Raw genomic sequence first — 71,632 nt, 5'->3', positions numbered from 1 at the left:
GTACAGTCCCTCTATACAGTCTCCCTGTACGGTCCCTCTGTACGGTCCCTCTATACAGTCTCCCTGTACGGTCCCTCTGTATGGTCCCTCTGTACGGTCCCTCTATACAGTCTCCCTGTACAGTCCCTCTATACAGTCTCCCTGTACGGTCCCTCTGTACGGTCCCTCTATACAGTCTCCCTGTACGGTCCCTCTGTAGGGTCCCTCTATACAGTCTCCCTGTACGGTCCCTCTATATAGTCCCTCTATACAGTCTCCCTGTACGGTCCCTCTGTACGGTCCCTCTGTACGGTCCCTCTATACAGTCTCCCTGTACGGTCCCTCTGTACGGTCCCTCTATACAGTCCCTCTATACAGTCTCCCTGTACGGTCCCTCTGTACGGTCCCTCTATACAGTCCCTCTATACAGTCTCCCTGTATGGTCCCTCTGTACGGTCCCTCTATACAGTCCCTCTATACAGTCTCCCTGTACGGTCCCTCTATACAGTCCCTCTATACAGTCTCCCTGTACGGTCCCTCTATACAGTCTCCCTGTACGGTCCCTCTGTACGGTCCCTTTGTACGGTCCCTCTATACAGTCCCTCTATACAGTCTCCCTGTACGGTCCCTCTGTACGGTCCCTCTGTACGGTCCCTCTATACAGTCCCTCTATACAGTCTCCCTGTACGGTCCCTCTGTACGGTCCCTCTATACAGTCTCCCTGTACGGTCCCTCTATACAGTCTCCCTGTATGGTCCCTCTGTACGGTCCCTCTGTATGGTCCCTCTGTACGGTCCCTCTGTATGGTCCCTCTGTACGGTCCCTCTGTACGGTCCCTCTATACAGTCTCCCTGTACGGTCCCTCTATACAGTCTCCCTGTACGGTCCCTCTGTACGGTCCCTCTGTACGGTCCCTCTATACAGTCTCCCTGTACGGTCCCTCTGTACGGTCCCTCTGTACGGTCCCTCTATACAGTCTCCCTGTATGGTCCCTCTCTACGGTCCCTCTGTATGGTCCCTCTGTACGGTCCCTCTGTACGGTCCCTCTGTATGGTCCCTCTGTACGGTCCCTCTGTACGGTCCCTCTATACAGTCTCCCTGTACGGTCCCTCTGTACGGTCCCTCTATACAGTCTCCCTGTACGGTCCCTCTGTACGGTCCCTCTATACAGTCTCCCTGTATGGTCCCTCTGTACGGTCCCTCTGTACGGTCCCTCTATACAGTCTCCCTGTACGGTCCCTCTGTACGGTCCCTCTGTACGGTCCCTCTATACAGTCTCCCTGTATGGTCCCTCTGTACGGTCCCTCTGTATGGTCCCTCTGAACGGTCCCTCTGTATGGTCCCTCTGTATGGTCCCTCTGTACGGTCCCTCTGTACGGTCCCTCTATACAGTCTCCCTGTACGGTCCCTCTGTACAGTCTCCCTGTACGGTCCCTCTGTACGGTCACTCTGTACGGTCCCTCTATACAGTCTCCCTGTACGGTCCCTCTATACAGTCTCCCTGTACGGTCCCTCTATACAGTCTCCCTGTACGGTCCCTCTGTACGGTCCCTCTATACAGTCTCCCTGTACGGTCCCTCTGTACGGTCCCTCTGTACGGTCCCTCTATACAGTCTCCCTGTACGGTCCCTCTGTACGGTCCCTCTGTACGGTCCCTCTATACAGTCCCTCTATACAGTCTCCCTGTACGGTCCCTCTGTACGGTCCCTCTATACAGTCCCTCTATACAGTCTCCCTGTACGGTCCCTCTGTACGGTCCCTCTATACAGTCCCTCTATACAGTCTCCCTGTACGGTCCCTCTGTACGGTCCCTCTATACAGTCCCTCTATACAGTCTCCCTGTACGGTCCCTCTGTACGGTCCCTCTGTACGGTCTCCCTGTACGGTCCCTCTGTACGGTCCCTCTGTACGGTCCCTCTGTACGGTCCCTCTATACAGTCTCCCTGTACGGTCCCTCTGTACGGTCCCTCTATACAGTCCCTCTATACAGTCTCCCTGTACGGTCCCTCTATACAGTCTCCCTGTATGGTCCCTCTGTACGGTCCCTCTGTATGGTCCCTCTGTACGGTCCCTCTGTATGGTCCCTCTGTACGGTCCCTCTGTACGGTCCCTCTGTACGGTCCCTCTATACAGTCTCCCTGTACGGTCCCTCTGTACGGTCCCTCTGTACGGTCCCTCTATACAGTCTCCCTGTACGGTCCCTCTGTACGGTCCCTTTGTACGGTCCCTCTATACAGTCTCCCTGTACGGTCCCTCTGTACGGTCCCTCTATACAGTCTCCCTGTACGGTCCCTCTATACAGTCTCCCTGTACGGTCCCTCTATACAGTCTCCCTGTACGGTCCCTCTATACAGTCTCCCTGTATGGTCCCTCTGTACGGTCCCTCTGTACGGTCCCTCTGTACGGTCCCTCTATACGGTCTCCCTGTACGGTCCCTCTGTACGGTCCCTCTATACAGTCTCCCTGTACGGTCCCTCTGTACGGTCCCTCTATACAGTCTCCCTGTATGGTCCCTCTGTACGGTCCCTCTGTATGGTCCCTCTGTACGGTCCCTCTGTATGGTCCCTCTGTACGGTCCCTCTGTATGGTCCCTCTGTACGGTCCCTCTGTACGGTCCCTCTATACAGTCTCCCTGTACGGTCCCTCTGTACAGTCTCCCTGTACGGTCCCTCTGTACGGTCCCTCTGTACGGTCCCTCTATACAGTCTCCCTGTACGGTCCCTCTATACAGTCTCCCTGTACGGTCCCTCTGTACGGTCCCTCTATACAGTCTCCCTGTACGGTCCCTCTGTACGGTCCCTCTATACAGTCTCCCTGTACGGTCCCTCTGTACAGTCCCTCTATACAGTCTACCTGTACGGTCCCTCTGTACGGTCCCTCTATACAGTCTCCCTGTACGGTCCCTCTGTACGGTCCCTCTGTAGGGTCCCTCTGTACGGTCCCTCTGTACAGTCCCTCTATACAGTCCCTCTATACAGTCTCCCTGTACGGTCCCTCTGTACGGTCCCTCTATACAGTCTCCCTGTACGGTCCCTCTATACAGTCTCCCTGTACGGTCCCTCTGTACGGTCCCTCTGTACGGTCCCTCTATACAGTCTCCCTGTACGGTCCCTCTGTACAGTCCCTCTATACAGTCTCCCTGTACGGTCCCTCTATACAGTCCCTCTATACAGTCTCCCTGTACGGTCCCTCTGTACGGTCCCTCTATACAGTCCCTCTATACAGTCTCCCTGTACGGTCCCTCTGTACGGTCCCTCCGTACGGTCCCTCTGTACGGTCCCTCTGTACGGTCCCTCTATACAGTCTCCCTGTACGGTCCCTCTGTACGGTCCCTCTATACAGTCTCCCTGTACGGTCCCTCTGTACGGTCCCTCTATACAGTCTCCCTGTACGGTCCCTCTGTACGGTCCCTCTGTACAGTCTCCCTGTACGGTCTCCCTGTACGGTCCCTCTGTACAGTCTCTCTGTACGGTCCCTCTGTACGGTCCCTCTATACAGTCTCCCTGTACGGTCCCTCTGTACGGTCACTCTATACAGTCTCCCTGTACGGTCCCTCTGTACGGTCCCTCTGTACGGTCCCTCTATACAGTCTCCCTGTACAGTCCCTCTGTACGGTCCCTCTGTACGGTCCCTCTATACAGTCTCCCTGTACGGTCCCTCTATACGGTCTCCCTGTACGGTCCCTCTATACAGTCTCCCTGTACGGTCCCTCTATACAGTCTCCCTGTACGGTCCCTCTGTACGGTCCCTCTATACAGTCCCTCTATACAGTCTCCCTGTACGGTCCCTCTGTACGGTCCCTCTATACAGTCTCCCTGTACGGTCCCTCTATACGGTCCCTCTATACAGTCCCCTGTACGGTCCCTCTGTACGGTCCCTCTATACAGTCTCCCTGTACGGTCCCTCTGTACGGTCCCTCTGTACGGTCCCTCTATACAGTCTCCCTGTACAGTCCCTCTGTACGGTCCCTCTGTACGGTCCCTCTATACAGTCCCTCTGTACGGTCCCTCTGTACGGTCCCTCTATACAGTCTCCCTGTACGGTCCCTCTGTACGGTCCCTCTATACAGTCTCCCTGTACGGTCCCTCTGTACGGTCCCTCTGTACGGTCCCTCTATACAGTCCCTCTATACAGTCTCCCTGTACGGTCCCTCTATACAGTCTCCCTGTACGGTCCCTCTGTACGGTCCCTCTATACAGTCTCCCTGTACGGTCCCTCTATACGGTCTCCCTGTACGGTCCCTCTATACAGTCTCCCTGCACGGTCCCTCTGTACGGTCCCTCTATACAGTCTCCCTGTACGGTCCCTCTATACGGTCTCCCTGTACGGTCCCTCTGTACAGTCCCTCTATACAGTCTCCCTGTACGGTCCCTCTGTACGGTCCCTCTATACAGTCTCCCTGTACGGTCCCTCTGTACGGTCCCTCTGTACGGTCCCTCTATACAGTCTCCCTGTACAGTCCCTCTGTACGGTCCCTCTATACAGTCTCCCTGTACGGTCCCTCTGTACGGTCCCTCTATACAGTCTCCCTGTACGGTCCCTCTGTACGGTCCCTCTATACAGTCCCTCTATACAGTCTCCCTGTACGGTCCCTCTGTACGGTCCCTCTATACAGTCTCCCTGTACGGTCCCTCTGTACGGTCCCTCTATACAGTCTCCCTGTACGGTCCCTCTGTACGGTCCCTCTATACAGTCTCCCTGTACGGTCCCTCTATACAGTCCCTCTATACAGTCTCCCTGTACGGTCCCTCTGTACGGTCCCTCTATACAGTCCCTCTATACAGTCTCCCTGTACGGTCCCTCTGTACGGTCCCTCTATACAGTCCCTCTATACAGTCTCCCTGTACGGTCCCTCTGTACGGTCCCTCAATACAGTCCCTCTATACAGTCTCCCTGTACGGTCCCTCTGTACGGTCCCTCTATACAGTCCCTCTATACAGTCTCCCTGTACGGTCCCTCTGTACGGTCCCTCTATACAGTCTCCCTGTACGGTCCCTCTGTACGGTCCCTCTGTACGGTCCCTCTATACAGTCCCTCTATACAGTCTCCCTGTACGGTCCCTCTGTACGGTCCCTCTATACAGTCCCTCTATACAGTCTCCCTGTACGGTCCCTCTGTACGGTCCCTCTGTACGGTCCCTCTATACAGTCTCCCTGTACGGTCCCTCTGAACGGTCCCTCTGTATGGTCCCTCTGTACGGTCCCTCTGTACGGTCCCTCTGTACGGTCCCTCTATACAGTCTCCCTGTACGGTCCCTCTGTACGGTCCCTCTGTACGGTCCCTCTATACAGTCTCCCTGTACGGTCCCTCTATACAGTCTCCCTGTATGGTCCCTCTCTACGGTCCCTCTGTATGGTCCCTCTGTACGGTCCCTCTGTACGGTCCCTCTGTATGGTCCCTCTGTACGGTCCCTCTATACAGTCTCCCTGTACGGTCCCTCTGTACGGTCCCTCTGTACGGTCCCTCTATACAGTCTCCCTGTACGGTCCCCCTGTACGGTCCCTCTATACAGTCTCCCTGTACGGTCCCTCTGTACGGTCCCTCTATACAGTCTCCCTGTACGGTCCCTCTGTACGGTCCCTCTATACAGTCTCCCTGTACGGTCCCTCTGTACGGTCCCTCTATACAGTCTCCCTGTACGGTCTCCCTGTACGGTCCCTCTGTACGGTCCCTCTGTACAGTCTCCCTGTACGGTCCCTCTGTACGGTCCCTCTGTATGGTCCTTCTGTACGGTCCCTCTGTACAGTCTCCCTGTACGGTCCCTCTGTACGGTCCCTCTGTACGGTCCCTCTGTACGTTCCCTCTATACAGTCTCCCTGTATGGTCCCTCTGTACGGTCCCTCTGTACGGTCCCTCTATACAGTCTCCCTGTACGGTCCCTCTGTACGGTCCCTCTGTACGGTCCCTCTATACAGTCTCCCTGTATGGTCCCTCTGTACGGTCCCTCTGTATGGTCCCTCTGTATGGTCCCTCTGAACGGTCCCTCTGAACGGTCCCTCTGTATGGTCCCTCTGTATGGTCCCTCTGTACGGTCCCTCTATACAGTCTCCCTGTACGGTCCCTCTGTACAGTCTCCCTGTACGGTCCCTCTGTACGGTCCCTCTATACAGTCTCCCTGTACGGTCCCTCTATACAGTCTCCCTGTACGGTCCCTCTGTACGGTCCCTCTGTACGGTCCCTCTATACAGTCTCCCTGTACGGTCCCTCTGTACGGTCCCTCTATACAGTCTCCCTGTACGGTCCCTCTGTACGGTCCCTCTGTACGGTCCCTCTATACAGTCCCTCTATACAGTCTCCCTGTACGGTCCCTCTGTACGGTCCCTCTATACAGTCCCTCTATACAGTCTCCCTGTACGGTCCCTCTGTACGGTCCCTCTATACAGTCCCTCTATACAGTCTCCCTGTACGGTCCCTCTGTACGGTCCCTCTGTACGGTCCCTCTATACAGTCTCCCTGTACGGTCCCTCTGTACGGTCCCTCTATACAGTCTCCCTGTACGGTCCCTCTGTACGGTCCCTCTGTACGGTCCCTCTGTACGGTCCCTCTATACAGTCCCTCTATACAGTCTCCCTGTACGGTCCCTCTGTACGGTCCCTCTGTACGGTCCCTCTATACAGTCTCCCTGTATGGTCCCTCTGTACGGTCCCTCTGTATGGTCCCTCTGTACGGTCCCTCTGTATGGTCCCTCTGTACGGTCCCTCTGTATGGTCCCTCTGTATGGTCCCTCTGTACGGTCCCTCTATACAGTCTCACTGTACGGTCCCTCTGTACGGTCCCTCTGTACGGTCCCTCTGTACAGTCTCCCTGTACGGTCCCTCTGTACGGTCCCTCTATACAGTCTCCCTGTATGGTCCCTCTGTACGGTCCCTCTGTATGGTCCCTCTGTACGGTCCCTCTGTACGGTCCCTCTGTACGGTCCCTCTATACAGTCTCCCTGTACGGTCCCTCTGTACGGTCCCTCTGTACGGTCCCTCTATACAGTCTCCCTGTACGGTCCCTCTGTACGGTCCCTCTATACAGTCTCCCTGTATGGTACCTCTGTACGGTCCCTCTATACGGTCTCCCTGTACGGTCCCTCTGTACGGTCCCTCTATACAGTCTCCCTGTACGGTCCCTCTGTACGGTCCCTCTATACAGTCTCCCTGTATGGTCCCTCTGTACGGTCCCTCTGTACGGTCCCTCTATACAGTCTCCCTGTATGGTCCCTCTGTACGGTCCCTCTGTATGGTCCCTCTGAACGGTCCCTCTGAACGGTCCCTCTGTATGGTCTCTCTGTATGGTCCCTCTGTACGGTCCCTCTATACAGTCTCCCTGTACGGTCCCTCTGTACAGTCTCCCTGTACGGTCCCTCTGTACGGTCCCTCTGTACGGTCCCTCTATACAGTCTCCCTGTACGGTCCCTCTATACAGTCTCCCTGTACGGTCCCTCTGTACGGTCCCTCTATACAGTCTCCCTGTACGGTCCCTCTGTACGGTCCCTCTATACAGTCTCCCTGTACGGTCCCTCTGTACGGTCCCTCTGTACGGTCCCTCTGTACGGTCCCTCTATACAGTCCCTCTATACAGTCTCCCTGTACGGTCCCTCTGTACGGTCCCTCTATACAGTCCCTCTATACAGTCTCCCTGTACGGTCCCTCTGTACGGTCCCTCTATACAGTCCCTCTATACAGTCTCTCTATACAGTCTCCCTGTACGGTCCCTCTGTACGGTCCCTCTATACAGTCCCTCTATACAGTCTCCCTGTACGGTCCCTCTGTACGGTCCCTCTATACAGTCCCTCTATACAGTCTCCCTGTACGGTCCCTCTGTACGGTCCCTCTATACAGTCTCCCTGTACGGTCCCTCTGTACGGTCCCTCTGTACAGTCTCCCTGTACGGTCCCTCTGTACGGTCCCTCTATACAGTCTCCCTGTACGGTCCCTCTGTACGGTCCCTCTGTATGGTCCCTCTGTACGGTCCCTCTGTACAGTCTCCCTGTACGGTCCCTCTGTACGGTCCCTCTGTATGGTCCCTCTGTAGAGTCTCCCTGTACGGTCCCTCTGTATGGTCCCTCTGTACGGTCCCTCTGTACGGTCCCTCTATACAGTCTCCCTGTACGGTCCCTCTGTACGGTCCCTCTGTATGGTCCCTCTGTACGGTCCCTCTGTACAGTCTCCCTGTACGGTCCCTCTGTATGGTCCCTCTGTACGGTCCCTCTGTACGGTCCCTCTGTACGGTCCCTCTGTACAGTCTCCCTGTACGGTCCCTCTGTACGGTCCCTCTGTATGGTCCCTCTGTACGGTCCCTCTGTACAGTCTCCCTGTACGGTCCCTCTGTATGGTCCCTCTGTACGGTCCCTCTGTACGGTCCCTCTGTATGGTCCCTCTGTACGGTCCCTCTGTACAGTCTCCCTGTACGGTCCCTCTGTATGGTCCCTCTGTACGGTCCCTCTGTACGGTCCCTCTGTACAGTCTCCCTGTACGGTCCCTCTGTACGGTCCCTCTGTACGGTCCCTCTATACAGTCCCTCTATACAGTCTCCCTGTACGGTCCCTCTGTACGGTCCCTCTGTACGGTCCCTCTATACAGTCTCCCTGTACGGTCCCTCTATACGGTCCCTCTATACAGTCTCCCTGTACGGTCCCTCTGTACGGTCCCTCTATACAGTCTCCCTGTACGGTCCCTCTGTACGGTCCCTCTGTACGGTCCCTCTATACAGTCTCCCTGTACAGTCCCTCTGTACGGTCCCTCTGTACGGTCCCTCTATACAGTCCCTCTGTACGGTCCCTCTGTACGGTCCCTCTATACAGTCTCCCTGTACGGTCCCTCTGTACGGTCCCTCTATACAGTCTCCCTGTACGGTCCCTCTGTACGGTCCCTCTATACAGTCTCCCTGTACGGTCCCTCTATACAGTCTCCCTGTACGGTCCCTCTGTACGGTCCCTCTGTACGGTCCCTCTATACAGTCTCCCTGTACGGTCCCTCTATACGGTCTCCCTGTACGGTCCCTCTATACAGTCTCCCTGTACGGTCCCTCTGTACGGTCCCTCTATACAGTCTCCCTGTACGGTCCCTCTATACGGTCTCCCTGTACGGTCCCTCTGTACGGTCTCCCTGTACGGTCCCTCTGTACGGTCTCCCTGTACGGTCCCTCTGTACAGTCCCTCTATACAGTCTCCCTGTACGGTCCCTCTGTACGGTCCCTCTATACAGTCTCCCTGTACAGTCCCTCTGTACGGTCCCTCTATACAGTCTCCCTGTACGGTCCCTCTGTACAGTCCCTCTATACAGTCTCCCTGTACGGTCCCTCTGTACGGTCCCTCTATACAGTCTCCCTGTACGGTCCCTCTGTACGGTCCCTCTGTACGGTCCCTCTATACAGTCTCCCTGTACAGTCCCTCTGTACGGTCCCTCTATACAGTCTCCCTGTACGGTCCCTCTGTACGGTCCCTCTATACAGTCTCCCTGTACGGTCCCTCTGTACGGTCCCTCTATACAGTCCCTCTATACAGTCTCCCTGTACGGTCCCTCTGTACGGTCCCTCTATACAGTCTCCCTGTACGGTCCCTCTGTACGGTCCCTCTATACAGTCTCCCTGTACGGTCCCTCTGTACGGTCCCTCTATACAGTCTCCCTGTACGGTCCCTCTATACAGTCCCTCTATACAGTCTCCCTGTACGGTCCCTCTGTACGGTCCCTCTATACAGTCCCTCTATACAGTCTCCCTGTACGGTCCCTCTGTACGGTCCCTCTATACAGTCCCTCTATACAGTCTCCCTGTACGGTCCCTCTGTACGGTCCCTCAATACAGTCCCTCTATACAGTCTCCCTGTACGGTCCCTCTGTACGGTCCCTCTATACAGTCCCTCTATACAGTCTCCCTGTACGGTCCCTCTGTACGGTCCCTCTATACAGTCTCCCTGTACGGTCCCTCTGTACGGTCCCTCTGTACGGTCCCTCTATACAGTCCCTCTATACAGTCTCCCTGTACGGTCCCTCTGTACGGTCCCTCTATACAGTCCCTCTATACAGTCTCCCTGTACGGTCCCTCTGTACGGTCCCTCTATACAGTCTCCCTGTACGGTCCCTCTGTACGGTCCCTCTATACAGTCTCCCTGTATGGTCCCTCTGTACGGTCCCTCTGTATGGTCCCTCTGTACGGTCCCTCTGTACGGTCCCTCTGTACGGTCCCTCTATAAGTCTCCCTGTACGGTCCCTCTGTACGGTCCCTCTGTACGGTCCCTCTATACAGTCTCCCTGTACGGTCCCTCTATACAGTCTCCCTGTACGGTCCCTCTGTACGGTCCCTCTGTACGGTCCCTCTATACAGTCTCCCTGTACGGTCCCTCTATACAGTCTCCCTGTACGGTCCCTCTGTACGGTCCCTCTGTACGGTCCCTCTATACAGTCTCCCTGTACGGTCCCTCTATACGGTCTCCCTGTACGGTCCCTCTATACAGTCTCCCTGTACGGTCCCTCTGTACGGTCCCTCTATACAGTCTCCCTGTACGGTCCCTCTATACGGTCTCCCTGTACGGTCCCTCTGTACAGTCCCTCTATACAGTCTCCCTGTACGGTCCCTCTGTACGGTCCCTCTATACAGTCTCCCTGTACGGTCCCTCTGTACGGTCCCTCTGTACGGTCCCTCTATACAGTCTCCCTGTACAGTCCCTCTGTACGGTCCCTCTATACAGTCTCCCTGTACGGTCCCTCTGTACGGTCCCTCTATACAGTCTCCCTGTACGGTCCCTCTGTACGGTCCCTCTATACAGTCCCTCTATACAGTCTCCCTGTACGGTCCCTCTGTACGGTCCCTCTATACAGTCTCCCTGTACGGTCCCTCTGTACGGTCCCTCTATACAGTCTCCCTGTACGGTCCCTCTGTACGGTCCCTCTATACAGTCTCCCTGTACGGTCCCTCTATACAGTCCCTCTATACAGTCTCCCTGTACGGTCCCTCTGTACGGTCCCTCTATACAGTCCCTCTATACAGTCTCCCTGTACGGTCCCTCTGTACGGTCCCTCTATACAGTCCCTCTATACAGTCTCCCTGTACGGTCCCTCTGTACGGTCCCTCAATACAGTCCCTCTATACAGTCTCCCTGTACGGTCCCTCTGTACGGTCCCTCTATACAGTCCCTCTATACAGTCTCCCTGTACGGTCCCTCTGTACGGTCCCTCTATACAGTCTCCCTGTACGGTCCCTCTGTACGGTCCCTCTGTACGGTCCCTCTATACAGTCCCTCTATACAGTCTCCCTGTACGGTCCCTCTGTACGGTCCCTCTATACAGTCCCTCTATACAGTCTCCCTGTACGGTCCCTCTGTACGGTCCCTCTATACAGTCTCCCTGTACGGTCCCTCTGTACGGTCCCTCTATACAGTCTCCCTGTATGGTCCCTCTGTACGGTCCCTCTGTATGGTCCCTCTGTACGGTCCCTCTGTACGGTCCCTCTATACAGTCTCCCTGTACGGTCCCTCTGTACGGTCCCTCTATACAGTCTCCCTGTACGGTCCCTCTATACAGTCTCCCTGTATGGTCCCTCTCTACGGTCCCTCTGTATGGTCCCTCTGTACGGTCCCTCTGTACGGTCCCTCTGTATGGTCCCTCTGTACGGTCCCTCTATACAGTCTCCCTGTACGGTCCCTCTGTACGGTCCCTCTATACAGTCTCCCTGTACGGTCCCTCTGTACGTTCCCTCTATACAGTCTCCCTGTATGGTCCCTCTGTACGGTCCTTCTGTACGGTCCCTCTATACAGTCTCCCTGTACGGTCCCTCTGTACGGTCCCTCTGTACGGTCCCTCTATACAGTCTCCCTGTATGGTCCCTCTGTACGGTCCCTCTGTATGGTCCCTCTGTATGGTCCCTCTGAACGGTCCCTCTGAACGGTCCCTCTGTATGGTCCCTCTGTACGGTCCCTCTGAACGGTCCCTCTGTATGGTCCCTCTGTACGGTCCCTCTGTATGGTCCCTCTGTATGGTCCCTCTGAACGGTCCCTCTGAACGGTCCCTCTGTATGGTCCCTCTGTACGGTCCCTCTATACAGTCTCCCTGTACGGTCCCTCTATACAGTCTCCCTGTACGGTCCCTCTGTACAGTCTCCCTGTACGGTCCCTCTGTACGGTCCCTCTGTACGGTCCCTCTATACAGTCTCCCTGTACGGTCCCTCTATACAGTCTCCCTGTACGGTCCCTCTGTACGGTCCCTCTGTACGGTCCCTCTATACAGTCTCCCTGTACGGTCCCTCTGTACGGTCCCTCTGTACGGTCCCTCTATACAGTCTCCCTGTACGGTCCCTCTGTACGGTCCCTCTATACAGTCTCCCTGTACGGTCCCTCTGTACGGTCCCTCTGTACGGTCCCTCTATACAGTCCCTCTATACAGTCTCCCTGTACGGTCCCTCTGTACGGTCCCTCTATACAGTCCCTCTATACAGTCTCCCTGTACGGTCCCTCTGTACGGTCCCTCTATACAGTCCCTCTATACAGTCTCCCTGTACGGTCCCTCTGTACGGTCCCTCTATACAGTCCCTCTATACAGTCTCCCTGTACGGTCCCTCTGTACGGTCCCTCTATACAGTCTCCCTGTACGGTCCCTCTGTACGGTCCCTCTGTACGGTCCCTCTATACAGTCCCTCTATACAGTCTCCCTGTACGGTCCCTCTGTACGGTCCCTCTGTACGGTCCCTCTATACAGTCCCTCTATGGTCCCTCTGTACGGTCCCTCTATACAGTCTCCCTGTACGGTCCCTCTGTACGGTCCCTCTATACAGTCTCCCTGTATGGTCCCTCTGTACGGTCCCTCTGTATGGTCCCTCTGTACGGTCCCTCTGTATGGTCCCTCTGTACGGTCCCTCTGTATGGTCCCTCTGTATGGTCCCTCTGTACGGTCCCTCTATACAGTCTCACTGTACGGTCCCTCTGTACGGTCCCTCTGTACGGTCCCTCTGTACAGTCTCCCTGTACGGTCCCTCTGTACGGTCCCTCTATACAGTCTCCCTGTATGGTCCCTCTGTACGGTCCCTCTGTATGGTCCCTCTGTACGGTCCCTCTGTACGGTCCCTCTATACAGTCTCCCTGTACGGTCCCTCTGTACGGTCCCTCTATACAGTCTCCCTGTACGGTCCCTCTGTACGGTCCCTCTATACAGTCTCCCTGTATGGTACCTCTGTACGGTCCCTCTATACGGTCTCCCTGTACGGTCCCTCTGTACGGTCCCTCTGTACGGTCCCTCTATACAGTCTCCCTGTACGGTCCCTCTGTACAGTCTCCCTGTACGGTCCCTCTGTACGGTCCCTCTATACAGTCTCCCTGTACGGTCCCTCTATACAGTCTCCCTGTACGGTCCCTCTGTACGGTCCCTCTGTACGGTCCCTCTGTACGGTCCCTCTATACAGTCTCCCTGTACGGTCCCTCTGTACGGTCCCTCTATACAGTCTCCCTGTACGGTCCCTCTGTATGGTCCCTCTGTACGGTCCCTCTATACAGTCCCTCTATACAGTCTCCCTGTACGGTCCCTCTGTACGGTCCCTCTGTACGGTCCCTCTGTACAGTCCCTCTATACAGTCTCCCTGTACGGTCCCTCTGTACGGTCCCTCTATACAGTCCCTCTATACAGTCTCCCTGTACGGTCCCTCTGTACGGTCCCTCTATACAGTCCCTCTATACAGTCTCCCTGTACGGTCCCTCTGTACGGTCCCTCTGTACGGTCCCTCTATACAGTCTCCCTGTACGGTCCCTCTGTACGGTCCCTCTGTACGGTCCCTCTATACAGTCTCCCTGTACGGTCCCTCTGTACGGTCCCTCTGTACGGTCCCTCTATACAGTCCCTCTATACAGTCTCCCTGTACGGTCCCTCTGTACGGTCCCTCTGTACGGTCCCTCTATACAGTCTCCCTGTACGGTCCCTCTGTACGGTCCCTCTGTACGGTCCCTCTGTACGGTCCCTCTATACAGTCTCCCTGTACGGTCCCTCTGTATGGTCCCTCTATACAGTCTCCCTGTACGGTCCCTCTGTACGGTCCCTCTATACAGTCCCTCTATGGTCCCTCTGTACGGTCCCTCTATACAGTCTCCCTGTACGGTCCCTCTGTACGGTCCCTCTATACAGTCTCCCTGTATGGTCCCTCTGTACGGTCCCTCTGTGTGGTCCCTCTGTACGGTCCCTCTGTATGGTCCCTCTGTACGGTCCCTCTGTATGGTCCCTCTGTATGGTCCCTCTGTACGGTCCCTCTGTACAGTCTCACTGTACGGTCCCTCTGTACGGTCCCTCTGTACGGTCCCTCTATACAGTCTCCCTGTATGGTCCCTCTGTACGGTCCCTCTGTATGGTCCCTCTGTACGGTCCCTCTGTACGGTCCCTCTGTATGGTCCCTCTGTACGGTCCCTCTATACAGTCTCCCTGTACGGTCCCTCTGTACAGTCTCCCTGTACGGTCCCTCTGTACGGTCCCTCTGTACGGTCCCTCTATACAGTCTCCCTGTACGGTCCCTCTATACAGTCTCCCTGTACGGTCCCTCTGTACGGACCCTCTATACAGTCTCCCTGTACGGTCCCTCTGTACGGTCCCTCTGTACAGTCTCCCTGTACGGTCCCTCTGTACGGTCCCTCTATACAGTCTCCCTGTACGGTCCCTCTGTACGGTCCCTCTGTATGGTCCCTCTGTACGGTCCCTCTGTACAGTCTCCCTGTACGGTCCCTCTGTACGGTCCCTCTGTATGGTCCCTCTGTACGGTCCCTCTGTACAGTCTCCCTGTACGGTCCCTCTGTATGGTCCCTCTGTACGGTCCCTCTGTACGGTCCCTCTGTACGGTCCCTCTATACAGTCTCCCTGTACGGTCCCTCTGTACGGTCCCTCTGTACAGTCTCCCTGTACGGTCCCTCTGTATGGTCCCTCTGTACGGTCCCTCTGTACGGTCCCTCTGTACGGTCCCTCTGTACAGTCTCCCTGTACGGTCCCTCTGTACGGTCCCTCTGTATGGTCCTTCTGTACGGTCCCTCTGTACAGTCTCCCTGTACGGTCCCTCTGTACGGTCCCTCTGTACGGTCCCTCTGTACGGTCCCTCTATACAGTCTCCCCCCCCCGTACAATACCGGAGACAGAATGAATATTTACTTCCGGTAATCACAGCCGCTGTCTCCTCTTTTTTCAGCCTTTTTCTTCATCCTGTCAAACCTTCATGTCGACGTCCTCACACCGGGACTCGGTCCCTGAAAATAAAGACGCTCACATATATGTACAGGTGTCCTGAAGAATAAATCCCCCCTGCGCCATTGAGTACGCATGTGCACCCCCCATTAATATATAATTAGCCATTATACAACCCACCATGACAATGTAAAGTGATAATCCCCTACTGCAGCCCCCATAACTATAATCCCCCCCTGCGGTAACTATAATCTCCAACTGCACCCCCTATATAACTATACTCTCCCACTGCACCCCGGTAACTATAATCCCCCACTGCACCCCGGTAACTATAATCCCCCACTGCACCCCCCCGGTAACTATAATCCCCCACTGCACCCCGGTAACTATAATCCCCCACTGCACCCCCCCGGTAACTATAATCCCCCACTGCACCCTGGTAACTATAATCCCCCACTGCACCCCCCCGGTAACTATAATCCCCCACTGCACCCCGGTAACTATAATCCCCCACTGCACCCCCCCGGTAACTATAATCCCCCACTGCACCCCGGTAACTATAATCCCCCACTGCACCCCCCCGGTAACTATAATCCCCCACTGCACCCCGGTAACTATAATGCCCCACTGCACCCCCCCGGTAACTATAATCCCCCACTGCACCCCGGTAACTATAATCCCCCACTGCACCCCCCCGGTAACTATAATCCCCCACTGCACCCCGGTAACTATAATCCCCCACTGCACCCCCCCGGTAACTATAATCCCCCACTGCACCCCGGTAACTATAATCCCCCACTGCACCCCCCCGGTAACTATAATCCCCCACTGTTCCCTGCATAATAAGTATATAAATTAATTAGCCCCTGATTCCTCATCATCCGCACTGTGCAGCCCCCGCTCCATTATAATAACACGTCCCCCTCTCCCTCTATTCACTATAATCTCCCCTCCCCCACCCTTTACTCACTATAATCTTCTGGTCCCACCCTCTATTCATTATAATCTCCCCTCCCCCACCCTCTATTCATTATAATCTCCCCTCCCCCACCCTCTATTCATTATCTTCTCCCCTTCCTCACCCGCTATTCATTATCTTCTCCCCTCTATTCATTATAATCTCATAGCTCCATGAGATCCCCTTCTTCTTGCAGCTGATGATGTCATCGCACGTCATAGAGCAGAGGACAGGGGCTGCGCTGCCATTCTGTATTACCGGCTAATGGGAAGGGTGATTGGGCACAGTGCCAGTCAAAACATTATAAAGGTGCAGAAATATCTGGACTCTATCCAATGATGACCCTGCCCCCTCCAGTGATGACCCTGCCCCACCCAGTGATGACCCTTGACCCTGCCCCTCTCCAGTGATGACCCTGCCCCTCTCCAGTGATGACCCTTGACCCTGCCCCTCTCCAGTGATGAGCCTGCCCCTCTCCAGTGATGAGCCTGCCCCCCTCCAGTGATGACCCTGACCCTCTCCAGTGATGACCCTGACCCACCCAGTAATGACCCCGCCCAACCCAGTGATGACCCTTGACCCTGCCCCCCACCAGCGATGAGCCTGCCCCCCACCAGCGATGAGCCTGCCCCTCTCCAGCGATGAGCCTGCCCCTCTCCAGCGATGACCCTGCCCCTCTCCAGCGATGACCCTGCCCCTCTCCAGCGATGAGCCTGCCCCTCTCCAGCGATGAGCCTGCCCCTCTCCAGCGATGAGCCTGCCCCTCTCCAGCGATGACCCTGCCCCTCTCCAGCGATGACCCTGCCCCTCTCCAGCGATGAGCCTGCCCCTCTCCAGCGATGAGCCTGCCCCTCTCAAGCGATGACCCTGCCCCATCCCAGTGATGACCCTGCCCCTCTCAAGCGATGAGCCTGCCCCTCTCCAGCGATGACCCTGCCCCATCCCAGCGATGAGCCTGCCCCTCTCCAGCGATGAGCCTGCCCCTCTCAAGCGATGACCCTGCCCCTCTCCAGCGATGAGCCTGCCCCTCTCCAGCGATGAGCCTGCCCCTCTCCAGCGATGACCCTGCCCCTCTCCAGCGATGAGCCTGCCCCTCTCCAGCGATGAGCCTGCCCCTCTCCAGCGATGACCCTGCCCCTCTCCAGCGATGACCCTGCCCCTCTCCAGCGATGAGCCTGCCCCTCTCCAGCGATGAGCCTGTCCCTCTCCAGCGATGACCCTGCCCCTCTCCAGCGATGAGCCTGCCCCTCTCCAGCGATGAGCCTGCCCCTCTCCAGCGATGAGCCTGCCCCTCTCCAGCGATGAGCCTGCCCCTCTCCAGCGATGAGCCTGCCCCTCTCCAGAGATGAGCCTGCTCCTCTCCAGCGATGAGCCTGCCCCTCTCCAGCGATGAGCCTGCCCCTCTCCAGCGATGAGCCTGCCCCTCTCCAGCGATGAGCCTGCCCCTCTCCAGCGATGAGCCTGCCCCTCTCCAGCGATGAGCCTGCTCCTCTCCAGCGATGACCCTGCCCCTCTCCAGCGATGACCCTGCCCCTCTCCAGCGATGACCCTGCCCCTCTCCAGTGATGAGCCTGCCCCTCTCCAGTGATCTTTCCTTCCTGCAATGACTCCGCCCCTATGGCACTTTCTTGCTCGATCCTCGCAGTTCTCTCATGGGGCAGGAGTCACATGATGAGACGTTTGTCCGGAAAGTGAACGAAGACATTAAATATCACAAGAGGGAAAGTTCTGGATAAAATTAAGATTTATATTATATGAAATCACAAGAAATAAGAAAAAAAGCACTTAAAGGGCCGGTAACCCAGCAGTCCGCGGCTTCCATCAGTGCTGGAGCGTAATAAGAGCAGCGGCTGATCTCAGTCACATCTGTGTGATATAACGCACAGATCACGGTGGCAGGGTAGTTCCTACACGTCACCATACAGTAGACATGATATGGCTGATACCAGGGAGCAATAGCCTGAATTTGTGCTTGACTGTAGGGATCTTGACTGTAGGGATCGTGTCAGGCCGTGCGCTGCTGCAGTACCCGACACAACCCATGGAGTGACGCCGTGCGCAGGAGAGCCGCCATCTGTCTAGTCCTGTGCAATCCCTTTAAGGTTGGGTCGAACGAGACCCTCAGCTCACATTCCCGGCCAGCGAGTATGTGACCCCAGGAGAGGGGGCAACATTGTGCGGTGTGGGGAATGGGCCGGTGACCCCCAGAAGAGGGGCACAGGCCAGTGAGTATGCGACTCCAAGAGAGGGGGCAACATTGTGCGGTGTGGGGAATGGGCTGGTGACCCCCAGAAGAGGGGCACGGGCTGGTGACCCCTAGAAGAGGGGCACGGGCTGGTGACCCCTAGAAGAGGGGCACAGCCCGGGGGCAGCTTGGACTGTTTCCTAACATAAGAATTCTCAATACTATAGAGGATGTGAAGGGTGTGAATACTTGTGCAATGCTCCCGTCTCCATGCCCACGTGGGCCGCACTCGCTGCTGGTGACTGGCGCTGCGGTGAGACTGCCGGCTGCGGGTGAATATACGAGCGGCGGCCGGATCGAGGGGGCAGACACGGTGACAGAACGCACAGTGTGCACAGAGACCAGAAACCGGCTGGTGACGGGAAATAGAACAATATTCTCTCGTTACGATTGTCAGAGGCGGATGTGAGCAGCAATGTGATTGTCAGCGGCCGTCCGTGGGACACGGTGACGCTCGCACCCGCGGAATGTTTACGATTGTCCGTCAGTAACCAAGCTCCCACCCTTTCCCCGGCAGCTGGATATCGGCTTCTTTGCAGATCCTGACCGATCCAAGAACAACGTCTCCCATTATCCAGGACAATGTGGGGATGATGCTTATTCCCCCCATGATGGAGAGGAGGTCACAAGGATAAAGTGATAGCGGGGAACAAATCATTGGCATTTTGTGTCCACGGCCAGAAACTCCGCAAATCTCATCCCAGTGAGACCCTGCGGTCAATCCTCAAAAAGCGACAAAACCCAAAACTTGTGATAACTCAGAGCTCTGATAGGACAAGAATGGGCGGCCATCAATCAGGATCGGCCCAGTAGCCGATATCCAGGGGCAGGGGCGCGGAGGATAAGGGGCAGGAGCGCGGGAGGATTAGGGGCAGGAGAGCGGAGGATAAGGGGCAGGGGCGCGGAGGATAAGGGGCAGGAGCGCGGGAGGATTAGGGGCAGGAGAGCGGAAGATAAGGGGCAGGGGCGCGGAGGATAAGGGGCAGGGGCGCGGAGGATAAGGGGCAGGAGCGCGGGGGGATAAGGGGCAGGAACGCAGAGGATAAGGGGCAGGAGCGCGGGGGGATAAGGGGCAGGGGCGCGGAGGATAAGGGGCAGGGGCGCGGAGGATAAGGGGCAGGAGCGCGGGAGAATAAGGGGCAGGAGCGCGGGGGGATAAGGGGCAGCAGCGCGGAGGATAAGGGGCAGCGGCGCGGAGGATAAGGGGCAGGGGCGCGGGAGAATAAGGGGCAGGAGCGCGGGAGAATAAGGGGCAGGAGCGCGGGAGAATAAGGGGCAGGAGCGCGGGGGGATAAGGGGCAGGAGCGCGGGGGGATAAGGGGCAGGAGCGCGGGAGGATTAGGGGCAGGAGAGCGGAAGATAAGGGGCAGGGGCGCGGAGGATAAGGGGCAGGGGCGTGGAGGATAAGGGGCAGGAGCGCGGGGGGATAAGGGGCAGGAACGCAGAGGATAAGGGGCAGGAGCGCGGGGGGATAAGGGGCAGGGGCGCGGAGGATAAGGGGCAGGGGCGCGGAGGATAAGGGGCAGGAGCGCGGGAGAATAAGGGGCAGGAGCGCGGGGGGATAAGGGGCAGCAGCGCGGAGGATAAGGGGCAGCGGCGCGGAGGATAAGGGGCAGGGGCGCGGGAGAATAAGGGGCAGGAGCGCGGGAGAATAAGGGGCAGGAGCGCGGGAGAATAAGGGGCAGGAGCGCGGGGGGATAAGGGGCAGGAGCGCGGGGGGATAAGGGGCAGGAGCGCGGGAGGATTAGGGGCAGGAGAGCGGAAGATAAGGGGCAGGGGCGCGGAGGATAAGGGGCAGGGGCGCGGAGGATAAGGGGCAGGAGCGCGGGGGGATAAGGGGCAGGAACACGGAGGATAAGGGGCAGGAGCGCGGGGGATAAGGGGCAGGGGCGCGGAGGATAAGGGGCAGGGGCGCGGAGGATAAGGGGTAGGAGCGCGGGAGAATAAGGGGCAGCAGCGCGGAGGATAAGGGGCAGCAGCGCGGAGGATAAGGGGCAGGGGTGCGGGAGAATAAGGGGCAGGAGCGCGGAGGATAAGGGGCAGGGGTGCGGGAGAATAAGGGGCAGGAGCGCGGGAGAATAAGGGGCAGGAGCGCGGGAGAATAAGGGGCAGGAGCGCGGGGGGATAAGGGGCAGGAACGCGGGAGGATAAGGGGCAGGAGCGCGGGGGGATAAGGGGCAGGAGCGCGGGGGGATAAGGGGCAGGAGCGCGGGAGAATAAGGGGCAGGAGCGCGGGGGGATAAGGGGCAGGAACGGGGGAGGATAAGGGGCAGTGCTGCCGGGAATATTGAGGCGTTACATTCATGGATTTGTCACTAACATATGTAACAACCTGCGGAATGTTTACGATTGTCCGTCAGTAACCATAGAAACAGCGACTAAAAGAGCGAAAACACTGAAGAGGGAAAATGTGAGTGAAGACTTTTGTCTAGGACTGTAGTAGTGCTGGTTGCTATGGTTACAGCACCTGCGTCCCCCGCGCCAGGCTTTAGTGTACGGACATTAGTGACATGACATAGGGGGACATTGTAGGGTCACACAGGCCTGCAGGGTCACGTTTCTCTGCCTGCAGAACCTCGGGGGTCGGGCTATACCCCTCAGGGGTGGGGTTATGGTGATGACAACAGAGGTTCCCCCTCCCTAATACAATATTAAATTATATAGAAAATTTTAGATAAAAATATATCTCTTAAAATGCAGAAAACTGTCGGGAAGACCCAGCGGGCACCGAGTCTGGGGCCCTGAAACCACCATATAAAAATAGGTTCTCTGGTCAAGGACCCGGGGCCCTTCATTATAACCCCACCAGTCTCTCCGGTAGTCACATGACCCCGCAGCACGGTCTCTTCTCGGCCGGGGTGGTGTCCTCTGCGGGGGCGATGAGCTTCAGTAATGGGGGCTCCCCGCTGGCATTAGTGTAATAGACTGAGTCAGGGGCCGTTATCTCTGAGGGGTCCGGCTCCTGTGCTGGGGGCCCCGGGCTGGGCAGGGGTGGTGGTGGGGCATGTTTGTGCACCTTGGCTGCCACCCGCTGTCGCTTCAGTTCTGCCAGGGTGTGGTGGGAGCGCTCGTGACTCAGGTCCGGGCAGAGCTCCGCCTGGGTGGCCAGCTGGTAAGACACGCTGCGGTCCAGGCGCTTGGAGAAGGTGTGTTTAGGGGCGGACCGCACGCTGCCATTCCGCTGTGACGCAGATGCCGGAGCTGCCCCGGCTGCGCCATTCTTCTGGTTGTCTTCTCTCTCATCGACCTCGACTTTCTGAGGCTCGGCCTCCGGCTGCTAAAAGGGAGAGGAAACTGTAAGAGGCGGCGGAGGGACCATAAAGATGGCTGCAGGGTCAGCAGTCGTCCTATCATCAGAGGGCGGAGTCAGCAGAGTAAGAGGGCGGGGTTTGCAGTCTCCTCATTATCATTACAGGGCGGGGTCAGCAGTCTGCTCACTATCACAGGGCGGGGTCAGCAGTCTCCTCATTATCATTACAGGGCGGGGTCAGCAGTCTGCTCACTATCACAGGACGGGGTCAGCAGTCTCCTCATTATCATTACAGGGCGGGGTCAGCAGTCTCCTCATTATCATTACAGGGCGGGGTCAGCAGTCTGCTCACTATCACAGGGCGGGGTCAGCAGTCTGCTCACTATCACAGGGCGGGGTCAGCAGTCTGCTCACTATCACAGGGCGGGGTCAGCAGTCTGCTCACTATCACAGGGCGGGGTCAGCAGTCTGCTCACTATCACAGGGCGGGGTCAGCAGTCTGCTCACTATCACAGGGCGGGGTCAGCAGTCTGCTCACTATCACAGGGCGGGGTCAGCAGTCTGCTCACTATCACAGGGCGGGGTCAGCAGTCTGCATCACGCTTCACCTCCTGTTGCTGGGCCTTTGCTGGCCTCTCCTCCTCCTCTTCCTGGGCCTCCCCCTCGCTCTCCCGGGATCCTCGCTGCTGCCACACCATTGCCTCCTTCTGGTGCTCGCGGCGGTACAGGTTGGTGCGCTCAGTGACGCTCACGCGGCGGACCACCTTCCTGCGGACACAAGGTGGTATTGTCAGGGTTGGCTCAACTCTGGCGGCCATACTGACGCCAGAGCAGGGACCTCACCCCCGGCTGCCAGCACTGGACGTTCTCCTCTGGAGGGCGCTCTTGTGCTTGTCCTGGGACTTCCTGATGGCGTCGTGCTTGTGCTTGAGCTCCAGGATCTTGGCGCGCACGTCCTCGTCACTGCACACGTCTGCAGAGAGACAGAGGGGCGCAGTCACGGAGAGAGCGTGACCGGAGCACAGGGGCCCAATAAACGGAGACTACATTAACCCTTCACCATGCTGCGGAGTCACTTCTTTTCTACTTGAACACTTTAATTTTATTTCATCCCCTTGGAAACATTTGCTGTTTTTTTTTTCTCTTCAGTTTTTTTTTTTTTTTATTTCTCCATGAACGCGGCCGAACGAAGGACGAATTATTACCGGCGGCTCTGACACCAATAAGCGGGAAAATGGGCGCAATAAACACAAAAAAGGCAAGTTACAACCAGATCACTTCTGTGTGGAGCCGCGGGGCCGGCTGTCTGCGGCGTACGTCGGGCCGGGGGCGTCTCTGGCTTTCCATTCATCGTCAGTCATAGTAACACACATATACAGTGGCATGGAAAAGTTTGTGCACCCCTGGTCAAAATTATTGTTAACAGTTAAGCAAGTTGAAGTTATCTAAATGTTAAAAAAAAGTTATAGATGACACATTTCCTTTGTATTTTAGGCAAAAAAAATATATAAAAATGACATTATATATGTATATGTCATTTTTATATGGGCAGATGCAAAAGTTTGTGCACCCTTGGAGATGCTCATATAACTTTGACCAAGGCTTCAGACCTTAATTAGCCTGTTGGGGTTATGGCTTCTTCACCATCATCGTTAGGAAGGGCCGGTGATGCAGATGTCCAGCTTCATAAACCCCCCTCTAACCTTGTGCCACCAGACAGCAGCCATGGGGTCTTCTAAGCATCTGCCGAGCTCGGAGAACGGTGGAGGCCACAAAGCAGGAGACGATACAAGAAGATAGCAAAGAGTTTCCAAGTCGCCCTTTCCTCAGTTAGAAATGTGATTAAGAAATGGCAGTTACCAGGAACAGTGGAGGTCAAGATAAGGTCTGGAAGACCAAGCAAAATATCAGTGAGAGCTGCTGGTAGGATTGCTAGAGAGGCAAATCAGAACCCCCGCTCAACTGCAAAAGACCTTCAGAAAGATTTATCAGACTCTGGAGTTGGGGTCCATTGTTCTACTGCCCAGAGACACCTGCACAAATATGGCCTTCATGGAAGAGTCATCAGAAGAAAATGTCTCCTGCGTCCTCACCATAAAAGTCAGAAGTGCAAAAGATCATCTAAACAAGCCGGATGCATTTTATATCAAGTCCTGTGGACCGATGAGGTAACATAGACCTCTGTGGCCACAATGATGACAGGTATGTGTGGAGAAAAAAGGGCACAGGATTACAGGAAAAGAACATCCTGCCAACCATTAAGCATGGGGGAGGATCAATCATGCTTTGGGGTTGTATTGCAGCCAATGGCACGGGGAACATTTCACGAGTAGAGGGAAGAATGGATTCAATGAAATTTCTACAAATTCTTGATGCAAACATAACACCATCTGTAAAAAAGCTGAAGCTGAAGAGGACGATTCTACAAATAGATAATGATCCTAAACACACGTCACAATCCACAATAGACGACCTCAGAAGGAGCAAGCTGAAGGTTTTACAATGGCCCTCACAGTCCCCTGATCTGAACATCATTGAAAATCTGTGGCCTCAAAATAGAGGATGCAAGATGCCCCAGGAATCTCACAGATCTGGAGGAATTCTCCAAGCAAGAACGGAGGAAAATCCCTCAAACGAGAACTAAAAGACTCTTGTCTGGCTGCAAAAAGTGTTTACAAGCTGTGATACTGCAAAAGGGGGCGCTACTAGGTACTGACCATGCCGGGGGCGCTGCTAGGTACTGACCATGCCGGGGGCGCTGCTAGGTACTGACCATGCCGGGGGCGCTGCTAGGTACTGACCATGCCGGGGGCGCTGCTAGGCACTGACCATGCCGGGGGCCTGCTAGGTACTGACCATGCCGGGGGCACTACTAGGTACTGACCATGCCGGGGGCGCTGCTAGGTACTGACCATGCCGGGGGCACAAACTAAAATACATATAAGGAGATGTGTCATCTGTAACTTTAGGCCTTTTAGGGATTATTTCATCTTCAATTTGCTTCACTGTTCACAATAACAGGAAATCTGACGAGGGGTGCACAAACTTTTACATGCTGCTGTATATATATATCCGGCAGTCGGTGGCGATCCCCGGGGGGGTCTCTGGCTTTCCGTTATATATATCCGGCAGTCGGTGGCGTTCCCCGGGGGGGTCTCTGGCTTTCCGTTATATATATCCGGCAGTCGGTGGCGTTCCCCGGGGGGGTCTCTGGCTTTCCGTTATATATATCCGGCAGTCGGTGGCGTTCCCCGGGGGGGTCTCTGGCTTTCCGTTATATATATCCGGCAGTCGGCGGCGTTCCCCGGGGCGTCTCCGGCTTTCCGTTATATATATCCGGCAGTCGGCGGTGTTCCCCGGGGGTCTCTGGCTTTCCGTTATATATATCCGGCAGTCGGCGGCGTTCCCCAGGGGTCTCTGGCTTTCTATTGATCACCAGTCACAATAATACATATATACACAGGGTCGGGCTTTCCCGCCGGGCTGGGCAGCTGTGAGCGCAGCGACACCTCGCGCCTCCTCCGTCCTTTCCTTATGTTTTAGGATGAGACGGGAGATTTGACTTTTTTCTACCTTTTTATCAGTCGCCCACAGAGAAGTTTTTCTTAGTACGATAACATGGCAGACGCGGCGGCCACTAGAAGACCCCCAGCTACCATACCAAACTCTACACCCAGGTGCCTGCTGTATGACGCAGCCTGCACCCACAGCCCGGCCGCTTCAGACATGCGCACGTCCTCCGCACAGGTTCAACTTTCTACAACTTTCTAAAACTTTTTTTTAAAAAGGATCGCATCACTATCTCCCCCGTACACAGTTACATCACGTGTCCGCACCCAGAGGCGTCTCATCCAGCAGAGATTTCGCGTTCAGGTCGGCGCCATGAGCAACAAGCATCTCCACCAACTGCATCTAAGGAAAACAAGAACAGGTGATAAATCACCGCCAGGCAGCCCGAGGCCCCGCCTCCCTCCGCCGGGCAGCCCGAGGCCCCGCCTCCCTCCGCCGGGCAGCCCGAGGCCCCGCCTCCCTCCGCCGGGCAGCCCGAGGCCCCGCCTCCCTCCGCCGGGCAGCCCGAGGCCCCGCCTCCCTCCGCCGGGCAGCCCGAGGCCCCGCCTCCCTCCGCAAGGGATGGGCACTTACCTGACCCCAACAAGCTGCAGCATGGAGCGGCTCCCAACCATCACTGTCCCGGGCATTCAAAGAGGCCGTGTGCTCCAGAAGAAGCTCCGCCGCCGCCACGTAACCATTCGCTGCCGTAATGTGTAGCTGTAATACAGAGGAGGAGTCAGAGTCCTGAGGTCGTTGCATTTGGGGCGGGGATGAGCCGCTCCCGTTGCATTAGGGGTGGGGATGAGCCGCTCCCCGTGCATTAGGGGCGGGGATGAGACGCTCCCCGTGCATTAGGGGCGGGGATGAGCCGCACCCGTTGCATTTGGGGCGGGGATGAGCCGCTCCCGGTGCATTAGGGGCGGGGATGACACGCTCCCGGTGCATTAGGGGCGAGGATGACACGCTCCCGGTGCATTAGGGGCGGGGATGACACGCTCCCGGTGCATTAGGGGCGGGGATGACACGCTCCCGGTGCATTAGGGGCGGGGATGACACGCTCCCGGCGCATTAGGGGCGGGGTTGACACGCTCCCGGTGCATTTGGGGCGGGGATGACACGCTCCCGGTGCATTTGGGGCGGGGATGACACGCTCCCGGTGCATTTGGGGCGGGGATGACACGCTCCCGGTGCATTAGGGGCGGGGATGACACGCTCCCGGTGCATTTGGGGCGGGGATGACACGCTCCCGGTGCATTTGGGGCGGGGATGACACGCTCCCGATGCATTTGGGGCGGGGATGACACGCTCCCGGTGCATTTGGGGCGGGAATGACACGCTCCCGTTGCATTTGGGGCGGGAATGACACGCTCCCGTTGCATTTGGGGCGGGGATGACAAGCTCCCCGTGCATTAGGGGCGGGGATGACACGCTCCCGTTGCATTAGGGGCGGGGATGAGCCGCTCCCGTTGCATTAGGGGCGGGGATGAGCCGCTCCCGTTGCATTAGGGGCGGTGATGAGACGCTCCCGTTGCATTAGGGGCGGTGATGAGACGCTCCCGTTGCATTTGGGGCGGGGATGAGACGCTCCCGTTGCATTAGGGGCGGGGATGACACGCTCCCGTTGCATTAGGGGCGGGGATGACACGCTCCCGTTGCATTAGGGGCGGGGATGACACGCTCCCGTTGCATTAGGGGCGGGGATGACACGCTCCCGTTGCATTAGGGGAGGGGATGACACGCTCCCGTTGCATTAGGGGAGGGGATGACACGCTCCCGTTGCATTAGGGGCGGGGATGACACGCTCCCGTTGCATTAGGGGCGGGGATGACACGCTCCCGTTGCATTAGGGGCGGGGATGACACGCTCCCGTTGCATTAGGGGCGGGGATGACACGCTCCCGTTGCATTAGGGGCGGGGATAAGACGCTCCCGTTGCATTAGGGGCGGGGATAAGACGCTCCCGTTGCACTAGGGGCGGGGATGAGACGCTCCCGTTGCATTAGGGGCGGGGATGAGCAGCTCCCGATGCATTAGGGGCGGGGATGACACGCTCCCGTTGCATTAGGGGCGGGGATGACACGCTCCCGTTGCATTAGGGGCGGGGATGACACGCTCCCGGTGCATTAGGGGCGGGGATGACACGCTCCCGTTGCACTAGGGGCGGGGATAAGACGCTCCCGTTGCATTAGGGGCGGGGATAAGACGCTCCCGTTGCATTAGGGGCGGGGATAAGACGCTCCCGTTGCATTAGGGGCGGGGATAAGACGCTCCCGTTGCATTAGGGGCGGGGATGAGCAGCTCCCCGTGCATTAGGGGCGGGGATGAGCAGCTCCCGATGCATTAGGGGCGGAGATGAGACGCTCCCGGTGCATTAGGGGCGGGGATGAGCAGCTCCCCGTGCATTAGGGGCGGGGATGAGCAGCTCCCCGTGCATTAGGGGCGGGGATGAGCAGCTCCCCGTGCATTAGGGGCGGAGATGAGACGCTCCCGATGCATTAGGGGCGGGGATGAGACGCTCCCGGTGCATTAGGGGCGGGGATGACACGCTCCCCGTGCATTAGGGGCAGCTCACTATACATCAGGGTATGTGGCACAGTCTGGGGGGCGATCACTAGGTAACGACGCTCGCCCGGTGGGCACAGACATCTCTCTGAACACAAGATGTCACCTGACACCGGGGACAAGGCGTGAATTATATATGAGGCTGAGAGCTGAGAACACAGAGCGAGGCGGCAGACGAGAGACCAGCGGAGGGAAATGGGGGTCACTCATCTCCCCGAGTATTCAGCCAGTATTACACTGGTGGTTGTTCGTACTGCTGGGGTTATTGTTCTCTGGTGTCAGCACACACATATATCCCACCAAGGACAACATCTGCAGGAGTCTGTATGTTCTCCCCGTGTTTGTTGGCTTTCCTCCGGATTCTCCCACACTCCAAAGACTGATGGGGAATGTAGATTGTGAGCCCCGATGGGGACAGTGATGATAATGTCTGTAAAGCGCTGTGGAATTAATGGCGCTACATAAAAGTGAGTAAAATAAATAAATAAATACACACACATGTAAACTGTATCACACACACATACAGTCATGGCGTTTGGGGTCATTGTCCTGCTGGAAGACCCGTGACCTAGGACGCACACCCAGCTTTCTGACATTGAGCACTACATTGCCATTTTTTTGATGCCTAGTGCACAGCAAAAAAAAAATATATATATATATATATATCTGTGACCCTCCACCATACCTGACTGTAGGTACTGTGTTCTTTTCTTTATAGGCCTCATTCCATTTGGAGTAAACAGTAGAATGATGTGCTTTACCAAGAAGCTTTATCTTGGTCTCATCTGTCCACAAGATGCTTTCCCAGAAGGATTCTAGCTTACGTACATTTTGGCAAACTGCAGTCCAGCTTTTTTAGGTCTCTGTGTCAGCAGTGGGGTCCTCCGGGATCTCCTGCCATAGCGTTTCATGTCATTCACATGTGGACGGATAGTTCGCTGACACTGATGCCCCCTGAGGCTGCAGGACAGCTTTAATTTCTTTGGACCTTGATTGGGGCTGCTTATCCACCATCCGGACTATCCTGCGCTGCAACCTTTCATCAGTTATCTGCTGTCCAGGGAGATTAGCTGCAGTGCCGTGGGGTGTAAACTTCATTATGTTGCACACCGTGGAGAACTGGGCCGACTTCGCGGTCGGCTACAGGCTCTACCGTAGGGACGGGCTGCACCTCAATGGGGAGGGTGCAGCGGTGCTGGGGAAGAAGATGGCTAATAGGTTGGAGGAGTTTTTAAACTAGAGACGGGGGGGGGGGGGAAACCAAGGAAATAGGTGGGATGTGAGGCAAGCAAGGGGGAAGGGGAGAAGTGAATATAATGAGGGTGGAGAGGGGGGTGGGGATAGTACAGTTAGATCGTTAGAGAAGAATAGGATGCTAAATAACCCCAAAGTTTTATCTTGCATGCTGACCAACGCAAGAAGCCTGACCAATAAGGCGGATGAGCTGCGGGCGCTTATATCGGAGGAGAGGTATGACATCGTAGGTATAACAGAGACTTGGCTAGACGATAGCTACGACTGGGCGGTAAATTTATTAGATTATAGTTTATTTAGAAGGGACCGGAAACAGGGGAAAGGCGGAGGAGTCTGCTTATATGTAAGGTCACGTCTAAAGCCCAGACTAAGGGAAGATATAGGAGAGGGAGAAGAGGGGGTCGAGTCCATGTGGGTAGAGATAGAGGGGGCAAAAAATAATAATAAAATATTACTGGGGGTCTGCTATAAGCCACCCAATATAACAGAGGAGAATGAGAAGCTGCTATTAGGACAAATAGACAAAGTAGCAAAACATAATGAAGTGATTGTAATGGGGGATTTCAACTACCCGGATATTGACTGGGAAACAGAAACCTGTAGATCTCAGAAAGGAAAAAGGTTCTTGACAAATATTAAGGATAATTATCTCTCCCAACTAGTGCAGGAACCAACGAGAGGGAAGGCCGTGTTGGACTTAATATTGACTAATAGGCCTGATAGAATAACTGAGGTACAGATAGGGGGGCACCTAGGTAATAGCGACCATAATATTATCGACTTCAAAATGCCCTTCAGTAGGGTTATCAATAAGGGAACAACAAAAACATTAAACTTTAGGAGGGCGAAGTTTGATCAGCTGATAGAAAACCTTCAACTTATAGACTGGGACAAAGTTCTTAATCAAAGGAATACGAATAGTAAATGGGAAACCTTCAAAAGAATTCTGAATACTCAGTGTGAGAGATATATACCGTATGGGAATAAAAGGGCCCGAAATAAGAGGAAACCAATATGGTTGAACAAGAACGTAAAAGGGGCGTTAAATAGCAAAAAAGAGGCATTCAAGAGATTAAAACAGGAAAACAGTAAGGAGGCACTAATGTGTTACAAGGAAAAAACGAGAACCTGCAAAAAACAAATAAAAATAGCGAAGGAGGAAACAGAGAGACGTATTGCTAGGGAAAGTAGATCAAATCCCAAACTGTTCTTTACGTATATAAATAGTAAAAGGATTAAATCGAATAGTATTGGACCGATAAAAAGTGAGGAAGGCAAAATCATAGAGAAAGATGAGGATAAAGCTAATCTATTAAATACATTTTTTTCGACAACTTTCACAAAGGAAAAAGAACTAACAGGAGAAATGAGAAGTGACAAACTTAATCCTCCACTAAGTATGACAAATCTAACCCAAGCTGGGGTACAGAAACGCCTCAGTAACATTAAAATAACCAAATCACCAGGACCTGATGGCATACACCCACGGGTACTAAGGGAACTAAGTAATGTGATAGACAGACCGTTATATCTTATATTTAAGGACTCTGTTGAGACTGGGTCTGTGCCACTTGATTGGCGACAGGCGAATGTAGTGCCAATATTCAAAAAGGGAGCAAAAAGTGACGCCGGAAACTATCGGCCGGTGAGTCTGACGTCCGTTGTGGGCAAAATTTTTGAAGGCTTTATTAATGAGGCAATCATGGAGCATCTTGATGCTAATAATCTATTAACCCCGAACCAACATGGATTCATGAGGAATCGCTCCTGCCAAACAAACCTGATTGACTTCTACGAGGAGGTTAGCTCTCGAGTAGATCAGGGGGAACCAGTGGATGTCGTGTATCTCGACTTCTCAAAAGCGTTCGATAGCGTGCCACATAATAGGTTGGTATACAAAATGAGAATGATGGGGCTGGGGGAAATGTCTGCAAGTGGGTAGCTAAATGGCTAAAGGATAGAAGGCAGAGGGTGGTTATAAATGGAATATACTCAGATTGGGTAAGCGTCACTAGTGGGGTACCACAGGGGTCTGTACTAGGCCCAATGTTATTTAATATCTTTATTAACGACATAGTCAACGGGATAAATAGTAAAATATCAATATTTGCAGATGACACAAAGTTATGTAAAACAATTAATACAAAAGAGGACAGTGCAGACCTACAGAGGGATTTGGATAAGCTGGGTAGGTGGAGCATTAAATGGCAAAAGAGGTTTAACGAGGAGAAATGTAAGGTCATACATATGGGAAGGAGAAATGGAAGTCACCAGTACTCACTGAATGGGAAATCATTGGGGAATTCAGAGATGGAGAAGGACTTGGGCATCTTGATTGATAGCAAACTAAATTGGAGTGCCCAAAGTCAGGCGGCTGCTGTAAGGGCAAACAGGGTAATGGGATGTATCAGAAGAGGTATAGCTGCAAAGGAGGAGAACATTGTTCTTCCACTGTACAAAGCACTGGTCAGACCACACTTGGAATACTGTGCTCAGTTATGGGCCCCAATATATAGAAAGGATAGAAATGAGCTTGAAAAGGTACAAAGGAGGGCAACAAAATTACTAAAGGGAATGGAGGGACTGCAATACCCAGAGAGGTTGGCAAAACTAGGACTATTCAGCCTGGAAAAGAGAAGGTTGAGGGGGGACATAATAAATGTGTACAAATATGTTAGGGGACAGTATAGAGACCTTGCCCGGGATTTGTTCAAAAGGAGGGATATTACGGTAACAAGAGGGCACTCACTAAGACTGGAAGAGAAAAGGTTTCAGCACCAGCATAGGAAGGGGTTCTTTACGGTAAGAGCAGTGAGAATATGGAATTCACTGAGTGAGGAGACGGTAATGTCGGATTCACTAAACCAGTTCAAGCGGGGACTGGATGCTTTTCTAGATACCAGGCAGATTTCAGCATATACTTAAAAATAGAATAAAATAGTAGGTTGATACAGGGATTTATTCTGACTGCTGGTTTCAGAGTCGGGAGGGAATTTTTCCTCAGGTGAAGATTGGCCAAATCATTTGGGGTTTTTGCCTCCTCTGGATCAACTTTAGCAATTACAGAACTAACAGGTCGAACTTGATGGACGCAAGTCTTTATTCGGCTTTACAAACTATGTTACTATGTTACCGTGGACAAAGGAACATGAAGATGTCTGGAGATGGACTTGTAACCTTGTGATTTTTGGTATTGGTCAACAATTTTGGTTCTCAAGTCCTCAGACAGTTCTCTTCTCCTCTTTCTGTTCTCCATGCTCAGTGTAGCACACACAGACACACAATGCAAAGACTGAGACAATTTCTCCCCTTTTATCTGGTCTCAGGAGTGATTTCCATGTTGCCCACACCTGTTACTTGCTACAGGTGAGTGTGAACGAGCATCACAAGCTGGAAACAAAGTTGTTTACTCACAATTTTGGAAAGGTGACAACAATTTTGTTCGGACCATTTTTGGGGTTCTGTGTGGAATTATGTGGAATTTGCCTTTTTTTCTCTGTTGTCCCAATAAACCCGTGTATAACAAACTGTGGGGAATTGTGATAATGTTCTGGGAGAAAGACTTCATCTTCTGGAACAATTTCACACTGTCGGCCATGACTGTATATTATATGCACACACAGGGGTCACTCACCAGGCTGGTGCCCGCCGCGTCCTGAGCGTTGACCTCGGCCCCTGACTCCAGCAGCTGCCGAATATCAGACACCATCATCAGCTCGGTGGCCGCCCGCGCCTCCTCGATCTTCTCCTGGGTGATTCCTAGTTAGGACAGACCCCGCGAGGGTGAGCAGAGAAGACCATCACATAAGGCGGCGGCGGGGGAGAGGCGGCGGCCGCGGAGGAAGGACTCACCCTGATCAGCCATAACGGTCTCTATGTGGTCCAGGGTGACGTCGTCCTCACAGAGGTCATAGGGCATGTTCCCATCAGAGTTCACAGCCAGCAGGTTGGCGTTACTATGGAGACAGGGCATGGTCACCCCTGACATGTACAATGGTCTCCTCCACGTTACTATGGGACACCCCCCCGACATGTGTCCAATGGTCTCCTCCACCTTACTATGGGACACCCCCCGACATGTGTCCAATGGTCTCCTCCACCTTACTATGGGACACCCCCCGACATGTGTCCAATGGTCTCCTCCACCTTACTATGGGACACCCCCCGACATGTGTCCAATGGTCTCCTCCACCTTACTATGGGACACCCCCCCGACATGTGTCCAATGGTCTCCTCCACCGTACTATGGGACACCCCCCGACATGTGTCCAATGGTCTCCTCCACCTTACTATGGGATACCCCCCCATCCCCCAACATGTGTCCAATGGTCTCCTCCACCTTACTATGGGACACCCCCCCGACATGTGTCCAATGGTCTCCTCCACCTTACTATGGGACACCCCCCGACATGTGTCCAATGGTCTCCTCCACCTTACTATGGGATACCCCCCCATCCCCCAACATGTGTCCAATGGTCTCCTCCACCTTACTATGGGACACCCCCCCGACATGTGTCCAATGGTCTCCTCCACCTTACTATGGGACACCCCCCGACATGTGTCCAATGGTCTCCTCCACCTTACTATGGGACACCCCCCCGACATGTGTCCAATGGTCTCCTCCACCTTACTATGGGACACCCCCCGACATGTGTCCAATGGTCTCCTCCACCTTACTATGGGATACCCCCCCATCCCCCAACATGTGTCCAATGGTCTCCTCCACCTTACTATGGGACACCCCCCCGACATGTGTCCAATGGTCTCCTCCACCTTACTATGGGACACCCCCCGACATGTGTCCAATGGTCTCCTCCACCTTACTATGGGACACCCCCCGACGTGTGTCCAATGGTCTCCTCCACCTTACTATGGGACACCCCCCGACATGTGTCCAATGGTCTCCTCCACCTTACTATGGGACACCCCCCGACATGTGTCCAATGGTCTCCTCCACCTTACTATGGGACACCCCCCGACATGTGTCCAATGGTCTCCTCCACCTTACTATGGGACACCCCCCCGACATGTGTCCAATGGTCTCCTCCACCTTACTATGGGACACCCCCCGACATATGTCCAATGGTCTCCTCCACCTTACTATGGGATACCCCCCCATCCCCCAACATGTGTCCAATGGTCTCCTCCACCTTACTATGGGACACCCCCCCAACATGTGTCCAATGGTCTCCTCCACCTTACTATGGGACACCCCCCGACATGTGTCCAATGGTCTCCTCCACCTTACTATGGGACACCCCCCGACATGTGTCCAATGGTCTCCTCCACCTTACTATGGGACACCCCCCGACATGTGTCCAATGGTCTCCTCCACCTTACTATGGGACAACCCCCGACATGTGTCCAATGGTCTCCTCCACCTTACTATGGGACACCCCCGACATGTGTACAATGGTCTCCTCCACCTTACTATGGGACACCCCTGACATGTGTACAATGGTCTCCTCCACCTTACTATGGGACACCCCTGACATGTGTACAATGGTCTCCTCCACCTTACTATGGGACACCCCCGACATGTGTACAATGGTCTCCTCCACACTTACTGCTGGATGAGCAGCTCCACCAGGTGCAGGTGTCCGCAGGTGGCGGCGGCGTGCAGCGGCGTCCATAGTTCACTGTCGCAGGCGTTCACATCAGCTCCGGCGTCCAACAGCGACTGGACGATCTCCTCATAGTCATCAATGCAGCACTGCGAGCACAGACACATCCCTGACCGGACTGTAGGGGGCGACGAGGAGGAGGAGGGGGGGAAACAAGGAGGAGGAGGAGGGGAGAAGGGGAAACAAGGAGGAGGAGGGGGGGGGACAAGGAGGAGGGGAGGAAACAAGGAAGAGGAGGAGAGGGGGGGGACAATGAGGAGGAGGAGAGGGGGGGACAATGAGGAGGAGGAGAGGGGGGGGACAATGAGGAGGAGGAGAGGGGGGGGACAATGAGGAGGAGGAGAGGGGGGGGACAATGAGGAGGAGGAGAGGGGGGAAACAAGGAGGAAGAGGAGAGGGGGGAAACAAGGAGGAAGAGGAGGGGGGGGACAAGGAGGAGGGGAGGAAACAAGGAAGAGGAGGAGAGGGGGGGGACAATGAGGAGGAGGAGAGGGGGGGACAATGAGGAGGAGGAGAGGGGGGAAACAAGGAGGAAGAGGAGAGGGGGGAAACAAGGAGGAAGAGGAGAGGGGGGAAACAAGGAGGAAGAGGAGAGGGGGGAAACAAGGAGGAAGAGGAGAGGGGGGAAACAAGGAGGAAGAGGAGAGGGGGGAAACAAGGAGGAAGAGGAGAGGGGGGAAACAAGGAGGAAGAGGAGAGGGGGGAAACAAGGAGGAAGAGGAGAGGGGGGAAACAAGGAGGAAGAGGAGAGGGGGGAAACAAGGAGAAAGAGGGGGAGGAAGAGGGGGGGAAACAAGGAGGAAGAGGGGGGGAAACAAGGAGGAAGAGGGGGGGAAACAAGGAGGAAGAGGGGGGGGAAACAAGGAGGAAGAGGGGGGGAAACAAGGAGGAAGAGGGGGGGAAACAAGGAGGAAGAGGGGGGGGAAACAAGGAGGAAGAGGGGGGGAAACAAGGAGGAAGAGGGGGGGAAACAAGGAGGAAGAGGGGAAGGGGGTAAAGAAGGGGGAGGAGGGGTAAAGAAGGGGGAGGAGGGGTAAAGAAGGGGGAGGAGGGGTAAAGAAGGAGGAGGAGGGGGGGTGGGGGGGGCAAGGAGGAGGTGGAAACAAGGAGGAGGAGTAGGAGCGGGGGGGAAACAAGGAGGCGGGGGGGAAACAAGGAGGAGGAGGGGAGGAAACAAGGAGGAGGAGGAGAGGGGGGGACAATGAGGAGGAGGAGAGGGGGGAAACAAGGAGGAAGAGGGAGGAAACAAGGAGGAAGAGGGAGGAAACAAGGAGGAAGAGGGAGGAAACAAGGAGGAAGAGGGAGGAAACAAGGAGGAAGAGGGAGGAAACAAGGAGGAAGAGGGGGGGAAACAAGGAGGAAGAGGGGGGGAAACAAGGAGGAAGAGGGGGGGAAACAAGGAGGAAGAGGGGGGGGAAACAAGGAGGAAGAGGGGGGGGAAACAAGGAGGAAGAGGGGGGGGAAACAAGGAGGAAGAGGGGGGGGAAACAAGGAGGAAGAGGGGGGGGAAACAAGGAGGAAGAGGGGGGGGAAACAAGGAGGAAGAGGGGGGGGAAACAAGGAGGAAGAGGGGGGGAAACAAGGAGGAAGAGGGGGGGGAAACAAGGAGGAAGAGGGGGGGGAAACAAGGAGGAAGAGGGGGGGGAAACAAGGAGGAAGAGGGGGGGGAAACAAGGAGGAAGAGGGGGGGAAACAAGGAGGAAGAGGGGGGGGAAACAAGGAGGAAGAGGGGGGGAAACAAGGAGGAAGAGGGGGGAAACAAGGAGGAAGAGGGGGTAAACAAGGAGGAAGAGGGGGTAAACAAGGAGGAGGAGGGGGTAAACAAGGAGGAGGAGGGGGTAAACAAGGAGGAGGAGGGGGTAAACAAGGAGGAGGGGAGGGGGGGGACAAGGAGTGACAACAAGGAGGAGAGGACGAGGAGGTGGACGGGGGAACAAGGAGGGGCGATGTGGAGGGTGATGGCGGGAAGGGGGGTGGGTGAGACGAGGAGGGCGACTGTTGGAGATGGGGGGGGGGGGTTTGTGGCAGTGTTGGTGGAGGCAGTGGATGCCGGCACTGTCGGGGGCAGTCGGCATTCCCTGGGGTCTCGCCCTCACCTGGTGCAGCGCTGTCAGGCCGTCCTCGTTGTACAAATTGGCGCTGAATCCGTTCTGCAGCAACTGACGAACTGGAGAGAAGAGAAACCATTATAGAGTGGAGAGGACACGAGCACGCCGGGGGTCAGCGGAGCACGGCCGGGGGTCAGCGGAGCACGGCCGGACACACCGGGGGAAGAAGCGAGCGGAGCACGCCGGAGGAAGGAGGGAGTGGCGCACGCCGAGGGAAGGAGAGAGTGGCGCACGCCGAGGGTCAGCGGAGCACGGCCGGGGGGGGGTCAGCGGAGCACGGCCGGGGGGGGTCAGCGGAGCACGGCCGGGGGGGGGTCAGCGGAGCACGGCCGGGGGGGGTCAGCGGAGCACGGCCGGGGGGGGTCAGCGGAGCACGGCCGGGGGGGTCAGCGGAGCACGGCCGGGGGGGGTCAGCGGAGAACGGCCGGGGGGGGTCAGCGGAGCACGGCCGGGGGGGGTCAGCGGAGCACGGCCGGGGGGGGTCAGCGGAGCACGGCCGGACACACCGGGGGAAGAAGCGAGCGGAGCACGCCGGAGGAAGGAGGGAGTGGCGCACGCCGAGGGAAGGAGAGAGTGGCGCACGCCGAGGGTCAGCGGAGCACGGCCGGGGGGGGTCAGCGGAGCACGGCCGGGGGGGGTCAGCGGAGCACGGCCGGGGGGGGTCAGCGGAGCACGGCCGGGGGGGGGTCAGCGGAGCACGGCCGGGGGGGGGTCAGCGGAGCACGGCCGGGGGGGGGTCAGCGGAGCACGGCCGGGGGGGTCAGCGGAGCACGGCCGGGGGGGTCAGCGGAGCACGGCCGGGGGGGGTCAGCGGAGAACGGCCGGGGGGGGTCAGCGGAGCACGGCCGGGGGGGGTCAGCGGAGCACGGCCGGGGGGGGTCAGCGGAGCACGGCCGGACACACCGGGGGAAGAAGCGAGCGGAGCACGCCGGAGGAAGGAGGGAGTGGCGCACGCCGAGGGAAGGAGAGAGTGGCGCATGCCGGGGGTCAGCGGAGCACGGCCGGGGGGGGTCAGCGGAGCACGGCCGGGGGGGGTCAGCGGAGCACGGCCGGGGGGGGTCAGCGGAGCACGGCCGGGGGGGGGTCAGCGGAGCACGGCCGGGGGGGGTCAGCGGAGCACGGCCGGGGGGGTCAGCGGAGCACGGCCGGACACACCGGGGGAATAAGCGAGCGGAGCACGCCGGAGGAAGGAGGGAGTGGCGCACGCCGAGGGAAGGAGAGAGTGGCGCACGCCGAGGGAAGGAGAGTGGCGCACGCCGAGGGAAGGAGAGAGTGGCGCATGCCGGGAGTCAGCGGAGCACGGCCGGGGGTCAGCGGAGCACGGCCGGGAGTCAGCGGAGCACGGCCGGGCACACCTGGGGGGGGGGAGGAGAAGTGAGCGGAGCTCGCCGGGGGAAGGAGGGAGTGGTGCACGCCGGGGGAAGGAGGGAGTGGCGCATGCCGGGTGTCAGCGGAGCACGCCGGGGGGGTCAGCAGAGGCACAATGCCACACGGGATGCCACCCATCGTTCCCATCATTCCCAGAACAGATATAAGGGAGCAAGGGTTAAATGGGACAGCCGGAGCAGGATGTGGGTCCCGGGGAGCCGGTGCTGGTGGAGGAGCCGTGCCCGTGTTTGAGTTGGCAGTCTGCGGGCACATTGCTGTCTGCTGGGTAAATATCTGGCCTTGGAAACGCCATTAACCCAAGAGATGCCACAAACCTGGAGAAAACCTATGCAGAGAAGTGTAGAGTCCCTAACAACCCCCCCCTTACACCGCAACCCCCCATACACACTGCCGACCAATGTGCCCGGCTGCAGCTAGGCCAGCAGTGTGGGGGTTAACCTCGGATTTCCCTCCGAGTGAAAGAAGGAAGCGGCGACTTCCTGATCCCGGAGTCAACAGCGAGATCTCCGGCAAACAGGACGGCGAGGCCGCGCCAACCTCGTACCGCACCACGTGCCAGGAGCAGAGGAATGCCCGCAGCGGCACACAGTGCCCAGCGTCACTACATAACAGCATAGCCATGAACCAGGAGGCTCAGCATGAGCTAGTGCAATGGTGGAGTCACCCTGAGGATTACAGCCCTCCACCAGGCGACGGTGCCAGGGGTGACCATACTGACTACAGGTCTCAATGGCCGACCCGAGGGCAGAGGACGGGCTGTCTGATGTACAAGTCATTATACGGGGGCTGCGCACCCACAAATCCCCTCATTATAATGTCCCCCCACTTCACGTGCTATTATATCCAGGCTCCTGCAGCACAGGTTATTACCCCCCTCAATACGATTATTCCCTGTATACTACATGTCTTCCAAGCATCACTCCTCCAGGCTCCCCTTCCCCGTCCTCCTCCTCCTCCAGGCTCCCCTTCCCAGTTCTCCTCCCCCAGGCTCCCCTTCCCATCCTCCTCCTCCTCCTCTAGGCTCCCCTTCCCCGTCCTCCTCCAGGCTCCCCTTCCCCGTCCTCCTCCTCCTCCTCCAGGCTCCCCTTCCCCGTCCTCCTCCTCCTCCTCCAGGCTCCCCTTCCCCGTCCTCCTCCTCCTCCTCCAGGCTCCCCTTCCCCGTCCTCCTCCTCCTCCAGGCTCCCCTTCCCCGTCCTCCTCCTCCTCCAGGCTCCCCTTCCCAGTCCTCCTCCAGGCTTCCCTTCCCCGTCCTCCTCCTCCAGGCTCCCCTTCCCCGTCCTCCTCCTCCAGGCTCCCCTTCCCCGTCCTCCTCCTCCAGGCTCCCCTTCCCAGTTCTCCTCCTCCAGGCTCCCCTTCCCAGTCCTCCTCCAGGCTTCCCTTCCCCGTCCTCCTCCTCCTCCTCCAGGCTCCCCTTCCCCGTCCTCCTCGCTCCCCTTCCCCGTCCTCCTCCTCCAGGCTCCCCTTCCCAGTCCTCCTCCTCCAGGCTCCCCTTCCCAGTCCTCCTCCTCCAGGCTCCCCTTCCCAGTCTTCCTCCTCCAGGCTCCCCTTCCCAGTCTTCCTCCTCCAGGCTCCCCTTCCCAGTCTTCCTCCTCCAGGCTCCCCTTCCCAGTCTTCCTCCTCCAGGCTCCCCTTCCCAGTCTTCCTCCTCCAGGCTCCCCTTCCCAGTCTTCCTCCTCCAGGCTCCCCTTCCCAGTCTTCCTCCTCCAGGCTCCCCTTCCCAGTCTTCCTCCTCCAGGCTCCCCTTCCCAGTCCTCCTCCTCCAGGCTCCCCTTCCCAGTCCTCCTCCTCCAGGCTCCCCTTCCCAGTCCTCCTCCTCCAGGCTCCCCTTCCCAGTCCTCCTCCTCCAGGCTCCCCTTCCCAGTTCTCCTCCTCCAGGCTCCCCTTCCCAGTTCTCCTCCTCCAGGCTCCCCTTCCCAGTTCTCCTCCTCCAGGCTCCCCTTCCCAGTCCTCCTCCTCCAGGCTCCCCTTCCCAGTCCTCCTCCTCCAGGCTCCCCTTCCCAGTCCTCCTCCTCCAGGCTTCCCTTCCCCGTCCTCCTCCTCCTCCTCCTCCAGGCTCCCCTTCCCCGTCCTCCTCCTCCTCCAGGCTCCCCTTCCCAGTCCTCCTCCTCCTCCTCCTCCAGGCTCCCCTTCCCCGTCCTCCTCCTCCTCCTCCAGGCTCCCCTTCCCCGTCCTCCTCCTCCTCCTCCAGGCTCCCCTTCCCCGTCCTCCTCCTCCTCCTCCAGGCTCCCCTTCCCAGTCCTCCTCCTCCAGGCTCCCCTTCCCAGTCCTCCTCCTCCAGGCTTCCCTTCCCCGTCCTCCTCCTCCAGGCTCCCCTTCCCCGTCCTCCTCCTCTAGGCTCCCCTTCCCCGTCCTCCTCCTCCAGGCTCCCCTTCCCCGTCCTCCTCCTCCTCCTCCAGGCTCCCCTTCCCCGTCCTCCTCCTCCAGGCTCCCCTTCCCCGTCCTCCTCCTCCTCCTCTAGGCTCCCCTTCCCCGTCCTCCTCCTCCAGGTTCCCCTTCCCCGTCCTCCTCCTCCTCCTCCAGGCTCCCCTTCCCTGTCCTCCTCCTCCAGGCTCCCCTTCCCCGTCCTCCTCCTCCTCCTCCAGGCTCCCCTTCCCCGTCCTCCTCCTCCAGGCTCCCCTTCCCCGTCCTCCTCCTGCTCCTCCAGGCTCCCCTTCCCCGTCCTCCTCCTCCTCCAGGCTCCCCTTCCCTGTCCTCCTCCTCCAGGCTCCCCTTCCCCGTCCTCCTCCTCCTCCTCCAGGCTCCCCTTCCCCGTCCTCCTCCTCCAGGCTCCCCTTCCCCGTCCTCCTCCTCCTCCTCCAGGCTCCCCTTCCCCGTCCTCCTCCTCCAGGCTCCCCTTCCCCGTCCTCCTCCTCCTCCTCCAGGCTCCCCTTCCCCGTCCTCCTCCTCTGTGGAGGTTACCTGCTGTGTGCTGGACTCACGCCCGTTTACAGAGGCTGATACACCCGATCCCAATACTACAAGGGGTGCACTTACTTCCATCCATGTAAAGTCTTCACTCCCCGGGGCATTAATATCACATCAGACCAGGGATATCTGGGATGGTGGGGTAATACTCCAGGATGCTGGGAGTAGTTGTGACATGGATAGAGGAGACCCCGATAATCAGCAGACCCCATACGTGTCCCAGGGGGGTCAGCACCTCTGCGATGTCCTGCACAGTGGGGCTGGCGTTGCTCTGCAGGGCGGAGCGCTCCGCTGTGGGGCTCGGTATCAGATCAGTGACCGGCCCGCAGTAATCATCAGACGTTACTGCAGTGGGGGAAGGGTTAATCCGGGGTGCCTCCCTATTACATGCTATATACAGGGGGAGGCCGAAACCCAGGAGGCAGCGAGTCACTCCGGCCTCAGGCACCTCACAGTGATCCCATTAATCCTCCACACACACACCCCCACCTAGCCCCCCAATGGCCCCGGACTAACAGGATTATCACTTAACACCAACCTGCCCAGAGAAGAGAGGCCGGCAGAAACCCCAGGAGGAGAGAGGCCGGCAGAAACCCCCCGAGGCCAAGAGGAGAGAGGCCAGCAGAAACCCCCCGAGGCCAAGAGGAGAGAGGCCGGCAGAAACCCCCCGAGGCCAAGAGGAGAGAGGCCGGCAGAAACCCCCCGAGGCCAAGAGGAGAGAGGCCGGCAGAAACCCCCCGAGGCCAAGAGGAGAGAGGCCGGCAGAAACCCCCCGAGGCCCAGAGGAGAGAGGCCGGCAGAAACCCCCCGAGGCCCAGAGGAGAGAGGCCGGCAGAAACCCCCCGAGGCCCAGAGGAGAGAGGCCGGCAGAAACCCCCCGAGGCCCAGAGGAGAGAGGCCGGCAGAAACCCCCCGAGGCCCAGAGGAGAGAGGCCGGCAGAAACCCCCGAGGCCCAAAGGAGAGAGGCCGGCAGAAACCCCCGAGGCCCAGAGAAGAGAGGCCGGCAGAAACCCCCGAGGCCCAGAGAAGAGAGGCCGGCAGAAACCCCCCCCCCGAGGCTGGCAGAAACCCCCGAGGCCAAGAGGAGAGAGGCCGGCACAAACCCACACACACTGTCGGCCGGTCCGTCCTGCAGGGCCTCCCCGCCTTACCCAGTCGGTCAGTCGGTCCTGCAGGGAGTCCCCCACCCGCCCTACGCACAGTCGGCAGTCCCCCCCTACGCACAGTCGGCCGGTCCATCCTGCAGGGATCAGTGGCCGTCAGATCCCGGGGCCACAGGAACAACAAGAGAACAGACAAGAGAGGACGATCACATTACAGGAAGAGAGGCCGCAGGTGGAGGAGAATGAGGTGCAGCAGGAAGAGCTGACACCAGAGAGAGAAAGAGACCTGAGAACGAGAATAACCACAACCCCCAACATGTGTCGCCTGAACCCACTGTCCGCGACCACTGACGACGCATTTATTCTGCAGTGGCCTAAGACTCCAGACACACACACATATATATATATATATATATATATATATATATATATATATATATATATATATATATATACACACACACACACACACACACACTATAATATAATATATATACAGTTATATGAAAAAGTTTAGGCACCCCTATTAATCTTAAGCTTAATGTTTTATAAAAATTGGTGTTTTTGCAGCAGCTCTTTCAGTTTGATATATGTAATAACCGTTGGACACAGTAATGTTTCTGCCTTGAAATGAGGTTTATTGTACTAATACAAAATGTGCAATCTGCATTCAAACAAAATTTGAAAGGTGCATAAGTATGGGCACCCTTATCATTTTCTTGTTTTAAATACTCCTATCTACTTTTTACTGACTTACTAAAGCACTTTTTTTGGTTTTGTAACCTCATTGAGCTTTGAACTTCAGAGCCAGGTGTATGCAATCATGAGAAAAGCTACTTAAAGTGGCCACTTGCAAGTTGTTCTCCTGTTTGAATCTCCTCTGAAGAGTGGCATCATGGGCTCCTCAAAACAACTGTCAAATGATCTGAAAACAAAGATTATTCAACATAGTTGTTCAGGGGAAGGATACAAAAAGCTGTCTCAGAGATTTAACCTGTCAGTTTCCACTGTGAGGAACATAGTAAGGAAATGGAAGAACACAGGGACAGTTCTTGTTAAGGCCAGAAGTGGCAGTCCAAGAAAAACATCAGAAAGGCAGAGAAGAAGAATGGTGAGATCAGTCAAGGACAATCCTCAGACCACCTCCAGAGAGCTGCAGCATCAACTTGCTGCAGATGGTGTCACTGCGCATCGGTCAACTATACAACGCACTTTGCACAAGGAGAAGCTGTATGGGAGAGTGATGCGAAAGAAGCCGTTTCTGCAAGCACGCCACAAACAGAGTCGGCTGAGGTATGCAAAAGCACATTTGGGGAAGCCAATTTCTTTTTGGAAGAAGGTCCTGTGGACTGATGAAACCAAGATTGAGTTGTTTGGTCTTACAAAAAGGCGTTATGCATGGCGGTAAAAAAACACAGCATTCCAAGAAAAACACTTGCTACCCACAGTAAAATTTGGTGGAGGTTCCATCATGCTTTGGGGCTGTGTGGCCGGGAATCTTGTTAAAGTTGAGGGACGCATGGATTCCACTCAGTATCAGCAGATTCTTGACAATAATGTTCAAGAATCAGTGACAAAGTTGAAGTTACGCAGGGGATGGATCTTTCAGCAAGACAATGATCCAAAACACCGCTCCAAATCTACTCAGGCATTCATGCAGAGGAACGATTACAATGTTCTGGAATGGCCATCCCAGTCCCCAGACCTGAATATCATTGAACATCTGTGGGATCATGTGAAGAGGGCTGTCCATGCTCGGCGACCATCAAACTTACAGGAACTGGAATTGTTTTGTAAAGAGGAATGGTCAAAAATACCTTCATCCAGGATCCAGGAACTCATTAAAAGCTACAGGAAGCGACTAGAGGCAAAAGGAGGATCTACTAAATATTAATGTCACTTTTCTGGTGGGGTGCCCATACTTATGCACCTGTCACATTTTGTTTGAATGCAGATTGCACATTTTCTGTTAGTACAATAAACCTCATTTCAAGGCAGAAACATTACTGTGTCCAACAGTTATTACATATATCAAACTGAAATAGCTGCTGCAAAAACACCAATTTTTATAAAACAATAAGCTTAAGATTAATAGGGGTGCCCAAACTTTTTCATATAACATATATATATATATATATATATATATATATATATATATATATATATATATATATATATATATATATATATATATATATATATATATATATATATATATATATACACATACATACATACACAGTACAGACCTCTCCTCCATATTATATATATATATATATATATATATACACATACACATACAGTGCTGTGAGTGTTCGCTCCTTCCTGATTTCTTATTCTTTTTCTTTGTCACTTAAATGTTTCAGATCATCAAACAATTGTAAAGATAACAGAAGTAAAATAGAAGTGCAGTTTTTACATGAAGGTCTTTATTATTAAGGGAAAAAGAAATCCAAACCTACAGGGTCCTGTGTGATAGTAACAGCCCCCCTCCCCCCTTAATTGATGTTTTAACCATGGTTTATCACATCTTTGGGAAGCTGAGTACAATTTCCCTAGCCACACACAGGTCTGATTTCTGCCTCACCGGTTCTCAATCACAAAATCCCTTCAATAGGACCTGCCTGACACAATGAAGTAGATCCAAAGATCATCAAAAGCCAGACATCATGCTGTGATCCAAAGAAACTCAGGAACAAATGAGAAACAAAGTAATTGAGATCTATCAGTCTGGAAAAAGTTATGAAGCCATTTCTAAAGCTTTGTGACTCCAGAGAACCACAGTGAAAGCCATTATCCACAAATGGTGAAAAGAAGGAACAGTGGTAAACCTTCCCAGGAGTGGCTGACCGAGCAAAATTACCCCAAGAGAACAGCGACATCTCATTAGAGAGGTCACAAAAGACCCCACAACAGCATCCAAAGAACTATAGACCTTACTTGCCTCAGTTAAGGTCAGTGTTCATGACTCCACAGTAAGAAAAAGACAGAGCAAAAATGGCAGCGATGAAAGAGGAAACCCACTGCTGAGCACAAAGAACATAGAGACTTATTTCAGTTTTGCCAGAAAACATCTTGATCGCCAAGACTTATGGGAGAATACTCTGTGGACTGATGAGACAAAAGGTGTATGTCCTGTTACATCTGGTGTAGAAGTAACACAGCATTTCAGAAAAGGAACATCATACCAACAGTAAAATATGGTGGTGGTAGTGTGATGGTCTGGGGCTGTTTTGCTGCTTCAGGACCCATTAGACTTTTTGTGGTAAATAAAACCATGAATTCTGCTGTCTACCAAAAACTCCTGAAGGAGAATGTCTGGCCATCTGTCCGTGACCTCAAGCTGAAGCGCACTTGGGTTCTGCAGACGGACAATGATCCAAAACACACCGGCAAGTCCATCACTGAATGGCTGAAGAAACGAAGACTGGAGTGGCCTAGTCAAAGTCCTAACCTTAATCCGCTTGAGATGCTGCGGCCGGACCTTAAGATGGCGGTTCTTGCTCGGAAACCTCCAATGTGGCGGAATTACAGCAATTCTGCAAAGATGAGCAGCCACAATCCCTCCAGAGCGCTGTAAAGACTGATTGCCAGCAGGGATGGAGGCGGTAAGCCTAACCTCCGTCTCCGAGCCCTGATTGCCAGGTATCACAAACGCTTGATTGCAGTTGTTGCTGCTCAGGGCCCGACCAGTTATTAGGTTTAGGGGGTGTAAGGCGGCAGTGTTCACACCGTGCAGTAACTGAGGCAGTGACCCAAGCAAGTCCAACATAAACAGCTTCATTCAGCAACTCACGGGTAAACAGAAAAGTCCTCCGGTTCACAGCCGGGTTAACATCAGTCCATAACAACGGTTGCCGGGGGCAACGGCCGCGCCGGGCCGCTCAGAGCCTGACGGGCGCAGAGTCTTCCCAGGCGGTGGTTCAGCCACACTCAGTCCTGCTGAGCTAACCTGCTGCGCTCCTAGCATTACCCAACACTGAATAACACTAGGGAGGGAGGAGGCCGCCCCACTGCCCTCCTGTAGACTCCTCCAAGAAATGAAGGCCCTGCCGGGTTTTACTAATCTGCCTTAGCCAGACAGCCTGACCAGGTCAATGCTCACCTTCATTCCTGCAATGCACTCCAATGGGTTTAATAGGTCTCTGTACACATTCTGGGGTATATATAATGCCCCTCGTATACGATCCCAGTCACTGCCTCACAGGGGCAATCACTATCACACAGGACCCTGTAGGTTTGGATTTCTTGTTTCCTTAATAATAAAGATCTTCCCTCATATACGATCCCAGTCACTGCCTCACAGGGGCAATCACTATCACACAGGACCCTGTAGGTTTGGATTTCTTTTTCCCTTAATAATAAAGACCTTCATGTAAAAACTGCATTTTGTGTTACTTGTGTTGTCTTTACATTTGTTTTGTGATCTGAAACATTTAAGTGACAAACAAGGAAAAGAATAAGAAATCAGGAAGGAGCGAACACTCACAGCACTGTACATGCTCAGGGATGTATACATGGAGGGTGTATATCGGGCTGGGGGTCCTATATATCGGGAGTGTATATATGGGGGGTTCTATAAATGGAGGGGGTGTATATATCCAGGAGTTGCATATATATCCCGGGTTGTATATATGGGGGGGGGGGGGTGTATATACAGTGGATACGGAAAGTATTCAGACCCCTTTACATTTTTCACTCTTTGTTTCATTGCAGCCATTTGGTAAATTCTAAAAAGTTCATTGTTTTTCATTAAAGTCCACTCTGCACCCCATCTTCACTGAAAAAAAAACAAAATTTAGAAATTTTTGCAAATTTATTGAAAAAGAAAAACTGATATCACATGGTCATAAGTATTCAGCCCCTTTGCTCAGACACTCATATTTAAGTCACGTGCTGTCCATTTCCTTGTGATCCTCCTTGAGATGCTTCTACTCCTTCATTGGAGTCCAGCTGTGTTTAATTAAACTGATAGGACTTGATTTGGAAAGGCGCACACCTGTCTATATAAGACCTCACAGCTCACAGTGCATGTCAGACCAAATGAGAATCATGAGCTCAAAGGAACTGCCCAAGGAGCTCAGAGACAGAATTGTGGCAAGGCACAGATCTGGCCAAGGTTACAAAAGAAATTCTGCATTACTCAAGGTTCCTAAGAGCACAGTGGCCTCCATAATCCTTAAATGGAAGAAGTTTGGGACCACCAGAAGTCTTCATAGACCTGGCCGTCCAGCCAAACTGAACAATCGTGGGAGAAGAGCCTTGGTGAAAGAGGTAAAGAAGAACCCCAAGATCACTGCGGCTGAGCTCCTGAGATGCAGTAGGGAGATGGGAGAAAGTTCCACAAAGTCAACTATCACTGCAGCCCTCCACCAGTCGGGCCTTTATGGCAGAGTGGCAAAACGGAAGCCTCTCCTCAGTGCAAGACATATGAAAGCCCGCATAGAGTTTGCTCAAAAACACATGAAGGACTCCCAAACTATGAGAAATAAGATTCTCTGGTCTGAGGAGACGAAGATAGAACTTTTTGGTTATAATTCTAAGCGGTATGTGTGGAGAAAACCAGGCACTGCTCATCACCTGCTCAATACAATCCCAACAGTGAAACATGGTGGTGGCAGCATCATGCTATGGGGGTGTTTTTCAGCTGCAGGGACAGGACGACTGGTTGCAATTGAAGGAAACATGAATGCGGCCAAGTACAGAGATATCCTGGATGAAAACCTCTTCCAGAGTGCTCTGGACCTCAGACTTGGCCGATGGTTCACCTTCCAACAAGACAATGACCCTAAGCACACAGCTAAAATAACAAAGGAGTGGCTTCAGAACAACTCTGTGACCATTCGTGACTGGCCCAGCCAGAGCCCTGACCTAAACCCAATTGATCATCTCTGGAGAGACCTGAAAATGGCTGTCCACCAACGTTCACCATCCAACCTGACGGAACTGGAGAGGATCTGCAAGAAAGAATGGCAGAGGATGCCCAAATCCAGGTGCATCATTCCCAAGAAGACTCATGGCTGCACTAGCTCAAAAGGGGGCTTCTACTCAATACTGAGCAAAGGGGCTGAATACTTATGACCATGTGATATTTCAGGTTTTCTTTTTTAATAAATTGGCAAAAATTTCTACATTTCTGTTTTTTTTCAGTCAAGTTGGGGAGCAGAGTGGACTTTAATGAGAAAAAAAATGAAGTTTTTAGAATTTACCAAATGGCTGCAATGAAACAAAGAGTGAAAAATGTAAAGGGGTCTGAATACTTTCCCTACCCACTGTATATCCCGGGGTTGTATGTATATATATATGGGGGGGTGTATATATCCCGGCGGTGCGCAGCTCACCTTCCTCGGCGTCGTTGCGTGCTGCAGCCTCCAGTAAGGTGACGTTTTGGGGGAAGCACACCCTGCGCCCGCCTGCTCTCGGGCCCCCCGCTGCTCTTGGGCCCTTCGTCCTCCGGCCCGACGCCTCCTTCTCGCCCTGCGCCCACCTCTTCAGCTGCTGCGCCCGTCTCTTCTGCGCGTGCCTCAGCCGCTCCTGCGTGCTCATACGGCCGACCGCTGGCATCTCCGACAGCAGCTCCAGGTGCTCCGCCATGGTGGGGGCTCAGGACACCGGGGGACACTAACTGCACCAGCCCCACATGTCCCCTGCACTCAGGGCCCCCCGAACTACACCACTAGCACCCCATGTGTCCATGTACCAACCAACAGGGCAGGAGCCGGGACCCCCCCCCCCCGAGGAGCAGAGGGAAGAGGAGCCGAGGGTCTCCCCTGAGGAGCAGAGGGAAAAGGAGCAGAGACCCCTCGAGGAGCAGAGGGAAAAGGAGCCGGGGGTCCCCCCCGAGGAGCAGAGGGAAGAGGAGCCGAGGGTCCCCCCCAAGGAGCAGAGGGAAGAGGAGCCGAGGGTCTCCCCTGAGGAGCAGAGGGAAGAGGAGCCGGGGCCCCCGAGGAGCAGAGGGAAAAGGAGCAGAGACCCCTCGAGGAGCAGAGGGAAAAGGAGCCGGGGGTCCCCCCCGAGGAGCAGAGGGAAGAGGAGCCGAGGGTCCCCCCCAAGGAGCAGAGGGAAGAGGAGCCGGGGGTCCCCCCCGAGGAGCAGAGGGAAGAGGAGCCGGGGGTCCCCCCCGAGGAGCAGAGGGAAGAGGAGCCGGGGGTCCCCCCCGAGGAGCAGAGGGAAGAGGAGCCGGGGGTCCCCCCCGAGGAGCAGAGGGAAGAGGAGCCGGGGGTCCCCCCCGAGGAGCAGAGGGAAGAGGAGCAGAGACCCCTCGAGGAGCAGAGGGAAGAGGAGCCGGGGGTCCCCCCTGGAGGAGCAGAGGGAAGAGGAGCCGAGGGTCCCCCCCCAGGAGCAGAGGGAAGAGGAGCAGAGACCCCTCGAGGAGCAGAGGGAAGAGGAGCAGAGACCCCTCGAGGAGCAGAGGGAAGAGGAGCCGGGGCCCCCGAGGAGCAGAGGGAAGAGGAGCAGAGACCCCTCGAGGAGCAGAGGGAAGAGGAGCAGAGACCCCTCGAGGAGCAGAGGGAAGAGGAGCCGGGGGTCCCCCCTGAGGAGCAGAGGGAAGAGGAGCCGGGGGTCCCCCCTGAGGAGCAGAGGGAAGAGGAGCCGGGGCCCCCGAGGAGCAGAGGGAAGAGGAGCCGGGGGTCCCCCCTGAGGAGCAGAGGGAAGAGGAGCCGGGGGTCCCCCCTGAGGAGCAGAGGGAAGAGGAGCCGAGACCCCCGGAGCCGCGGGACGTGGTGTCGGGGCCCCCGGAGCCGCGGGACGTGGTGTCGGGGCCCCCGGAGCTGCGGGACGTGGTGTCGGGGCCCCCGGAGCTGCGGGACGTGGTGTCGGGGCCCCCGGAGCTGCGGGACGTGGTGTCGGGGCCCCCGGAGCTGTCGGGGCCGCGTTCTTTCTGTCCCTGCTGTCGCCGCTTCCTGGAGATCAGGATAAAGGGGCGTGGCCTGGGATCAGGGGGCGGAGATATAGGAGGCGGAGCACAAGGAGAGGCGGGAGAGTGAGAGGAAGAGAAACTGAAAATGGGTGGAGTCATGAGTGGGCGTGATCAGAGCGCTGAGGAAAGTAGCGTAGTGGGCGTGGCCATAAGAAATAGAGCGGAGAGAAAACGAGGAATGGGCGGATCCGAAAGGAGTGGGCGTGTCCAAGAGAGTGGGCGAATCAAATGGGCGTGGCAGATAACGGAGACATATAACGGCGAAATAAGGTACGAGGAAGAGACACAGCCGAACCGGCGAACCGAATCTCATCCCGGTGCCTCACTCCCTCCAGTGCCTCATCCCGGTGCCTCATTCCCTCCGGTGCCTCATTACCTCTGGTGCCTCATTACCTCCGGTGCCTCATTACCTCCGGTGCCTCATCCCAGCGCCTCATTACTTCCAGTGCCTCATTCCCTCTGATGCCTCATCCCTGTACCTCATTCCCTCCGGTGCCTCATCCCTGTGCCTCATTACCTCTGGTGCCTCATTTCCTCCGGTGCCTCATTCCCTCCGGTGCCTCATCCTGGTGCCTCATTACCTCCAGTGCCTCATTCCCTCCGGTGCCTCATCCTGGTGCCTCATTACATCCAGTGCCTCATTCCCTCCGGTGCCTCATCCCTGTGCCTCATTACCTCTGGTGCCTCATTTCCTCCGGTGCCTCGTCCCTGTGCCTCATTACCTCTGGTGCCTCATCCCATGCCTCATTACCTTCAGTGCCTCATCCCGATGCCTTATTACCTCCGGTGCCTCATCCCGGTACTTCATTACCTCTGGTGCCTTATTACCTCCAGTGCCTTATCCAGTACCTCATTATGTCCGGTGCCTCATCCCGGAGCCTCATTATCTTCAGTGTCTCATCCTAGTGCCTCATCCAGTGCCTCATTACCTCCAGTACCTTATTACCTCCAGTACTTCATCCCAAGACCTCATTACATCTGGTGCCTCATCCCGGTGCCTCTATCTCTCCAGTGCCTCATTCCAGGGGCTCATTACCTCTGGTGCCTCATCCCAGTGCCTCATTCTCTCCAGTGCCTCATCTTGGTGCCTCATTACCTCCAGTGCCTCATCCCAGTGCCACATTACTTCCAGTGCCTCATCCTGGTGCCTCATTACTTCCAGTGCCTCATTACCTCTGGTGCATCATCCCACTGCCTTATTACCTCCAGTGCCTCATCCTGGTGCTGCATTACCTCCAGTGCCTCATCCCAGTACCTCATTACCCCCAGTGCCTCATCCCGGTGCCTCATTCTCTCCAGTGCCTCATCTTGGTGCCTCATTACCTCCAGTGCCTCATCCCGGTGCCTCATCCTGGTGCCTCATTACTTCCAGTACCTCATTACCTCTGGTGCATCATCCCACTGCCTTATTATCTCCAGTGCCTCATCCTGGTGCTGCATTACCTCCAGTGCCTCATCCCGGTACCTCATTACCTACAGTGCCTCATCCTGGTGCCTCATTACCTACAGTGCCTCATCCCAGTACCTCATTACCTCCAGTGCCTCATCCTGGTGCCTCATTACCTCCATTACCTCATCCCGGTGCCTCATTACCTCTGGTGCCTCATCCTGTGCCTCATTGCCTCATCCCGTGCCTCATTACCTTCAGTGCCTCATCCTGGTGCCTTATTACCTCTGATGCCTCATCCTGGTGCCTCATCTACTCCAATGCCTCATCCTGGTGCCTAATTACCTCCAGTGCATCATCCCGGTACTTCATTACCTCTGGTGCTTTATTACCTCCAGTGCCTCATCCAGTACCTCATTACGTCCGGTGCCTCATCCCAGTGCCTCATTATCTTCAGTATCTCATCCTGGTGCCTCATTACTCCCAGTACCTTATTACCTCCAGTGCCTCATCCCAGGACCTCATTACATCTGGTGCCTCATCCCGGTACCTCATTCCCTCTGGTGCCTCATCCTGGTGCCTCTATCTCTCCAGTGCCTCATCTTGGTACCTCATTACCTCTGGTGCAACATCTTGGTGCCTCATTACCTCCGGTGCCTCATCCCGGTGCCTCTATCTCTCCAGTGCCTCATCTTGGTACCTCATTACCTCTGGTGCAACATCTTGGTGCCTCATTACCTCCGGTGCCTCATTCTCTCCAGTGCCTCATCTTGGTAGCTCATTACCTCTGGTGCAACATCTTGGTGCCTCATTACCTCCAGTGCCTCATCCCAGTGCCACATTACTTCCAGTGCCTTATCCTGGTGCCTCATTACCTCTGCCTCATCCCACTGCCTTATTACCTCCAGTGCCTCATTACCCCCTGTGCCTCATCCCGGTGACTTATTACCCCCGATGCCTCATTACCTCCATTACCTCATCCCAGTGCCTCATTACATCTGGTGCCTCATTACATCTGGTGCCTCTATCTCTCCAGTGCCTCATCCCAGGGGCTCATTACCTCCGGTGCCTCATTCTCTCCAGTGCCTCATCTTGGTACCTCATTATCTCTGGTGTAACATCTTGGTGCCTCATTACCTCCAGTGCCTCATCCTGGTGCCTCATTACCTCCAGTGCCTCATCCTGGTGCCTCATTACCTCCAGTGCCTCATCCTGGTGCTGCATTACCTCCAGTGCCTCATCCCGGTACCTCATTACCCCCAGTGTCTCATCCTGGTGCCTCATTACATATAGTGCCTCATCCCAGTACCTCATTACCTCCAGTGCCTCATCCTGGTGCCTCATTACCTCTGGTGCCTCATCCCGTGCCTCATCCCGGTGCCTTATTACCTCCGATGCCTCATCCTGGTGCCTCATCTACTCCAATGCCTCATCTCGGTATTTCATTACCTCTGGTGCCTTATTACCTCCAGTGCCTCATCCAGTACCTCATTACGTCTGGTGCCTCATCCCAGTGCCTCATTATCTTCAGTATCTCATTCTGGTGCCTCATTACCTCCAGTGCCTCACTACCTCCAGTGCCTCATCCCGGTACCTCATTACATCTGGTGCAACATCTTGGTGCCTCATTACCTCCGGTGCCTCATCCTGGTGCCTCATTACCTCCAGTGCCTCATTCCCTCCGGTGCCTCATCCTGGTGCCTCATTACCTCCAGTGCCTCATTCCCTCCGGTGCCTCATCCCTGTGCCTCATTACCTCTGGTGCCTCATTTCCTCCGGTGCCTCGTCCCTGTGCCTCATTACCTCTGGTGCCTCATCCCATGCCTCATTACCTTCAGTGCCTCATCCCGATGCCTTATTACCTCCGGTGCCTCATCCCGGTACTTCATTACCTCTGGTGCCTTATTACCTCCAGTGCCTTATCCAGTACCTCATTATGTCCGGTGCCTCATCCCGGAGCCTCATTATCTTCAGTGTCTCATCCTAGTGCCTCATCCAGTGCCTCATTACCTCCAGTACCTTATTACCTCCAGTACTTCATCCCAAGACCTCATTACATCTGGTGCCTCATCCCGGTGCCTCTATCTCTCCAGTGCCTCATTCCAGGGGCTCATTACCTCTGGTGCCTCATCCCAGTGCCTCATTCTCTCCAGTGCCTCATCTTGGTGCCTCATTACCTCCAGTGCCTCATCCCAGTGCCACATTACTTCCAGTGCCTCATCCTGGTGCCTCATTACTTCCAGTGCCTCATTACCTCTGGTGCATCATCCCACTGCCTTATTACCTCCAGTGCCTCATCCTGGTGCTGCATTACCTCCAGTGCCTCATCCCAGTACCTCATTACCCCCAGTGCCTCATCCCGGTGCCTCATTCTCTCCAGTGCCTCATCTTGGTGCCTCATTACCTCCAGTGCCTCATCCCGGTGCCTCATCCTGGTGCCTCATTACTTCCAGTACCTTATTACCTCCAGTGCCTCATCCCAGGACCTCATTACATCTGGTGCCTCATCCCGGTACCTCATTCCCTCTGGTGCCTCATCCTGGTGCCTCTATCTCTCCAATGCCTCATCTTGGTACCTCATTACCTCTGGTGCAACATCTTGGTGCCTCATTACCTCCGGTGCCTCATCCCGGTGCCTCTATCTCTCCAGTGCCTCATCTTGGTACCTCATTACCTCTGGTGCAACATCTTGGTGCCTCATTACCTCCGGTGCCTCATTCTCTCCAGTGCCTCATCTTGGTAGCTCATTACCTCTGGTGCAACATCTTGGTGCCTCATTACCTCCAGTGCCTCATCCCAGTGCCACATTACTTCCAGTGCCTTATCCTGGTGCCTCATTACCTCTGCCTCATCCCACTGCCTTATTACCTCCAGTGCCTCATTACCCCCTGTGCCTCATCCCGGTGACTTATTACCCCTGATGCCTCATTACCTCCATTACCTCATCCCAGTGCCTCATTACATCTGGTGCCTCATTACATCTGGTGCCTCTATCTCTCCAGTGCCTCATCCCAGGGGCTCATTACCTCCGGTGCCTCATTCTCTCCAGTGCCTCATCTTGGTACCTCATTATCTCTGGTGTAACATCTTGGTGCCTCATTACCTCCAGTGCCTCATCCTGGTGCCTCATTACCTCCAGTGCCTCATCCTGGTGCCTCATTACCTCCAGTGCCTCATCCTGGTGCTGCATTACCTCCAGTGCCTCATCCCGGTACCTCATTACCCCCAGTGTCTCATCCTGGTGCCTCATTACATATAGTGCCTCATCCCAGTACCTCATTACCTCCAGTGCCTCATCCTGGTGCCTCATTACCTCTGGTGCCTCATCCCGTGCCTCATCCCGGTGCCTTATTACCTCCGATGCCTCATCCTGGTGCCTCATCTACTCCAATGCCTCATCCCGGTATTTCATTACCTCTGGTGCCTTATTACCTCCAGTGCCTCATCCAGTACCTCATTACATCTGGGGCCTCATCCCAGTGCCTCATTATCTTCAGTATCTCATTCTGGTGCCTCATTACCTCCAGTGCCTCATTACCTCCAGTGCCTCATCCCGGTACCTCATTACATCTGGTGCAACATCTTGGTGCCTCATTACCTCCAGTGCCTCATCCTGGTGCCTCATTACCTCCAGTGCCTCATTCCCTCCGGTGCCTCATCCCGGTACCTCATTCCCTCCGGTGCTTCATTCGTGTGCCTCATTACCTCTGGTGCCTCATTTCTGTGCCTCATTACCTCTGGTGCCTCATTACCTCTGGTGCCTCATTACCTCTGGTGCCTCATCCCGGTGCCTCATTACCTCCGGTGCCTCATCCTGGTGCCTCATTACCTCCAGTGCCTCATTCCCTCTGGTGCCTCATCCCGGTACCTCATTCCCTCCGGTGCCTCATTACCTCTGGTGCCTCATCCCTGTGCCTCATTACCTCTGGTGCCTCATCCCATGCCTCATTACCTTCAGTGCCTCATCCCGATGCCTTATTACCTCCGGTGCCTCATCCCGGTACTTCATTACCTCTGGTGCCTTATTACCTCCAGTGCCTTATCCAGTACCTCATTATGTCCGGTGCCTCATCCCGGAGCCTCATTATCTTCAGTGTCTCATCCTAGTGCCTCATCCAGTGCCTCATTACCTCCAGTACCTTATTACCTCCAGTACTTCATCCCAAGACCTCATTACATCTGGTGCCTCATCCCGGTGCCTCTATCTCTCCAGTGCCTCATTCCAGGGGCTCATTACCTCTGGTGCCTCATCCCAGTGCCTCATTCTCTCCAGTGCCTCATCTTGGTGCCTCATTACCTCCAGTGCCTCATCCCAGTGCCACATTACTTCCAGTGCCTCATCCTGGTGCCTCATTACTTCCAGTGCCTCATTACCTCTGGTGCATCATCCCACTGCCTTATTACCTCCAGTGCCTCATCCTGGTGCTGCATTACCTCCAGTGCCTCATCCCAGTACCTCATTACCCCCAGTGCCTCATCCCGGTGCCTCATTCTCTCCAGTGCCTCATCTTGGTGCCTCATTACCTCCAGTGCCTCATCCCGGTGCCTCATCCTGGTGCCTCATTACTTCCAGTACCTCATTACCTCTGGTGCATCATCCCACTGCCTTATTATCTCCAGTGCCTCATCCTGGTGCTGCATTACCTCCAGTGCCTCATCCCGGTACCTCATTACCTACAGTGCCTCATCCTGGTGCCTCATTACCTACAGTGCCTCATCCCAGTACCTCATTACCTCCAGTGCCTCATCCTGGTGCCTCATTACCTCCATTACCTCATCCCGGTGCCTCATTACCTCTGGTGCCTCATCCTGTGCCTCATTGCCTCATCCCATGCCTCATTACCTTCAGTGCCTCATCCCGGTGCCTTATTACCTCTGATGCCTCATCCTGGTGCCTCATCTACTCCAATGCCTCATCCTGGTGCCTAATTACCTCCAGTGCATCATCCCGGTACTTCATTACCTCTGGTGCTTTATTACCTCCAGTGCCTCATCCAGTACCTCATTACGTCTGGTGCCTCATCCCAGTGCCTCATTATCTTCAGTATCTCATCCTGGTGCCTCATTACTCCCAGTACCTTATTACCTCCAGTGCCTCATCCCAGGACCTCATTACATCTGGTGCCTCATCCGGTACCTCATTCCCTCTGGTGCCTCATCCCGGTGCCTCTATCTCTCCAGTGCCTCATCTTGGTACCTCATTACCTCTGGTGCAACATCTTGGTGCCTCATTACCTCCGGTGCCTCATCCCGGTGCCTCTATCTCTCCAGTGCCTCATCTTGGTACCTCATTACCTCTGGTGCAACATCTTGGTGCCTCATTACCTCCGGTGCCTCATTCTCTCCAGTGCCTCATCTTGGTAGCTCATTACCTCTGGTGCAACATCTTGGTGCCTCATTACCTCCAGTGCCTCATCCCAGTGCCACATTACTTCCAGTGCCTTATCCTGGTGCCTCATTACCTCTGCCTCATCCCACTGCCTTATTACCTTCAGTGCCTCATTACCCCCTGTGCCTCATCCTGGTGACTTATTACCCCCGATGCCTCATTACCTCCATTACCTCATCCCAGTGCCTCATTACATCTGGTGCCTCATTACATCTGGTGCCTCTATCTCTCCAGTGCCTCATCCCAGGGGCTCATTACCTCCGGTGCCTCATTCTATCCAGTGCCTCATCTTGGTACCTCATTATCTCTGGTGTAACATCTTGGTGCCTCATTACCTCCAGTGCCTCATCCTGGTGCCTCATTACCTCCAGTGCCTCATCCTGGTGCCTCATTACATATAGTGCCTCATCCCAGTACCTCATTACCTCCAGTGCCTCATCCTGGTGCCTCATTACCTCTGGTGCCTCATCCCGTGCCTCATCCCGGTGCCTTATTACCTCCGATGCCTCATCCTGGTGCCTCATCTACTCCAATGCCTCATCCCGGTATTTCATTACCTCTAGTGCCTTATTACCTCCAGTGCCTCATCCAGTACCTCATTACGTCTGGTGCCTCATCCCAGTGCCTCATTATCTTCAGTATCTCATTCTGGTGCCTCATTACCTCCAGTGCCTCATTACCTCCAGTGCCTCATCCTGGTGCCTCATTACCTCCAGTGCCTCATTCCCTCCGGTGCCTCATCCCGGTACCTCATTCCCTCCGGTGCTTCATCCGTGTGCCTCATTACCTCTCGTGCCTCATTTCTGTGCCTCATTACCTCTGGTGCCTCATTACCTCTGGTGCCTCATCCCGGTGCCTCATTACCTCCGGTGCCTCATTACCTCCGGTGCCTCATCCTGGTGCCTCATTACCTCCAGTGCCTCATTCCCTCCGGTGCCTCATCCCAGTACCTCATTCCCTCCGGTGCCTCATTACCTCTGGTGCCTCATCCCTGTGCCTCATTACCTCTGGTGCCTCATCCCATGCCTCATTACCTTCAGTGCCTCATCCCGATGCCTTATTACCTCCGGTGCCTCATCCTGGTACTTCATTACCTCTGGTGCCTTATTACCTCCAGTGCCTTATCCAGTACCTCATTATGTCCGGTGCCTCATCCCGGAGCCTCATTATCTTCAGTGTCTCATCCTAGTGCCTCATCCAGTGCCTCATTACCTCCAGTACCTTATTACCTCCAGTACTTCATCCCAAGACCTCATTACATCTGGTGCCTCATCCCGGTGCCTCTATCTCTCCAGTGCCTCATTCCAGGGGCTCATTACCTCTGGTGCCTCATCCCAGTGCCTCATTCTCTCCAGTGCCTCATCTTGGTGCCTCATTACCTCCAGTGCCTCATCCCAGTGCCTCATCCTGGTGCCTCATTACTTCCAGTGCCTCATTACCTCTGGTGCATCATCCCACTGCCTTATTACCTCCAGTGCCTCATCCTGGTGCTGCATTACCTCCAGTGCCTCATCCCAGTACCTCATTACCCCCAGTGCCTCATCCCGGTGCCTCATTCTCTCCAGTGCCTCATCTTGGTGCCTCATTACCTCCAGTGCCTCATCCCAGTGCCTCATCCTGGTGCCTCATTACTTCCAGTACCTCATTACCTCTGGTGCATCATCCCACTGCCTTATTATCTCCAGTGCCTCATCCTGGTGCTGCATTACCTCCAGTGCCTCATCCCGGTACCTCATTACCTACAGTGCCTCATCCTGGTGCCTCATTACCTACAGTGCCTCATCCCAGTACCTCATTACCTCCAGTGCCTCATCCTGGTGCCTCATTACCTCCATTACCTCATCCCGGTGCCTCATTACCTCTGGTGCCTCATCCTGTGCCTCATTGCCTCATCCCGTGCCTCATTACCTTCAGTGCCTCATCCCGGTGCCTTATTACCTCTGATGCCTCATCCTGGTGCCTCATCTACTCTAATGCCTCATCCTGGTGCCTAATTACCTCCAGTGCATCATCCCGGTACTTCATTACCTCTGGTGCCTTATTACCTCCAGTGCCTCATCCAGTACCTCATTACGTCCGGTGCCTCATCCCAGTGCCTCATTATCTTCAGTATCTCATCCTGGTGCCTCATTACTCCCAGTACCTTATTACCTCCAGTGCCTCATCCCAGGACCTCATTACATCTGGTGCCTCATCCCGGTACCTCATTCCCTCTGGTGCCTCATCCCGGTGCCTCTATCTCTCCAGTGCCTCATCTTGGTACCTCATTACCTCTGGTGCAACATCTTGGTGCCTCATTACCTCCGGTGCCTCATCCCGGTGCCTCTATCTCTCCAGTGCCTCATCTTGGTACCTCATTACCTCTGGTGGAACATCTTGGTGCCTCATTACCTCCGGTGCCTCATTCTCTCCAGTGCCTCATCTTGGTAGCTCATTACCTCTGGTGCAACATCTTGGTGCCTCATTACCTCCAGTGCCTCATCCCAGTGCCACATTACTTCCAGTGCCTTATCCTGGTGCCTCATTACCTCTGATGCCTCATCCCACTGCCTTATTACCTCCAGTGCCTCATTACCCCCTGTGCCTCATCCCGGTGACTTATTACCTCCGATGCCTCATTACCTCCATTACCTCATCCCGGTGCCTCATTACATCTGGTGCCTCATTACATCTGGTGCCTCTATCTCTCCAGTGCCTCATCCCAGGGGCTCATTACCTCCGGTGCCTCATTCTCTCCAGTGCCTCATCTTGGTACCTCATTATCTCTGGTGTAACATCTTGGTGCCTCATTACCTCCAGTGCCTCATCCTGGTGCCTCATTACCTCCAGTGCCTCATCCTGGTGCTGCATTACCTCCAGTGCCTCATCCCAGTACCTCATTACCCCCAGTGCCTCATCCTGGTGCCTCATTACATATAGTGCCTCATCCCAGTACCTCATTACCTCCAGTGCCTCATCCTGGTGCCTCATTACCTCTGGTGCCTCATCCCATGCCTCATTACCTTCAGTGCCTCATCCCGGTGCCTTATTACCTCCGATGCCTCATCCTGGTGCCTCATCTACTCCAATGCCTCATCCCGGTATTTCATTACCTCTGGTGCCTTATTACCTCCAGTGCCTCATCCAGTACCTCATTACGTCTGGTGCCTCATCCCAGTGCCTCATTATCTTCAGTATCTCATTCTGGTGCCTCATTACCTCCAGTGCCTCATCCTGGTGCCTCATTACTTCCAGTACCTTATTACCTCCAGTTCCTCATCCCAGGACCTCATTACATCTGGTGCCTCATCCCGGTACCTCATTACATCTGGTGCAACATCTTGGTGCCTCATTACCTCCAGTGCCTCATCCCGGTGCCTCATTCTCTCCAGTGCCTCATCTTGGTACCTCATTACCTCTGGTGTAACATCTTGGTGCCTCATTACCTCCAGTGCCTCATCCCGGTGCCTCATTCTCTCCAGTGCCTCATTTTGGTCCCTCATTACCTCTGTGGCAACATCTTGGTGCCTCATCCTAGTGCCACATTACTTCCAGTGCCTCATCACCTCTGGTGCCTCATCCCGGTACCTCATTACCCCCAGTGCCTCATCCTGGTGCCTCATTACCTCCAGTGTCTCATCCTGATGTCTCATTACCTCCAATACTTCATCCCGGTGCCTCATTACCTCCGGTGCCTCATTACATTCTGTGCCTCATCCTGGTGCCTCATTACCTCCAGTGCCTCATCCCAGTGCCTCATTATCTTTGGTGCTTCATCTCGGTGCCTTATTACCTCCGGTGCCTCATTACCTCCAGTGCCTCATCCCGGTGCCTTATTACCTCCTATGCCTCATCCCAGTACCTCATTCCATCCAGTGCCTCATCCCGGTGCCTCATTACCTCCAATACCTCATTCCCTCTGGTGCCTCATCCCAGTGCCTCATTATCTTTGATGCCTCATCCTGGTGCTTTATTACCTCCAGTGCCTCATTACCCCCTGTGCCTCATCCCGGTGCCCCAATAAGTCGGGTGCAGGGGTCTTTCTGTTGGGCTCTGGGGTCTCCAGTCATTGCCCCTCATAAGTCGGGTGCAGGGGGCTTCCCGGTGGGCTCTGGGGTCTCCGATCATTGCCCCCCATAAGTTGGGTGCAGGGGTCTTTCTGTTGGGCTCTGGGGTCTCCAGTCATTGCCCCCCATAAGTCGGGTGCAGGGGGTTCCCAGTGGGCTCTGGGGTCTCCGGTCATTGCCCCCCATAAGTCGAGTGCAGGGGGCTTCCCGGTGGTCTCTGGTCACTTTTGCACCTCCGCTACCCCCCCCACCCCCCCAAGGTCGGTTCCCACCCCCGGAGCCGGACCACTTGTCACTTGGAGTCTCATCTACATAACAAAGGTCTGGAGGGAAGTGGTCTGTGTGTCGGACCCCCACACCTTGTCACCAGGGCGGGGGCTGCAGTCATGACCTGTCCACTCTGCTGACCCCAGACTCAGTGCCCAGACCCCTGGTCTATGACATGGCTGCTGAGAGCCAGTCCTGGGGACCCCTGTCCACACACAAGGATGGGGGTCACTGGAGCTCGGAGACAGGTAAAGCTGAGGGTCCGACCTGCCCTAAACCTCAGCTCAGCAGTGGCCCCGGACCCCCCGAGAGCGTGAAGACCACCAAGAAGGTGAAGAAGAATTACCAGCGCTACTGCAAGCCGCCATACTCCTACCTGGCCATGATCGCCCTCGTCATCCAGAACTCCCCCGACAAGATGCTGAAGCTGCCGCAGGTGAGGACCACCACCCCCAGCGTGGACCGCGCATCCTGGTGGATCGGCATTACCCTGACAGGACTTGCTGGGGGTTGTAGTGTCTCCACAGTGAGAGGGTCCCTGGTATCAGGACACCACCTCCATCATCTGCAGCCCCTCAGGGACTGGCACATCACTGGTTCTGGGGGACAGTGCGGGGCGTCCGGTGGTCTCCAGCTGCACACACCCGGCATTGGCTCCCGGCCCCTCTATTATGGTCCCTCGTGTCCCGCAGATTGGGGTCTATTCTGGCTGGTGGTCCGGAGATGACGTCACATGGGAATATGATCGCCGGACCCCAGTAATGAGGATGTCCCAGTGTCACATGTGGCTGGTCCCTATAGACGTCCTCGCAGCCCCCCTCCGGGCGCCGGGGTCTTGGGGAGCGACTGTATTTGATGTGTGCAGTGTATCCTGATCCTTGTTATAACGGGTCAGTGTTCCCCGGACCCCCTGATCCCCCCCCCCCAATTGTCCGGCCCCATTGTTTATCTGTTTGCTGCTTCTTTACATTAATCCCATTCATTCCAAGATGCTGAAAGAGACAACTCTTCTCCCCGGGGGGCTCCGGACAGGACGGGGGGGGGCTCAAAACAGGACGGGGGGCTCAGGAAAAGACCGGGGAATTGAGACAGGATGGGGGGCTCAGGAAAATACCGGGGGATCGAGACAGGACGGGGGGCTCAGGACAGGATGGGGGGCTCATGAAAATACCGGGGGATCGAGACGGGGGGGAAGGGCTCTGGACAGGACGGGGGGCTCAGGAAAGGACCGGGGAATAGAGACAGGGGGAAGGGGCTCTGGACAGGATGGGGGGCTCACGAAAATACCGGGGGATCGAGACGGGGGGGGGGGCTCAGGACAGGACGGGGGGGCTCAGGAAAAGTCCGGGGAATCGAGACAGGAGGGGCTCAGGACAGGTCGGGGGGCTCAGGAAAAGACCGGGGAATCGGGACAGGGGGTGGGGGGGCTCAGGACTGGACGGGGGGTTCAGGAAAAGACCGGGGGATCGAGACAGGGGGTGGGGGCTCTGGACAGGACGGGGGGCTCAGGACAGGATGGGGGGCTCATGAAAATACCGAGGGATCGAGACGGGGGGGAAGGGCTCTGGACAGGACGGGGGGCTCAGGAAAGGACCGGGGAATAGAGACAGGGGGAAGGGGCTCTGGACAGGATGGGGGGCTCACGAAAATACCGGGGGATCGAGACAGGGGGAAGGGGCTCAGGAAAAGACGGGGGGATTGAGACAGGACGGGGGGCTCACGAAAATACTGGGGGATCGAGACGGGGGGGGGCTCAGGACAAGGGGGTGGCTCTGGACAGGACGGGGGGCTCAGGAAAAGTCCAGGGAATCGAGACGCGGGGGGGGGGGGGGTTCTCAGGACTGGATGGGGGGGGGTTCAGGAAAAGACAGGGGGATCGAGACAGGGGGTGGGGGGCTCTGGACAGGATGGGGGGCTCAGGAAAAGACCGGGGTATTGAGACAGGACCGGGGGCTCACGAAAATACCGGGGGATCGAGACCTTGGGGGGGGGGGGGCTCAGGACAGGGGGCTGGCTCAAGACAGGACGGGGGGCTCAGGAAAAGACCAGGGAATCGAGACAGGGGGGGGGGCTCAGGACAGGACTGGACGGGGGGCTCAGGAAAAGGCCGGGGGATCGAGACAGGGGGTGGGGGGCTCAGGACAGGACGGGGGGTTCAGGAAAAGACTGGGGGATCGAGATGGGGGGGGGCCTCTGGACAGGACGGGGGGCTCAGGACAGGACGGGGGGCTCAGGAAAAGACCGGGGGATTGAGACAGGACGGGGGGCTCAGGACAGGATGGGGGGCTCACGAAAAGACCGGGGAATCGAGACAGGGGGGTGGAGAGATGGGCTCAGGACAGGACGGGAGATCGAGACAGGGGGTGGGGGGCTCAGGACAGGACGGGAGATCGAGACAGGGGGTGGGGGGCTCAGGACAGGACGGGAGATCGAGACAGGGGGTGGGGGGCTCAGGACAGGACGGGAGATCGAGACAGGGGGTGGGGGGCTCAGGACAGGACGGGAGATCGAGACAGGGGGTGGGGGGCTCAGGACAGGACGGGAGATCGAGACAGGGGGTGGGGGGCTCAGGACAGGACGGGAGGCTCAGGAAAAGACCGGGGGATCGAGACGGGGAGCTCAGAACGGGACGAGGTGGAATGGGGGGGATCAGGGCAGGATGGGGGGTCTCGACTGTGGGATCCGGATGGGACAGGAAAATGATCGGTGACAGATCAGGAGACGGAGAAGAAGGGATGTGATTATTGTGGGGGACACCGATAGGTGGGAGCTCCTCGTAAGACCCCCACTCAGCACATACTGTCCGCACCGTCCACCTCTGAGGACACTATCAATGCATTTTTAGAGGCAGGTTAAGAGGCCGTTGACCTCCATCATAAGGGGGCACTATAGATGGGGGGTAGAGACGACACAATGTGGGGTGGGGTCTATTCACAGATTAGTGGGGGCCGCGCTGGGGCTCATTCACATGCAGCTGATAACTTGGGATTCTCATCTCCTACAGTAAACGAAAACCTGGAGGCAAAAGGTCAGGACAGCGGTCACTGGGGGTCTTTGTGGGGGGGTCTGTGGATGTGGCACCTCTGAGTGACAGCTGTCCGATAACACCGGACCCCCACCGGGAGCCACAGCCTGATCCCAATCTGCACTTTATCTAAATGCTGAGACCAATGACAGTCAGTGGGGGGCCGCCTCATCAGTGAGGGGGGCTGCATCATCCATCTGGGCCATGTACATTAACAATAGTGTTATTTCTGTATCGCCGGCATATACCGCAACGCTGTACCATAAGGGCGGACAATACCAGACATCACAGGAGGAGCGAGGGTCCTGCTCCAACTACAGTCTATGAGGAGACGGGGGGACGGGAGGGAACAAGAGCTCGTCATGTACGGTCCGGCCATCATTATACATAGGGGTCATGTGACGCTGCATGACCCGGTCACCGGCCAGTATGTGTACATGTATGACCCGGTCACCGGCCAGTATGTGTACATGTATGACCCGGTCACCGGCCAGTATGTGTACATGTATGACCCGGTCACCGGCCAGTATGTGTACATGTATGACCCGGTCACCGGCCAGTATGTGTACATGTATGACCCGGTCACCGGCCAGTATGTGTACATGTATGACCCGGTCACCGACCAGTATGTGTACATGTATGACCCGGTCACCGGCCAGTATGTGTACATGTATGACCCGGTCACCGGCCAGTATGTGTACATGTATGACCCGGTCACCGGCCAGTATGTGTACATGTATGACCCGGTCACCGGCCAGTATGTGTACATGTATGACCCGGTCACCGGCCAGTATGTGTACATGTATGACCCGGTCACCGGCCAGTATGTGTACATGTATGACCCGGTCACCGGCCAGTATGTGTACATGTATGACCCGGTCACCGGCCAGTATGTGTACATGTATGACCCGGTCACCGGCCAGTATGTGTACATGTATGACCCGGTCACCGGCCAGTATATGTACATGTATGACCCGGTCACCGGCCAGTATATGTACATGTATGACCCGGTCACCGGCCAGTGTATGTACATGTATGACCCGGTCACCGGCCAGTGTGTGTACATGTATGACCCGGTCACCGGCCAGTATGTGTACATGTATGACCCGGTCACCGGCCAGTATGTGTACATGTATGACCCGGTCACCGGCCAGTATATGTACATGTATGACCCGGTCACCGGCCAGTGTATGTACATGTATGACCCGGTCACCGGCCAGTGTATGTACATGTATGACCCGGTCACCAGCCAGTATGTGTACATGTATGACCCGGTCACCGGCCAGTATGTGTACATGTATGACCCGGTCACCGGCCAGTATGTGTACATGTATGACCCGGTCACCGGCCAGTATGTGTACATGTATGACCCGGTCACCGGCCAGTATGTGTACATGTATGACCCGGTCACCGGCCAGTATGTGTACATGTATGACCCGGTCACCGGCCAGTATATGTACATGTATGACCCGGTCACCGGCCAGTGTATGTACATGTATGACCCGGTCACCGGCCAGTGTATGTACATGTATGACCCGGTCACCAGCCAGTATGTGTACATGTATGACCCGGTCACCGGCCAGTATATGTACATGTATGACCCGGTCACCGGCCAGTATATGTACATGTATGACCCGGTCACCGGCCAGTATATGTACATGTATGACCCGGTCACCAGCCAGTATGTGTACATGTATGACCCGGTCACCGGCCAGTATGTGTACATGTATGACCCGGTCACCGGCCAGTATATGTACATGTATGACCCGGTCACCAGCCAGTATGTGTACATGTATGACCCGGTCACCGGCCAGTATGTGTACATGTATGACCCGGTCACCAGCCAGTATGTGTACATGTATGACCCGGTCACCAGCCAGTGTATGTACATGTATGACCCGGTCACCGGCCAGTATATGTACATGTATGACCCGGTCACCAGCCAGTATGTGTACATGTATGACCCGGTCACCGGCCGGTATATGTACATGTATGACCTGGTCACCGGCCAGTATGTGTACATGTATGACCCGGTCACCGGCCAGTATGTGTACATGTATGACCCGGTCACCGGCCAGTATATGTACATGTATGACCCGGTCACCAGCCAGTATGTGTACATGTATGACCCGGTCACCGGCCAGTATGTGTACATGTATGACCCGGTCACCAGCCAGTATGTGTACATGTATGACCCGGTCACCAGCCAGTGTATGTACATGTATGACCCGGTCACCGGCCAGTATATGTACATGTATGACCCGGTCACCAGCCAGTATGTGTACATGTATGACCCGGTCACCGGCCGGTATATGTACATGTATGACCTGGTCACCGGCCAGTATGTGTACATGTATGACCCGGTCACCAGCCAGTATGTGTACATGTATGACCCGGTCACCGGCCGGTATATGTACATGTATGACCTGGTCACCGGCCAGTATGTGTACATGTATGACCCGGTCACCAGCCAGTATGTGTACATGTATGACCCGGTCACCGGCCGGTATATGTACATGTATGACCTGGTCACCGGCCAGTATGTGTACATGTATGACCCGGTCACCGGCCAGTATGTGTACATGTATGACCCGGTCACCAGCCAGTATGTGTACATGTATGACCCGGTCACCAGCCAGTGTATGTACATGTATGACCCGGTCACCGGCCAGTATATGTACATGTATGACCCGGTCACCAGCCAGTATGTGTACATGTATGACCCGGTCACCGGCCGGTATATGTACATGTATGACCTGGTCACCGGCCAGTATGTGTCTACTTACTTCCTACTACTGAGTGCGCTATGGACAGTGACAGGGATCTGGAGAGGACTCTGCACACTGTCAGTGGGGGGCCGCCTCATCAGTGGGGGCCGCCTCCTCCATCTTGGCTTTGTACCTATGTGCAGAGTCCGGAGTCACGGTGCTAAGAGGAGATTTATAGAATAAGGAGGCTTTTGCTCGTCCCTCAGCGGCGGCCGCCCCTCCTGTGCGGGGTCTCTGCATGGCTTTAGGCTTCATGGCTGCTGGAGATTTGGGGTCTCCGTCATATTAACCCTTTCCTTTCTCTCTCAGATTATTCAAAGCATCGAAATCTTATTCCCGTTCTTTAAAAGCGACTACATGGGATGGAAAGACTCCGTGCGGCACAACCTCTCCTCCAACGACTGCTTCCGAAAGGTGGAAATACATATATACCCTGCACAGTACAGCTCCTCCTGTATATATACACTGCACAGTACAGCTCCTCCTGTATATATACACTGCACAGTACAGCTCCCCCTGTATATATACACTGCACAGTACAGCTCCTCCTGTATATATACACTGCACAGTACAGCTCCCCCTGTATATATACACTGCACAGTACAGCTCCTCCTGTATATATACACTGCACAGTACAGCTCCCCCTGTATATATACACTGCACAGTACAGCTCCTCCTGTATATATACACTGCACAGTACAGCTCCTCCTGTATATATACACTGCACAGTACAGCTCCCCCTGTATATATACACTGCACAGTACCGCTCCTCCTGTATATATACACTGCACAGTACAGCTCCTCCTGTATATATACACTGCACAGTACCGCTCCTCCTGTATATATACACTGCACAGTACAGCTCCTCCTGTATATATACACTGCACAGTACAGCTCCTCCTGTATATATACACTGCACAGTACAGCTCCTCCTGTATATATACCCTGCACAGTACAGCTCCTCCTGTATATATACCCTGCACAGTACAGCTCCTCCTGTATATATACCCTGCACAGTACAGCTCCTCCTGTATATATACACTGCACAGTACAGCTCCTCCTGTATATATACACTGCACAGTACAGCTCCTCCTGTATATATACACTGCACAGTACAGCTCCTCCTGTATATATACCCTGCACAGTACAGCTCCTCCTGTATATATACACTGCACAGTACAGCTCCTCCTGTATATATACCCTGCACAGTACAGCTCCTCCTGTATATATACCCTGTACAGTACAGCTCCTCCTGTATATATACCCTGCACAGTACAGCTCCTCCTGTATATATACACTGCACAGTACAGCTCCTCCTGTATATATACCCTGCACAGTACAGCTCCTCCTGTATATATACACTGCACAGTACAGCTCCCCCTGTATATATACACTGCACAGTACCACTCCTCCTGTATATATACACTGCACAGTACAGCTCCTCCTGTATATATACCCAGCACAGTACAGCTCCTCCTGTATATATACCCTGCACAGTACAGCTCCTCCTGTATATATACCCTGCACAGTACAGCTCCTCCTGTATATATACACTGCACAGTACAGCTCCTCCTGTATATATACCCTGCACAGTACAGCTCCTCCTGTATATATACCCTGCACAGTACAGCTCCCCCTGTATATATACACTGCACAGTACAGCTCCTCTTGTATATATACCCTGCACAGTACAGCTCCTCCTGTATATATACACTGCACAGTACAGCTCCTCCTGTATATATACCCTGCACAGTACAGCTCCTCCTGTATATATACACTGCACAGTACAGCTCCTCCTGTATATATACACTGCACAGTACAGCTCCTCCTGTATATATACCCTGCACAGTACAGCTCCTCCTGTATATATACCCTGCACAGTACAGCTCCTCCTGTATATATACCCTGCACAGTACAGCTCCTCCTGTATATATACACTGCACAGTACAGCTCCCCCTGTATATATACACTGCACAGTACAGCTCCTCCTGTATATATACACTGCACAGTACAGCTCCCCCTGTATATATACACTGCACAGTACAGCTCCTCCTGTATATATACCCTGCACAGTACCGCTCCCCCTGTATATATACACTGCACAGTACAGCTCCCCCTGTATATATACACTGCACAGTACAGCTCCTCCTGTATATATACACTGCACAGTACAGCTCCTCCTGTATATATACACTGCACAGTACAGCTCCTCCTGTATATATACACTGCACAGTACAGCTCCTCCTGTATATATACACTGCACAGTACAGCTCCTCCTGTATATATACACTGCACAGTACAGCTCCCCTGTATATATACACTGCACAGTACAGCTCCTCCTGTATATATACCCTGCACAGTACCGCTCCTCCTGTATATATACACTGCACAGTACCGCTCCTCCTGTATATATACACTGCACAGTACAGCTCCCCCTGTATATATACCCTGCACAGTACAGCTCCTCCTGTATATATACCCTGCACAGTACAGCTCCTCCTGTATATATACACTGCACAGTACAGCTCCTCCTGTATATATACCCTGCACAGTACAGCTCCCCCTGTATATATACACTGCACAGTACAGCTCCTCCTGTATATATACACTGCACAGTACAGCTCCTCCTGTATATATACCCTGCACAGTACAGCTCCCCTGTATATATACACTGCACAGTACAGCTCCTCCTGTATATATACACTGCACAGTACAGCTCCTCCTGTATATATACACTGCACAGTACAGCTCCTCCTGTATATATACACTGCACAGTACAGCTCCTCCTGTATATATACCCTGCACAGTACAGCTCCTCCTGTATATATACCCTGCACAGTACAGCTCCTCCTGTATATATACACTGCACAGTACAGCTCCTCCTGTATATATACCCTGCACAGTACAGCTCCCCCTGTATATATACACTGCACAGTACAGCTCCTCCTGTATATATACACTGCACAGTACAGCTCCTCCTGTATATATACACTGCACAGTACAGCTCCTCCTGTATATATACACTGCACAGTACAGCTCCTCCTGTATATATACACTGCACAGTACAGCTCCTCCTGTATATATACACTGCACAGTACAGCTCCTCCTGTATATATACCCTGCACAGTACAGCTCCTCCTGTATATATACACTGCACAGTACAGCTCCTCCTGTATATATACACTGCACAGTACAGCTCCTCCTGTATATATACCCTGCACAGTACAGCTCCCCCTGTATATATACACTGCACAGTACAGCTCCTCCTGTATATATACACTGCACAGTACAGCTCCTCCTGTATATATACCCTGCACAGTACAGCTCCTCCTGTATATATACCCTGCACAGTACAGCTCCTCCTGTATATATACACTGCACAGTACAGCTCCCCCTGTATATATACACTGCACAGTACAGCTCCTCCTGTATATATACACTGCACAGTACAGCTCCTCCTGTATATATACCCTGCACAGTACAGCTCCCCCTGTATATATACACTGCACAGTACAGCTCCTCCTGTATATATACACTGCACAGTACAGCTCCTCCTGTATATATACCCTGCACAGTACAGCTCCTCCTGTATATATACACTGCACAGTACAGCTCCTCCTGTATATATACACTGCACAGTACAGCTCCTCCTGTATATATACCCTGCACAGTACAGCTCCTCCTGTATATATACACTGCACAGTACAGCTCCTCCTGTATATATACACTGCACAGTACAGCTCCTCCTGTATATATACCCTGCACAGTACAGCTCCTCCTGTATATATACACTGCACAGTACAGCTCCTCCTGTATATATACACTGCACAGTACAGCTCCTCCTGTATATATACACTGCACAGTACAGCTCCTCCTGTATATATACACTGCACAGTACAGCTCCTCCTGTATATATACACTGCACAGTACAGCTCCCCCTGTATATATACACTGCACAGTACAGCTCCTCCTGTATATATACACTGCACAGTACAGCTCCTCCTGTATATATACCCTGCACAGTACAGCTCCTCCTGTATATATACACTGCACAGTACAGCTCCTCCTGTATATATACACTGCACAGTACAGCTCCTCCTGTATATATACACTGCACAGTACAGCTCCTCCTGTATATATACCCTGCACAGTACAGCTCCTCCTGTATATATACCCTGCACAGTACAGCTCCTCCTGTATATATACACTGCACAGTACAGCTCCTCCTGTATATATACACTGCACAGTACAGCTCCTCCTGTATATATACACTGCACAGTACAGCTCCTCCTGTATATATACACTGCACAGTACAGCTCCTCCTGTATATATACCCTGCACAGTACAGCTCCTCCTGTATATATACACTGCACAGTACAGCTCCTCCTGTATATATACACTGCACAGTACAGCTCCTCCTGTATATATACCCTGCACAGTACAGCTCCTCCTGTATATATACCCTGCACAGTACAGCTCCTCCTGTATATATACACTGCACAGTACAGCTCCTCCTGTATATATACACTGCACAGTACAGCTCCTCCTGTATATATACACTGCACAGTACAGCTCCTCCTGTATATATACCCTGCACAGTACAGCTCCTCCTGTATATATACACTGCACAGTACAGCTCCTCCTGTATATATACACTGCACAGTACAGCTCCTCCTGTATATATACCCTGCACAGTACAGCTCCTCCTGTATATATACCCTGCACAGTACAGCTCCTCCTGTATATATACCCTGCACAGTACAGCTCCTCCTGTAT

General features: G+C 55.0%; 1 protein-coding gene across 3 annotated transcripts; it reads right to left on the bottom strand.

Annotated features, from left to right (window-relative positions):
• Positions 1 to 17,788: 17,788 nt before the first annotated feature.
• Positions 17,789 to 48,801, bottom strand: LOC141240333 (protein phosphatase 1 regulatory subunit 16A-like). 3 transcript variants are annotated; one of them, XM_073668639.1, is made up of 10 exons: positions 48,395 to 48,801; positions 36,645 to 36,715; positions 34,492 to 34,637; positions 32,777 to 32,880; positions 32,559 to 32,683; positions 25,701 to 25,826; positions 25,394 to 25,469; positions 22,401 to 22,530; positions 22,166 to 22,325; positions 17,789 to 21,581 (listed from the first exon to the last, which is right to left on the bottom strand). In XM_073668639.1, exons 1-10 carry the CDS (start codon positions 48,645 to 48,647, stop codon positions 21,129 to 21,131), a joined length of 1,644 nt encoding a protein of 547 aa, XP_073524740.1. In that variant the 5' UTR covers positions 48,648 to 48,801; the 3' UTR covers positions 17,789 to 21,128. The 3 variants fall into 3 exon arrangements, with proteins under 3 accessions (XP_073524740.1, XP_073524739.1, XP_073524741.1); XM_073668638.1 differs by having other exon boundaries at positions 17,789 to 21,584; positions 48,395 to 48,797; XM_073668640.1 differs by lacking the exon at positions 48,395 to 48,801 and adding an exon at positions 41,019 to 41,043 and having other exon boundaries at positions 17,789 to 21,584.
• Positions 48,802 to 71,632: the final 22,831 nt, after the last annotated feature.

Source organism: Phyllobates terribilis, unplaced genomic scaffold (assembly GCF_046119375.1).
Source record: "Phyllobates terribilis strain yellow unplaced genomic scaffold, ASM4611937v1 Scaffold_840__1_contigs__length_612611, whole genome shotgun sequence".
In the NCBI taxonomy this organism is placed as follows: domain Eukaryota; kingdom Metazoa; phylum Chordata; class Amphibia; order Anura; family Dendrobatidae; genus Phyllobates; species Phyllobates terribilis.
This window is presented reverse-complemented; position numbering and strand designations above follow the sequence as displayed.

Excerpts from the sequence above, each read along its gene's own strand:
- LOC141240333 (XM_073668638.1), bottom strand. The coding sequence starts at position 48,647 with ATGGCGGAGCACCTGGAGCTGCTGTCGGAGATGCCAGCGGTCGGCCGT. Across the intron at positions 34,638-36,644 it reads GCCTGACAGCGCTGCACCAG|TGCTGCATTGATGACTATGA; the intron begins GTGAGGGCGAGA and ends CTGTGCTCGCAG. Across the intron at positions 25,470-25,700 it reads CTGCAGCTTGTTGGGGTCAG|ATGCAGTTGGTGGAGATGCT; the intron begins GTAAGTGCCCAT and ends TGTTTTCCTTAG.